Below are 51621 nucleotides of genomic sequence, written 5' to 3'. Positions count from 1 at the left end.
GTTGTGGCATCAACATCAAGATTTTGAATTTTTAGCATATTTTCAAATTGTTTGTTCAAATTCCATGAAACTTGTACCCAAGGGTATCAAGTATCACAAGTCATATGACACAAATTCCAGGTCACAAGGTCAAAGGTCATTTTAGGTCAGTAGACTTAGATTATGTTTTCACAACTTAATATGAGAATTAATACAAAATAAAAATTATTACTTTGTTCATATTTCATTCAAGTAAGTTATCGATCGTGGTACAATTAACGGTAAATAATTCTTCTGGTGATTCTTAGTCAATATTCACTTCAAAATGCTGATTATATTCAGAGGATTTCATTTTTTGGAGCCTGCTAATGGGCCACCCTGCCTATAATGTTCCAACTTCATTTTTCATCATATCGAATTGCGTAATGCAGGCGAGACCGCCAAGAGCGTTTCTCTTGTTTTTTTTAGACGCTGGGTCAGTTTTAACTGTCTTAGTGGAATACAGAATTTTGGTATTAGTAAATTGTGTGTCCTTCACAAGAAGCCTGGAACACATATCATTATAAATAGTTGACTTTAATTGAAGGATATTTCCTTGTGAGGCTGACAGATAGATATATTACGATTATTCCGTTTTACTAAATTCGGACATGCCTTAAAGATGCTATGTCCCTTTTGCAGCCAACCTCAAAATCTGTAGAAATTTGCAGGAATAATGAATATGTCAGGTATGTCCTATCTGTGAAATTTAAACGTTAGCAGTGTCCTAATATTCAAATTATTCAAGGAATCCCGTTTACTTGCTAGACTTCGCTGTCAGACACTATTGTCAGTATTGAGTGACTGACTGGCTTGTTCTTCTTCTTTGGTAATAACATACATAAAATGAGCTGTAAAGGATTTGTCTACATCAATAACCCACTTCTTGTAATGGCCTAAATTAAACTGATTGAATCTTTGCGCAGCATAAAACGTACGACCATGCGGTACAATGGTCTGAAAATCAAGACTATTACCTATTGGCTCTATAGCTCCTTAGTCGATTTGACAACTAATAGCCGTTATTTTCCCTCTTAAAGACATTTTAAAGCCCCCCTTTTTTAAGGGGAGTTCTAAATTAGTATTATTTTTCAAATGCCATTGGAATTTAACCTTTTCATTTTTTGGCCTGCAAATGGGACATAGTACCTTTAAGCATATTATTGTTAGCAATAAAATACCATAATTTCAAACATACATGTATGTGCTAAACATTTAAATATGCTATCCTATTTGGTTGAAAATGAAAGAAGCCCCAGTATGCAATAATGACTATGAGGTTTTTTTTGTATTGTAACTGTTATTTTATGAAGTATTTACATTACCATGTTGTACTTAATTGTATGCATTCTGTTCAGGTTCACACAAGTTAAGTATACACAGTTGGCCCCGAAAGTTTACATGTACCTGGAAGAAACTCATTTTACTCAAATTTTCTCAGCTGCACTCATTCCTATCAGGAGTCACTCATCTCAGAGTGATTAGTGATGTATATACTATATATATATTCCCCAGAGACCATATTTGTCTATCCCCGGTGGGGTCACTCAATGTGACTTCCGGACCGCATGACCGTTACCAAAATCGCGGAAAAAGGGGTCAATTTCAAGCAATGTCCGCGGACAAAATATTCCTCGAAATAAAGAAAATAGGGGTGCACAGGTGTCCTCGAAATTGATAAATAGGGGTCAGGAAGAGGGAAAAGAGAAAATCGGGAAGGGAGAAGAGAAAACCAGGAAGAAAAATTCTCGGAGCCGAGTCTTGTCCTTGAAATATGGTAAAATAGGGGTAAATTTGCGAAAGTGTCCTTACAATCTTATAAATAGGGGTATTCCAAAGTACGATTTTGTCCTTGTTTTGACGAAAAAAAGGGGGTTAAATTTCACAAAATGTCCTTGAAATTGACCGCAAAAGGGGGTTATATGCATTTGTGGTAACGGTCATGCGGTCCGGAAGTCACATTGAGTGACCCCACCGGGTGTCTATCTTCCTGAAGAGAAAAGTTGGCAGGAATGTATGTACAATTCAGGGATAATTCCAGTACTTGATTATGTTTTTGTTTTTTCTTTGTCTTCTTCTATTTTTAACTATCAGTAGATGTGTACCAAGTTTTGTGTGCCATATGCTTTGTATATGCTATAAAACAGAGACGAAATTTGTTTATCTTCCTGAAGTGAAAAGTTGGCAGGAATGAGTGAAGTAGTTTATATCTGGCCCAACTCTACATGATAGTAATAATAATAATATTTAATTTGTATATAGCGCTTCATACAAATGTCTCTAAGTGCTTTACAAATATGTATGTACATCTACAATTCAGGGATTTTTTTCAGTACTTGATGTCTTTGTTTTTTCTTCATCTTCTTCCATTTTTAACAATCAGTAGATGTGTACCAAATTTTGAATGCCTTATGCGTTGTATATACTATAAACAGAAATAGAATTTGTCTATCTTCCTGAAGATAAAAGTTGACGGGAATAAGTGATATTTATATTTAATTCAGGGATTATTCCAGTATTTAATAGGATTGTTGTTTTTCTTCTTCCATTCGTTTTAACTATCAGGCCTCTGATTAGATGTGTACCAAGTTTTGTGTACCTTATGCTGAAGGCCTTATCATTTGATCTTATAGTTTTCAAGTTTACAACCTTGTACTTATGATATATGCAAAGAATACCAAATTAACTGAAATGGAAATTTCATTACATCTGAAATATGTTCATAACAATCATGTTTGTGCTTACCATGTTTATGTGTACGGAGTATGTGCCAAAGATTAAAGTATTTCTTGTATTTCTTATTCTGAATCTGAATTTAGTATTTATTAATAAGGTTTGAATCCTGAGGGAGAGTGGGTGGGAGGAAGGGGAGGACGGGAGAGGGAGAGATGAGAGTGGGAGATAGAGGGAGGGAAGAGAGTGAGGGGGAGGATCAAGGGAGGAAGGGAGAGAGAGAGATGAGGTGCATGAGAGTGGGAGATAGAGGGAGGGAAGAGGGTGTATAGATGTGTAGGGAAAGAGATAGAGGGGGTATCAATTTACAGTGAATGAGAGAAGAAAGGGGAGGTTTAGAGCATATGATACGAGATGTAGAGATTAGAGATGGATAGCCAGTGTAAATATCATATCCTTAATACAGGAGTTACATACTAGTTATACTTAGGAGGCTTAAAATGACAATAGTTACAACCAGGTTATGTGTTCTAAGAGAGCGCTATCAAAGCTCTTCATTTACTACATGTATTTTCACTGTTACAAGTCTACCACAAGGTGGCGCTATTTCACTGTTGACTTCAGGATACATTGACTCATCTCATTACAGCCAGTATGTACCAGTAAGAGGTGAGAAGGAGAGAAAGAGGGGAGGCTGTAGAGATGTTGAAGTAGATAGCTAAATAGACAATGGGACAAGCTTGAAAGATAGATTTAGAGCATAGGAGAGGTAGAGATATAGCTCAAGATGGATAGAGATGGATAGCGAAACAGGGAAAGAAAAATGAGAAACAGGGAGAGAAGGGAGGAGTATGTCAGAGGCTTTTTTTTTTGGGGGGGGGGGTTGGTACATTCAATGGTAGTGAAGTGGAAGATATGGCACAGGAAAGAGCGAGCAGTTTCTTTATTACGTTGAGTGTAATACAACAGAGATCAGTGCGTGTTTAGCGGGGCATTGCGTGTTGGGGGTCAGGGCATTGGATTACGTCGGGCTGGTCTGTGTATAGAATGTTACTATAGATTGAAGTATTTTGTCTCAAACACTCGAAATTCTCTTCAAATCTTCAAATGCAAATCTAGATTTAATGAAATCGTGATTCAGAGGCATCAGAGCGAATGTTTTCTAACAGTGTCACGAAATTTGTTTTTATAAACGTATGATACATGTATAAATATATAGATTTTTTTTGTTGTTGTTCAAGTTCACGGTTGGCAATTGGCAAACATTATATGCCAGAAAAGGTTTCTGGTTGTACAATACACGAAAGAGAAAAAAAAATATCATAGCTCTAAATGTTATGTACGTGTAACCAGATTCCCTTTTCTTTGTTTACATTGTGCAACTGGAAACAAAAGCCACTTCAAGATAATATCAACAGTCTCTGCAATGGGAATCCAAAAATATGCCAATCAAATAGGTTCGCTGCTGCTAGCTCAGATGATGTTATGTATCACTAACTTAGTCGAAACCAAGAGTAACGAACTATTCCGAAACATGCAACAAAAGACAGTTGAGGACCTTCAATGTATTCAAGGAAAATCCAACATCAATAGTAAGTTGCTCAAAGGGGAGGTAGAATTTGTTTTGATGCAATTAATAAAAACAATATGAAAGTTATGATTTGTTACTGATCGAGGCTGGATTTCTCTTCATTATGTCTTATCACCCTCATAATACACATCAATTTTCTTCAGGGTTCCCACAGAAATTTGAGAACAAAATTTCATGACTTTCCATAACTTTCCAGTACCCATTTTCGCCTTTTTCCATGACCAGATAAGTACCATTTTGGTGTGGGTAACTATATTGCGGCATCCAAGCGGCATACACATTTGTCAGTTCAAACTGGAAGGCCATAGCCATATACGACCCTCACCCATGATAAATTCCAATGACTTTTCATGACTTTGGAAGCTATTTTCTTCTTTATTTTCATGAATTTTCCAGAACTTTTTTTATGTCATGACTTTCCACGTTTCTCCATGACCGTAGGAACCCTACATCGTGGTGTGACCTGCATGTCACGAGTTGAGAGTTATTGTTCCAAATGGAGAATTACCACACAAATGATGTTTGGTTTATTCCTTTTTATCAAATAGTCTTTTTATTCACACTTCACTACAACAGTTTTATGAAGTACAACATTACAAAGAAGCTATTTACATACATATACATCACTTTATTAATTTGCATTATGTTAAACCTAGATATTCACAACTAGTTCCATTATCCAATATTTGATGGATATATCATCGAATAACAACATATCTTACTGCCACTCCATGATACCTACTACCAGAATATAGTTATCTACTATGGCTCTTTCAAGAATCTTGGTGCATGAGCATGAAAATAAAATTGATAAATTCATCACTTTTTAGGAATCTAGGCATCTTATCACAAAACAGCTCAAGTACAAGTTCATCAACGTCCCGATTGAAACGCTTGTTCAAGCACATGTCGATAGGATGTTACTGAACTGGTATACTGAAGATAGTTTTGTGAAATGATGCTATGTTTTTATAAAGTATTTGATTTACCATTCGTAAAGTTCTCATTGCAGCAAAGCAGCTTGAATTCAGTGAAAATCTAAAGCCAGGTGTATACTCATCCTGCTTTCTGATTGGTCAGTTCCAAAGGTAGGCCATGAATACGTAAATGTAACATGCTTGGAAATAAACCTGAAATAGATATTTGAAAGCCATAGCTTCATTGGTTGGCTTGGCTTATTTTACTCTCTGAAATTAACATGCAAATTTTTTGAAGTTTTGATCTAGTGAATGGAACCGAGTAGATCTATGCAAAAATACAAATGAAATGATGGGGGGAATAAAACATATACATTTTTAGAATTGAACTTTTCATTTGTTTTCTCATCCTCATCTTTGCCTGAAGAAGGTTATGCACGACAAATAATAACGCCACAGATATGACGCCGTATAGACCGCCTTTTTTTAATGTGTAAATAAATGTCAACTGCATACAAACCAGATCCTGCACGTCTTCACTGAGCTCTGTGTTATAAGAAACAGAAATGCGAAGCATATTACACTCGACATCAGCATAGAAAAAAGGTTTTGCCGCATCATAATATATCTGAACAAGATTTAGAATGGCAATTAACTATTTCATGCCCATCATACGTGGCTATTCAAGAAAAGTTTGTGTTAGAAAGGCATTACCTGACCGATACAAATTTGACATCGAATCAAATCAGATATGAGTGAAATTACAAATTCTCTCCTTCCACCCTTTTCTTTTGTACACTATTTGTGATAAATTCTCCTGCTGCGATAATATACTGTCCAAAAATAAAAGGTGTGCTTGGAACTACTATACAGTTTCATATCCATATTTGTAACGCTTGTCTTTTTTAATACAGTGTGTTTGATTTATACAGAAACGGCAAGCAATTAGCGATCGAGATAGAGGGGGGTGGGGGCTATGAAATGAGGGTGGAGGAAGAGGATTGTAATATTTGGAAAGAGAGGGTATGCAAAAGATTACGATGATGATGATGATGATGATGGTGATGATGATGATGCTACTTCGGAATATAATACTTGATGATGACAATTATGATGATGCCAATAATGGTGATGGTGATGGTGACGACGATGATGACGATGTGATGATGATGATAATGATGATGATGGTGATGATAATAATAATGATCATGTTAATGGTGATGATGAGGATGCTAATTATGACATCACAATAGGGGACGCATAAGGTAATATATTGAAAGTGTTTTAGGTTGCTTTCCGAAAGTAGTTGGCATGCGATCGTGTTTTTGTCCACCTCCTGAGGTTTTTAAAAATACGTTGGTGGTAATCGTAAATTATTAGAAATACTCATCAACTAAATTGTTGATTGCGGGTGTTCTAAACTCGGATGTTGGAAGTTGTTTTAAAAATGTGATCAGGTGTAGATTTGAAGGACAATTTTTACAAAGTATTTTGTCATATAACTAGTTGATAGTCTCCTTCTTAGGCTCTTTCCCATCCTGGATGCGGCTTTGTCGTGTAGTTGTTATTTGTTCATCATGTTGCCACGCTTGACATGAGCTTGAAACTCTTCAAACTCCCCCAATTTAAACAGGGTCGCTGTCACATGAATTGAAAAACCGTTTCTGATAAGTTTGCCCAAAGACATTTTAACAGCCCCACTGCAGTTTGACGTTTGTTATAAGAAGTTGGACGATTGAAAATGAGTTTTTTCTTTACTTTCTTGATTGGTGAGACGCCGTTTAAAGACTACTTAAATAGAAAATGTAAATAAAGGCACCTTGATGCTCAGTGAAAAAGAAAAGAGAATATATCAAAGGGGGAGAGAGAGAGAGAGAGAGAGAGGGGGGAGAGTGAGAGAGAGAGAGAGAGAGAGAGAGAGAGAGCATGGTAACCATTCCTGTGCCTAGATACCCTTCGAATACTAACCTAATCTTCGTACATAATGGGCAATGTACACATAGATAGTGACTTCAGTTGATTGAGTTTTAAGGCTTCAAGGTTTCTTTCATTTTCCACATAATATAGCAAGTTCAAATGAATATGCAATACATACAAATTCGATAACATAATATTAGACAAAAGATACGACAAAATTATACAATTTGTCAAATAAATCATCTAAGATTGGCACAGTGGTAAAAAAAAACATAGTTGAGGAGTCTATTAAAAAAGCATGTCTTGTAATTAAAACAAGTATTTGCGTTCCAATCAGCTCTGTTGACTTTAAACGGAGCCGAATCAGCCGATACCCGGATCCAAAGAAATTGTACGCAGAGCAATAGATAAAGGAGTGAACGTTTTACTTTAGGGGTGTGTTATTTTATCTCGGGAAGGGAATGTGTTCACTTTGACAGTATAGCCGCGCTTTTATTGGTTTGTGAAATTAGGCATGAGACCAACCCCCTCCCCCCTCATGTTAAACATATTATAACTGTTATTAAGCTACTGAAATCGTGGCATTTGATTGGCTGAGAGCAAATTTGTCATAGATATTTAGCATTTTGTTTTTTATAATACTTAAGTTGTATGCAACAGGGCCGCTTTACCAATCTATACCAATCCATTGCAAGAGGTAGTTTCCTTTGGATGACAGTGATAATTATATCCATGGGGTTAAGGAGTCCGACCCCCATGATAAACTGAATTGTGAGGGGATTGGATATTTTTTTTTTTTTTTATGGTCAGTTTTTATTCTTTTCTCTCTTGAAACAAATTATAATCATAGTACAAATTACAATCATCATAACTCTCACTGCAAATGTGATGACATTATAAATCAGTATAAATTTTTGTCTTACAAACGGCTTCAAAAGAAACTTACATAGTTAGTTCCTATACATCATATTTGAAACAAAAATTCATATTTTCAAAGAAAACATATGCAGTTGTATAATCCAATTTTTTTTTGTTTTAACAATGTAGCAACTTATACTTCTTTTTAAACTGTTGTCCTGAGAGAAAAGTTTTCTCTTTTTGTTAACCCTACCCTACCCGACCTCTCCCTTATCCCCATTCCCCCCCCCCCCCCCCCCCTCTTAACCGGTGGACGACTGGCTCTGGGTTCCAATTGTTTGTCTAATACTCAGGTTTTCCCATTTAGAAAAATGAATAGTGAGAGTTCCCCTCATTGCTGCCAATTTCCTTTCTTCTACTTTATCCCCTATTATACTATTCTTTATTTCATTAAAAGAGGGTGGTTTTTTAAGTTCTCTATTTCTATAAATCAGATATTTAACAAGAATTAAAACATGATTCATTAATTGATATTTTCCTTTATTTCTCTCCTCTTTCCCATACAGAATTTCCTCCAAACTACAGTTATGTATTTCAAAGTCTAAAAATCTCGTGCACATTTCCCACACTGATTGTGCAAATTCACAAGTATAGAATAAATGTTTATATGTTTCTTCATCTTTTTCGCAAAATGAGCATAAGTTAGTCGAGACAAGACCAAAACGGAAGAGGTGATGGTTTGTATATAATATATTATGTATAAGTTTGAACTGAAACTCTCTTAATCGACTGTTAAGTGTACACTGTCTTAGTCTTAAAAATATGTTTTCTATTTCCTTACAGGAAAAACCATAGTTCCTTCCAATTCTCTCAAAAACCAAAGGTTTAAAATCATCTTTCTTTATTTATTGTACATAAATTTGTTTTGATTTTAAATCAGCTATATTAGTTGTTTTCTTCCCCAAAGTGAAATCAGTTCCAGAATTATTTTTTTCTTCTCCCTTTCTAAAATTATTTTTCCAACAAACTGGTAAACAGGTATAAAAGTGCTTGATCTTTTCAATTTCATTTACTTCAACACCTAAATCGATAAAATGCCAGTCACTTTTTAGTTTACCATCGTTTTCCAGAATATGTTTTAATTTGTAAATTCCTTTGTCATACAACCTCTTATCGTATATACAACTTCCTTTATATCGAATAAGTTTATTATTAAAAATTACCACATCACCAATGTCTATACTCCTTATATGTCTCGTATTCACCCAATCTTCTAATAAATCCTTATAAAATTGTGGAGCTGTCACTTTTAATAAACTTGGTATATAGTCACATGAAAATATCAAATCTCCACCCACGTGTTCAGTGACAAAGTTAAAATATTGTTTCCATTTCATGTCTTCATCTTTGTTTAGAAGTTTTTGAATCCACATAATTCGCTGCGATTTAACTTGTGCAGAAAAATTTAACATCTTTAACCCCCCTTGGTTATAGTCTAAGAACATGGTGTTTCTATTGATTTTATCTGTTTTTCCTTTCCATATGAAATCAAAAGTTAATTCATCCAGTGAATCATAAACCCATTTTGGAACAGGAGTAAGTGACGCCCGATAAAGAACTTTAGAATAAATGTGCACTTTCAATAGTTGAATCTTACCCATAAGTGTTAAATCCCTTTGCTTCCAAAAATTTAAAAGTGTTTTTATTTTACTTAAGATTTCTTTATAATTTAGATCTTCTTTCTTGTGTTCATCGAGGGAAAAGAAAATCCCTAAAACCTTAAGAAAGTCAACTATTTCGCCAAAAGCAAAATCACAATCTAAACGTTGACATGAACCTAACCTTAATATTTTAGTCTTGTCGTTGTTTATTTTCAGTCCAGAAATTTTTTCGAAATCTGCAAATAATACTTTTAACCTATTAATTGATTTTTTATTGCGAACAAAAATTGTCATATCATCCGCATAAAGTACTAGTTTAGTTTCCTTATCTCCAAAATTAATTCCGTCCACCAATTTATCTATTCGTAATTTGTGTGCCATTACTTCAATACACAAGATAAAGAGGTACGGAGAAAGAGGGTCTCCCTGTCTTACTCCCCTTTCTACTTTGAAATAACCAGTGGACCCTCCTTCATTTAATACACAACTTAGAGTGTTCATGTATAAAACTTTAACCCACTTTTGAAAGGACGGACCGAAACCAAATGACGACAGAACTTTTTGAAGAAATTGATGTGAAATTGAGTCAAAAGCTTTTTCGAAGTCTACAGCTAACAAAAAACCAGATAAATTGTAACGGGATGTATGAAAAATAATATCATCTATAATGCGAATGGCCTCACCAATATTCCTCCCTTTCATGTAGCCCACCTGATCTCCCATAATGATCTCATTTAATACTTTCTTGATTCGCTTAGCCAAAATTTTTGTTAAGATTTTATAATCGACATTAAGAAGGGAAATGGGTCTATAATTTTTCAGTGAAAAGGGATCTTTCCCATCTTTAGCGATTAACGTAATTACAGCTTGTTTTTGAGACGATGCTAATTCTCCTAATCTATATGCTTCATTCAAGGCATCTTTAACTAAATCTCCAATATTCGGCCAAAAGGTACGATAAAATTCTGAAGAAAAACCGTCATTTCCAGGTGATTTGTTCTGTTTTAATTCTTTTAAGATTTCTAGGCATTCTTTATTACTTATAGATCCTTCACAGTATTCTCGAGATTTTTCAGTCAATTTCGGTAAACCTTGAAAGAAACTATTATAACAATTATCCGAGCACTCGTACTCTACTTTACTGTACAACATGCTGTAAAACTTCCGGATTTCTTCAGTTATCCTTTTTTCATCGCAGCAAATAGCACCATCTGAGGTTTTAATTTTTTTAATAGTACTCTTTCTTTTGTTATTTTGCATTAATTGATTGAAATAACGCGAATCCCTTTCTCCGCTTTCGTACCACGAGGCTCGTGATCGAATCCTAATTCCTTCATTTACATAGCTATAAACTTCCTTTAATTTCTTTTTTGTATTTTCCAATTTTTCTAAAGTATCTGCATTAGTGCTTTCCGTCAATTGTTGTTCTAAACATTGTATTTCTTTTTCTAAATCTGTTCTTATTGTTCTTCTTTGATCAGCCAATTTTTTTGAAAATTTTTGTGTAAAGCTCCGAATTTTCATTTTTTTAAAATCCCATAACAACCTTTTGTCTTTTATTTTAGTTTGCAATTCGTTTTTTAATTGACAAATTTTCTTTTTTAACTCTCTAACATAATCTTCATTTTCACATAAACTATTATTGAATTTCCAATATGACCCTTTTCTTCCATTCGTTTTATTGACTGTTTTGTCAAATAAACGTAAAAATATTGAATGATGATCAGGGGCAACAGATGGAATTATATCGCACTTCATAACCATTTCCTCTAGACATTCTGATATTATCCAGTAATCTAGTCTACTTTGCATAAAGGGATTGTTTTGCATATAAGTGAATTGCCTTTTTAAAGAATGCCTACATCTCCAAATATCCAAAAGCTGCAAATCTTCCATGAATTTTTCAAATTCTCGATTAAATCTTTTCGAAATCCTGTTTAAAGATTTCCCGTTATAATCAAATTCAATGTCCCTAATCATGTTAAAATCACCACCTATTATAACCGGGTAGTTATCTTTATTTAACTTAGCCAGATTATTGCGTAATTTTCGAAGAAATTGCAATTGATCACTCTCAAAATTTCTTGTTGGAAAATACACATTGCCTAAAATCAACCTAACACCTTGAAACTTACAGTCTATAAAAATATATCTACCCTCACTGTCTTTTAAGACTTGCAATATCTCAATATCTATCCTCGGCGCAATCAAAACGAGAACTCCTTTACTGTGATTAGAACCATGACTAAAATAAGTAGAACCCTCCCACATTGAAGCCCACTTGTCCTCACAATCGCTAGTACTAAATGTTTCTTGTAGGAAAACAATGTCCGCCCCTTTATCTTTACACCAGAAAAATATGCGTTCCCTTTTATCTCTGTCCCTGATCCCTTTCACGTTGAGGGAGAACAATTTACAATTAATCAGAACATCCATAACCTATCACACACAAGAAAATTTAACCCAGTCCCAGAGCCAATCCCCCACCTTAAGGGACCCCACAAAAAGCAAGAACGAAACCCCGTCATCTGGGAAAGAAACTGATACATGTAAGGCATGCAATATTGCAGCTCCCCCGCCCCACCCCTCCCACTCTAAAAATTTCTATTTGAAGGTAACATTCCCGAAAATAAGGCTATAAAGGATTATGTACCCTCTCCACATTGAAGGTGCTATAATAGCCTGACTTACAGAATACACAAAATAAATGCTTCCTTGCAATTATAAAAAAAAAAACATGTCATGTACGAAAATCTTTGAAGGCTCTTGAATCTATTAATCACAAATTGATTAAGTATTCAGGAGTAAATTACATTTCAATAATCAACATATAAAAAGGGAACATCCTTAATAATCACAGGGTTGTAAACCAGTATCTTCTTCCCATATAATAGCTTAACTACCAAGTAAATACCAACATGAAAAACATGCAGCTGGTAAGTACACCTGGGAACAACCAATACTCTCCGAAGCTACATCTTATCTTCTCTTATTAAGGAGTGATGCATTTCACCAACAGTCTCACAATAATAACTACAGACCCTTGGAATTTGCATGCATATAAAAATAAAAAAAATTAAACAAAAAGATGACATTCTTGAAACGCATGTAGTTCGAAGCTTAAATACTTCTCAAACATAAGGAAATTTGTCTTGGCAACAGCCCTGAAAAAAAAATGAAGCAATTATTTGACTAAGAATAAGAGTTATCCATTTACATTCCAATACTCTCCGAAGCTACATCTTTTCTTCTCTTATTAAGGAGTGATGTATTTCACCCAATCAACAGTCTCACAATAGAAACTACAGACTCTTGGAATTTGCATGCATATAAAAAAAGTTTTTTTTTAAACAAAAAGATGACATTCTTGAGACGCATGTAGTTCGAAGCTTAAATACTTCTCAAACATAAGGAAATTTGACCTGGCAACAGCCCTGAAAAAAAAAATGAAGCAATTATTTGACTAAGAATAAGAGTTATCCATTTACATTCCAATACTCTCCGAAGCTACATCTTTTCTTCTCTTATTAAGGAGTGATGCATTTCACCAACAGTCTCACAATAATAACTACAGACCCTTGGAATTTGCATGCATATAAAAAAAAAAAAATTTAAACAAAAAGATGACATTCTTGAGACGCATGTAGTTCGAAGTTTAAATACTTCTCAAACATAAGGAAATTTGACTTGTCAACAGCCCTGAAAAAATAATGAAGCAATTATTTGACTAAGAATAAGAGTTATCCATTTACATTCCAATACTCTCCGAAGCTACATCTTTTCTTCTCTTATTAAGGAGTGATGTATTTCACCCAATCAACAGTCTCACAATAGAAACTACAGACTCTTGGAATTTGCATGCATATAAAAAAAGTTTTTTTTTAAACAAAAAGATGACATTCTTGAGACGCATGTAGTTCGAAGCTTAAATACTTCTCAAACATAAGGAAATTTGACCTGGCAACAGCCCTGAAAAAAAAAATGAAGCAATTATTTGACTAAGAATAAGAGTTATCCATTTACATTCCAATACTCTCCGAAGCTACATCTTTTCTTCTCTTATTAAGGAGTGATGCATTTCACCAACAGTCTCACAATAATAACTACAGACCCTTGGAATTTGCATGCATATAAAAATAAAAAAAATTAAACAAAAAGATGACATTCTTGAGACGCATGTAGTTCGAAGCTTAAATACTTCTCAAACATAAGGATATCCCCTTTGTTGATCGATGACAATTTGTATATTTTGATTCCTTGTCTGACATCAGACTTTGGGTTTTTAGGAAATTGAACATGGCATGGCTGAATAAAAAGGAAAGGAGTTTACATAACTTATTGGGGGAAAAGATCCTCTGTACGCTCCGATGGCTTTTATCGTAACTTTGCCATGATGATGTAAAGAGCAAATTGAATTTTATTTTTTCGTTTTTGTTTTTGTTAATTATATATATAGGCCTAACAACCAAAGTTTTATTTTGTATTTATATTATTTTATGTTCACCTTCTCTCTCTCTCGGAGAGGTAGGAAAGGAAAAATATAGTTTAGCACTGGACAGTTAACCTTTATTATTTAATACCTGCACCCTGTCCATGGTCGACATCTAAATTATTGTTCACACCATCGATTGAACGGAAGCTGTGAAACTCACTGAATCAATATTTAACCCAGAAAAAAGGAAACAGCGCCATCTAATAATCATTACTGAATAACTCGAAAAACAGTATTGCCAGGCGGAAATAATCTTTTCAGATTGGACAGCCTTAAAACCCAACAACAACACCAATAACAATAACAACAACAAAAGGATGGAAACGATTCAACGGTATTCCCAGCCGGGGCAAGGGAGGGGCCAAATAGGGGGCCAAATTCGGGAGAAAATATTTAGCGGCGAATAAGCGCGGGGGGGGGGGGGTAAGAGGAGTTTTTTTTTCTTTCTCAACAGGGGGGAGGGGGTAATTAAGGAGCACTAATTTGTTTTCGTCCCTATTCGTGAGAGAATATTTAGCGCCGAATCAGCCAGCCGGCAAATAAGCGTGGGGGGGGGGGGGGGGTAAGGAGGTGTTTTCTCATGGGGTGGGGGAGGGGTAGTGAGCACTAATTTGTTTATTTCTTGAGCGCCTAATCAGCTAGCAAGCGAATAAGTTGGAGGGGGAGGTATGTTTACTCAACATCCACCTACCACCCAGCCCCCCCCCCCCCCCCCTCTTGAGGAAAGGGGGAGGGGCCCATCTTCATTTTTTCTCTTCAAAAAAGGTTAAATTTACCTGTTTTTGGCCAGGGGCTGCCCCCCCCCCCCCCCTAGATCCACCACTTTTTCCTATAGGGTGTACTTCAGATGAGTAATAGAGATACCCCCTGAAAGGAGGGAAACAATTTGTCATTGACTCGAGAAGCAGGGGAGGGGCATTTTTGCACATTTAATTTACAATATATACAAGTCCCAATCTACAACAATGTCATAATGAAGATAGGAAAACTAGGGGAAAATGCACATAAAAACCGGCAGTCAAGTGTGAAGAAAATGATTAAGATTGTGACCAATGACCACAACACGCAGGTACTAGTACTTGCTGGCAACAATCCTGTCTTTGTTCCAGTGGCGTAGACAGGTTCGCACACCTGGGGGGATGACTCAGGGGCGGATCTAGCTTTTTGCTAAGGGGGGGGGTTGACCAAAATAATGACGATGCGGAGCATCGTCCACGAGCCGCGAAGCGGCGAGCCGATTTTTTGGGGGGTGTTTATTTGAACCCCGTAAGTGATGTTTTCTTGGCATCTATTAACACAATGGAGACCATAAAAAGCAGTGCATGATAATGTCTTTTTAAATCAAGTAACAGTTAAATACACAGTTATATCCAGAGTTATCATGTGTTTGGTTAAGTTACCAGATGAGTTGAATATCTTCTCACAATATTTGCACTTGAAAGGGTTTCTCTCCAGCGTGCGTTCTTTTTTTTGGGGGGGGGGCCGCCCAAGGGGGGGGGGGTTTAAACCCCCTAACCCCCCCCCCCCCCCCCCCCCCGTAGATCCGCGCCTGTTTAATCTTGTGGTTATCTTGTGGTTTCCAAACCACAAGATAACCACAAAATACTTGTAAGATTTTCTTTTTTTTACCGTCTGAATTGGCTTTCACCGTGTGAATGCGGCTAATAACAATAAACACAATTACAATAATGATGAGGATTATTATTATCATCATCATAATTATTATTATTATTAATATTATAATTGTTATCATTATTATTATTACTATTATTATCATCATTATGACTTATTAAGTAAGCAAATATCATTCCCCAAAACCTGGGGGGGATGATTGTACATGCCATCCCCCCCCCCCACCTCACAAGGTGGGGGGGATGCATCCCCCTCATCCCCCCCGTTGTCTACGCCCCTGCTTTGTTCTCATTCATCTATTCAACTCATTTCTACACTACAACCGCATATTGGCATAGGCCATAAAATGGGGATTCCCCATGAGGTAATTATAAGAGCGCGCGCGCTCGCTCGATATATGTGGCAGTGGCCGTGGCCATCATAGACAAGTGAAGTAGTGGCATTACGTGCGCAATATATGTAGGGCGTGGCAGTGGCCATCATAGACAAGTGAGGTAGTGGCACCCCCCCCCCCACCTCAAAAGGTGGGGGGATGCATCCTCCTCATCCCCCCCCCCCCCCCCCCCCCCCCCCCGTTGTCTACGCCCCTGCTAAAAACCAAAGTTTTATTTTGTATTTATATTATTTCATGTTCACCTTCTCTCTCTCGGAGAGGTAGGGAAGAAAAGTATAGTTTAGCACTGAACAATCAACCTTTATTAATTAATACCTACACCCTGTTCATGGTCGACATCTAAATTATTGTCCACACCATCGATTGAACGGAAGCTGTGAAACTCACTGAATCAATATTTGAACCAGAAAAAAAGGAAACAGCGCCATCTAATAATCATTACTGAATAACTCGAAAAACAGTATTGCCAGGCGGAAATAATAATCTTTTCAGATTAGACAGCCTTAAAACCCAACAACAACAACAACAACAACAAAAGGAGGGAAACGATTCAACGGTAGGCCTACTCCCTATACAGGGGCGGATCCAGCCGGCGGCAAGGGAGGGGCCAAATAGGGGGCCAAATTCGTGAGAAAATATTTAGCGACGAATAAGCGGGGGGCGGGGGATAGGGGTAAGAGGAATTTTTTCTTTCTCAACAGGGGGGAGGGGGTAAAGAGCACTAATTTGTTTCTTCCCAATTCGTGAGAGAATATTTAGCGCCGAATCAGCCAGCCGGCAAATAAGCGTGGGGGGGGGGGGTAATGAGGTTTCTCATGGGGTGGGGGAGGGGTAGTGAACACTAATTTGTTTATTTCTTGAGCGCCAAATCAGCTAGCAAGCGAATAGGTTGGAGGAGGGAGGTATGTTTACTCAACATCCACCTCCCACCCCCCACCCCTCTTGAGGAAAGGGGGAGGGGGCCCGTCTTCATTTTTTTCTTCAAAAAAGGTTAAATTTACCTGTTTTGGGCCAGGGGCAGCCCCCCCCCCCTAGATCCACCACTTTTTCCTATAGGGGGTACTCCAGATGAGTAATAGAGATACCCCCATGAAAGGAGGGTAACAATTTGTCATTGACTCGAGAAGCAGGGGAGGGGCATCTTTGCACCACATACTTCCTATTTAATTTACAATATATCACTATGAATATGACTGACAAAGAAAGCGGACAAAATATACAGTTCCTCAGGTAGACAAAGGAACATCCCTTTACTGCTATTATGTAAAAATGTGTAGAACAGGTGTCACATGCATATTCACCTTTTTACATAATAGCAGTGAAGGGATGTTCCTTTGTCTACCTGAGGAACTGTATATTTTGTCCGCTTTCTTTGTCGTCATGTTCATAGTGTATACAATTCCAATCTACAACAATTACATAATGAAGATGGGAAAACTAGGGGAAAATGCACAGGTGTGAGGTGTGAAGAGAATTTGATTAAGATTGTGACCGATGACTATAACTCGCAGATACTCGATTGCAACAAACCTTTCTTTGTTCTCATTCAGCTTTTCAACTCATGTTTACACTACAACCGCATATTGGCATAGGCTGGGCATAGGCCATAAAAGGGGATTCCCCATGAGGTAATGAAAAGAGCGCGCGCACACGCTTGATACAAGTAGGGCGTGGCCGTGGACATCATGCCCAGACAAGTCAAGTAGTAGCAATACGTGCGCAACGATCCCAATGTCGCAGCCATTGCGTAGTATTTTCAGCTAATTTCTCACTATTGATGTAGAACCTTGATTTTCATCATCCAAGCTACATGCCCAGGCTGTAGACAGAAATGACACTTTCGTGAAATAGGAAAACCACCATTCCGCATTCGCTCTAGATCTGATCCGATCAACACAGGAGCGCTGCATTGCATCACACGTATTTGTTCCCGGCTTCCCACCACCCCATAAACGCTACACATACTTGTGGCATTTGTGCATGCGGACGAACGAGTAGTTGCCAAAACCTCGATGTAGCTGTAGCCACAGAAAATTACGACCTGGTAAGTATGGGGATGGGGATATCTTTCTTTAACTTTTTTTTCGTCTATGGCTGATCGTCAACGAAACGGAGTTAAGTCTTTTGTCGATTCTGTTTGTTGCTATGGCAGGCAGCCAGTGAAAACGAATTTGTGTAATAAAATTATAGAAATGCAAGTATTTAATTTTGATTCCCACTCCAGCAAAGCATAGCGAGTCATAGACAGAAATAACCGTCTGATTTGGGTCATTTCTTTAATAGAACTGACATTTGTTGACATTCCCCAATACAGACGGTGACCCAGAGATCTCACGACCATGACATTTCTCCCCCGATTTTCTAGATCTAGATCTTATTTTCTGATTTCTAAATCGGATGTAAAATGGGTATAAGTAGTGTTCTCCTATTTACACTACATATTTTTAATTGAAATCTCATACAAATTGTCCCATTTTCGTCTCAGAACTGTGAAACCGTAAGTTCATGCACTCGAACATAGAGCTATATGACCCGGCGGCCGATATATTTCCGGGTCAACCTACCAAAACATAGCCAATGGCCAATCAGAGCACTCGTTTCGTGGGTCAAGCCGGGCTGACTTGTACGTAGCTACGGTAGCTATTGGACGTTCGCAAAGAAAAAAATTAATATTCATCAACTAAAACCAAGATGGCTGACAACGACTAGGAGACTTTCTCGGATAAGACTCTAATCATTAATTTTGGAGCTGAATAAGCAAGCTATCGTAAGTCAAAGTATATATTTAAGTTTTAGTTATTGTATAGATCACGGGGGCTGTAGAATGGCAGCAAAATTAGATTTGTTGAAGAAGTAAAAAGAGAAAAACCTCGGAGTATTTCGTTCATCTCTGTTTGTTCACTCTACCCTCACGGTCCCCATAGGCCGTACTTCAGTCTCTATAATCGGAGGTCTAGTGGAGCCAGACGTAGTCTCAGTGGAACAACCGACGATTAGAGAGACTGAAGTTTTCGGTCTAAGTGAGTCAATGCTAATGCGTATTGACCTCTAGTATAGCACTGCACTACGTGTTATATAGGCAGCATTTGAATACATTGATAGTCAATACACTCACAACACTAAAATGCGGCAAGTTTGACAGTAGACTCGCAATTTAAATTTTTTAATTATTCTTTCTAACATCGGTAAGTTGAAACAATTGTATTTTACTGCCAATTAGATGTCATCAATTGTTACAGTGGTGTTTGAAATGTTGAGAATCAATAGCACAGCTTTTAATACACAGCCAGGACAGTAATGTATGTGTGGTTATTCCTACTTGTCCTACCTCATTTTTCCTGATTGAGGTGTCATATGAAAAGGCAGAAAATGAGCTTTCTGGAAATGTGATTTTCTCTTCGAAATTTAGATTCCATCCCCCAAATGACTCTTTGGTACCATTTCTTCAAATTGATTTTGATCACTCATGCATCAAATGAAAGTGGAGGATCTAAGCTTTAATACAAATATGTGTCATTTGTTAATTTTAATCGTGATTATGGTAAGTTATGATAAAACATTGATAATTCTCGGTTTTGTTTTTTCTGGGATGCACTGTATAATAAAATTAATTGATGACATGAAAACATACCGGTAATTTAACTTTAATACAATAACAAGAATTATTCATTTAGAAAGTTGCAGAAGAAGAAAGGCTATAACATTAAGCGATTGCTTGATAGCGTGATAGCCCGGGGTAACGTAACCCTGGGGGGGGGGGGGGGTGGGGGGTGGTGATGACCAAAAATTAAAACAAAATCTGGTGATGGGGATGATGTTGATGATGATGATGAAAATAAAAATGAAAATACGCTGGTGTAAATAAGTTTGACACCAAAAAATTATATAAGTATACAGGAGTTATAAATATAGTGATGGATATTTTATAGGAAATTGAAAATAATAATGAATATTAATTAAGCACTGGGAAAAGATCTAACAATGTACTCTGAAAGAAATGCTTTCTTTGTATTGAATTAAATGAATTTAAGGTTCTACATGATTTTAATAGACAGTTTTCGCAACTGGCGACAGGGCCACAACTCTAATCTTTGCGGAGGATCCTACTCAGAGCAAAACATTTTGCGTAGTGTCCAAACCTATGACAAAAAAATTTAAATCATCGGGAGCGCCAGGAGTGTCAAGTCTGACAGACATGAGTGCTATACAAGAACCCACTATTGTTGTTGTTGTGTTTTGGTTTATAGGCAATTAGTCAGTAATTTGACTATTGTCACCAAAATACTTTACGGCACGTGTTGTATCTCTCATTTTTGTATTTTTGAAAAATATATTCATTTCGTTTTATGGTGAACTTTGTACATAAAGAGCATTCACCGATGCCAACCCAACACAACAGAAATGCACTCATGCAAAGCCAAAGAGTTCAATGGGAATAGGGGGTACTCCAAATGAGTAATAGAAATACACCCAGAAAAGAGGGAAACGATTTGTCATTAGGGACTTTTAGATTTGCATGTTGACATACATGTAGTGGACTGCTACATGTGACGTCCTTTTAAGGCACTGGCAGTATAAAAGGACTTCACAGTGCCTTAAAAGGACGTCACAAGTAGCAGTCCACTATGTCAATGCGCAAATCTAAAAGTCCCTATTGGCTGGAGAAGCAGGGCACCTTTGCACTACATAATCCCTATTAACTTTAAAACATATAAAATGCCAACTTACAACATAATGAAGAATATAATAACTACCATATAGGAAAAAATTGCACATAAAAAATGGCAGTCAGATATGAAGAAATCGATTAAGATTGTGACCAATGACCACAACATGCAGATACTCGATTAACAAAAATGTCTTTGTTCTCATTCAGCTATTCCATTCATTTCTACGCTAGCCTACAGCTGCATATTGGCATACCTTATTTTCCTGCGTTAAGGCCGCAGCGCCGTATAGGCCGCACCCCCTACTTTAACATTTTGTAGACACAAAAAAATGATTATAATTTTTTCTAAATATTTTAAAAACTTTTTTGTTTTGCTTTTTTGCCGACACCATAGGCAGCAAGCCAGATGGCGTCTTATTTCAGCCTTCTCTCCAGCCGCCAGTCGATTGTGTATTGCGCAATAGTTTGGCATGATTGGTGCGGCTGCGAGGATTGAGGTTGCTTAATGCTAAGTTCACACCGACGCCGAATTGATGGCGCATTAAATCGGCGAGCAAAGCGGCGGCAAAGCGGCGGCAAAGCGTAACAAAGCTTAATTAAAGCGTAAAGACCGTAATAGAGCGTGAGAAAGCTTTGAGCAATTCGGGACATTCTGCAAGAGCGCCAAAAAAATTTAAGCTGTTTAAAAATTTGAGGCGATCTGTCACGAATTGCGTAAAGCGGGGAGAGCGTATTAAAGCTTATCAAAGCGTCACAAAGCTTATCAAAGTTTTGCTCAAAGCGTAGGAAAGCTTAACAGAGTTTGAATTTTTGGCGCTCTTGCCGAATGTCCCGAATTGCTCAAAGCTTTCTCACGCTCTATTACGGTCTTTACGCTTTAATTAAGCTTTGTTACGCTTTGCCGCCGATTTAATTCGCCATCAATTCAGCGTCGGTGTGAACTTAGCATAACATATCTCAGGAGATCGTGAGATTTTTTGAAAAAATGACGCCGAATTGATCGCCGATTTAAAGCGCGACATTCGGCGTCGGTGTGAACTAGGCATTAGCTGTGGCACGAACTTAGATCTAGATCTACCGTAGTTTTTGGTTGGTGAGTTATGAAGTTTATTCACGAGATTGACAAAACTTCATGTCAACAATATAACCAAATTGTCAGTAAGTCATGTGTGGAGTTATTCTAGAAATGTCCTGTACCATTGTACTGTTTGTACATTAACTGGTATAATCATTGTACTTAGGTTGGTCCCATATATGTACAAATACGTGCTGTTTTGACTGCCGAATTCAACTGTTGGCCGCACCCAAACTTTTTGATATTTTCTCTTCCGAAAAAATGTGGCCTTTAAGCTGGCAAATACGGTATGCCATAAAATTTGAGGGGATTCCTCATGAGGTAAATATAAGAGATGCACCCGCACGATACATAGGATGTGGCAATGGTCGGCCATCATAGACTTTGTCATAAACAATTAAAGTAAAGGTTGTGGCATTAAAACAATCCCAATGTCGCAGTCATTGCCTCATATTTTCAGCTAATTTCTCACTATTGACGTAGAATCTTGAATTCCATCAGCCATGCAAGCTGCCAAGGCTGTACACAGAAAAGATACTTTCGTGAAATAGGAAAAAAGGAAAAATTATGAAACCACCATTCGCTTCGATCCGATCCGCGCAGTAGCACTTCATAAGTTTATTGCATCACACGATTTGTTTCCTTCTTCCCACCATCCCATAGTATAGACGCTAAACACACAAGCTTGTGGGCGTTTGGAGATATTATGCTCATGTGACCTAGCTATGACACGTTGACGTCATACGACTCCAGTGGCTAATTACGAACTAGCTTATAAAATGCATCGTTTAACAATGTTAAATCTGAGATACATTGTGTTTAAAAAAATCACGTGCTTCAAAATGATCACAGAAGTGCCTCAAAAAAGTTTTAGAAAATTGAGTGACCGGTTTTACCATACCCGGTACTCATTTTCCCCAATAGACTGTAGTGTTATGAAAACCGTTAAGAAAACGCCAAATTAAATTTTGATTTCCACTCATAAATATCTTGATAATCAGACAGGCAATCGACTTGTAAAAGTCATGGGGTTACTGACTGACCTAAAGGTTTATGATTATCAATGCAGCATGAGCTAAATCCAGGATTTTGTTTCAGAAGCTGAGATAAAGTTACCCAATCCCTTAAAGATTAGGCCTACAGAGATTTTGATTTATTTTATATCCATTTATAAGCTCCTCCATCAAATTGAAGTATTGTCTTCTATATGATACATATATAAAACTTGTAACTATACCAAAAGTATACGGTCACCCAGGGGTCATTTTGTGAGTGTTTGCAGCACCATGCGCACCACGGCTGCCACGCTGGCCACTGCACTACGGGAGTAATTTCAGCAGCATTCTGATATGTCAGGCCAGGCCCACCCCTGCAAGTCAAGGGTATACCGTACTGTATTGCCACTTTTGTTTTTATATTATGGCATATTAGTGTCAGATTTGTGTCATGTTTGTGTAAATATTATTTGATTATGTTTGAACCATAAACAGCTGATAAGAGCATAGCCATGTTTCTTTGGTTTTTTTAATCATGACATGTAACATTGTAACTCAGATTCCATAATTCCCACTGAGGGATGAGATTACATGCACCAAATTGCACCATTATTATATGTAAATAAATGCAATATCTCCCTTACCGTGAGAGCCCGGGAGGGGGATACCCCCTCCCAAACCACCCTCCTCTGGCTCTGCCCCAGCCCTTGGACGCTTTGCTCCTCTGAACTCGGTCTTGGCTGTATGTAACTGAATCATACATGTATGTATTTGGCATATGGTTTATGTTGGAACTGTGTATGACACTACTTAATATACTATTTTTGTTTGTGTGTGTGTGTGTGTGTGTGTTGTGTGTGTGTCCTTCCTGTTAAATATTTTATGAACCTCGGTATGAAAGGTAATAATTTGCTTATGATTATTGATATTTATGATGCGATACCCAGGTTATGGAAGGATGATTCAGGGTTAATAGAATTCCTCGAGGTTGATTTGATAAGCTTTAATACTTATTTCCATATTTCTAGTAAAAAAATACAATTTGTGGATGTGGGTTCAAGAACAATCTATGATTATTTCATCAAAGCACTGCAACGAACGTATGATTTGCAGGTAAGGGATGGGCAAAATGATTATGATTTTATAGATAAAGAAATAAAAGAAATATTTGTTAGACCAAGAATTACTATACTCATTAGAAAACAACGTGAATTTCAATTTAAATTATTGCATGGAGCCATATACACTAATGAGCATCTTCATAGATTTGGTTTTGTTGGTGATAATTTATGTTCGTTTTGTAAGCAGGAAATAGAAACATACAAACATTTATTTTTATCTTGTGGGAGCGTTCAAAGGTTATGGCAGGCTTTAATACAACTTTTTGAGTTAGATGAAATTAAAGATTTAGAATGGCGAGATATATTTGTTGGGTTGGTAGGTAGTTCATATAGAATAAAAATGTGTAATACTATCATTTTCATGGTGAAGTATGTTACATTTATGTCAAGATCGGGGGGGGGGGGGGGGGGGGGGCGAGTACTAACTTTAGAAAAGATGAAAAAAAGCATTTTTAAGTATAGGGATGAGGAAAAGAAAATAGCAATTAAAATGGGAAAGCTAGGATCACATTTTTTAAAGTGGGAGCAGCTAAAGATTAATTAAGATTTGCTTTCTTCTCCACCGTGAGCTTGTTAAAAGCGTAACTCGGTTTTGCGGCCTGGATAACTTATTTAGTATATTTTTCTTAAGTTGAGAATGTTGGCAGACATCCACTGAGTGAGTACTGTGTGTGTGTGTGGGGTGGGGGGGGGGGTGGGTGGGTGGGTGGGTGAGTATGTGTGTGAGTGGGTGAGTATGTCTGTGTGATGGAGGGGGCAGGGAGGGGGCAGGATTGTTTCAGTAAAATTGTCTCCAGATTTGTTTTTTTTTGTAATATATAAGTAAATAACATTTACAATTGACATATTATGTTTAGGTACTTATACGTTTACTTTGTTGCTAAGTTATATGATACTGCAAATAAGTTTGTGTTTAATTATGTTTATGTAAAAGTATCAATATTGAACATGTTTATTTTATTCAATTGTATGTCATGGTTTGTATTACACATCTGGAGAAATAAAACAAAATTGTTAAAAAAAAATAAAAATATTTATTAGTTTGTCAATTATGTGTTTTCTTCATGAAAAATCTATTCAAAAATTTTGGTCGATCAAATCACAATACGATTACGTAGATACAATTAATCTTAAGCCCAAATTTCCTTACTAGGTACAGTATGTACCACATTGCACAATTTCAAGTTTAAAAATGTAAAAGCTCCCATACCCTCCCCCTGCTCAGTCACTTTGCTCCCTCGCAATATCTCACTCTCACCTCTGGCTTAAAGTTGGCAGCCCTAAGAACCTGCCCTTAAAAAAAGTTTGTATGGGCTTGCTAAATATACAGTGCGGAAGAAAACTAAAAAATCATTCGGCGGGTATCTGAATTTCAAAGAACAAAAATCACATTTCTAGAAAGTTCATCCTTCCTTCAAATTACTTTGAATCACTAATGCATAAAATTTGTGTCATATGAGTAGCATCAAATGAAAGAAGAGGATCTAAGCTTTACAAATATGGGTCATTTATTAATTGTAGTTGTGATTAAGTTATTATAAAACATGGATACTTTTTGGTTTCCTTTTTTTTTGGACACACTGTATATATATATCACTCATGCATGGTGCATCTACATCAGCTGAAGCCGACGAGTCTGTTAAACATTAAGGTTTAAAGGAAAAATCAATTGTATAGTCCCTAGTGGAGAATGAGAAGGGTAATAAATGTTATTTTCGCACACAATAAATGGAAGAGTTGTCCTTGATTACATCACAATCCACTGACCAAATTGCCAATTCGAGATTCACATAGATATAGAGATCTCATATTTCAGACATTCATAACTCTCTTATTATTGGTCTGATTTTGTTTCAACTTTCACCTTTCTCCTTTGATTTTTCTGATTACTGTAAGAGGAGTGGCAATTATGGTTTGCTTTACTTTAAATTGGTAGGAGTCAGTTAAACACAATGATCCAGATTCTGTTTTCGCCCTATAAAGACCGTAAAGAATTCACAGCATCTCATATCACCACGGTCTCTATTTTAATTTCCATAATACTCTACTAGTATTTCTTTGTATTTACACCCTACCGTGTACACAATCATAATCTCAATATGATATTAAATTAGCTTTATTTCATAAATCCTTTAAATGTGTATTTTGTCTCTCTTCAGAACATAGGGACACCCATTCACCCCTCCCGGCCCCCTTCCTGGATATAAGCTAGATCTTCAAAATACATTTCAGCTCCTTTTATCTTTGAATAAAGTTCAGTGTTAAATCGCAAGATCGAGTCAAGTCAGGAGGCAAATATTTGGATAAGGGGAAAAAGTGTAAAAGTGAACCATTTTATGTACATTGTACATTCACGTATGTCACTACTCACTTATATGAGTAATTTACTTGTAAATAGTCATTTATTGTTTTACTCTTGACACTAAACTTGCTTATACCGTAACTATTTTAAAAAAATTATTATTTAATTGCTGTAGAACATTTATTTTAATTCATGTGATGTTTATATTTAGGATCTTTTGTTTCAATGTTTTCAATGGTGGTGAATAAATAAATTCCTTTCAAATTAATTCACTTCAATTTGCATAGTAAACTGCGGAATTCCTCTTTTTGCCAATTACAGGATATCTTGCTGGGGTTTGCTTTAATGTGCCTTTCCAGCGGACCGAGTTTCTGTCGATTGAGAAGGACATCTGGAACCATGGATGGATTCTGCCTTCTGTATCTGCTCATGATTCTCCTGATGAGATCTGGTGATGTTGAAACCAACCCTGGACCAGACAGGTCAGTCTATATGTATTTGAAGCTTATTTCCTTTTCTTTATTGCAATAGTAATGAGCAGTAGGGATAATAAAGTACTTTTCCTATTATCAGAGCATAACATCACATACATGCATGCCAATTTTTATTGCATATATTCAAATGCACTGCTAAATGAGGTATATGTCTTGTGTGTGTGTACGCTTCAACATACCTTTAAATAAATCTTATCAGTACATGTAGCTTAATAAAAACAGGTAGTATGCACATGAAGCTGCAGGTACTGACAGTGCTCAACTGTAGGAGCTAGTGTACATATTTTGTAGGTTGGAGTAGTTTATTTTTTCCATGTAGTTAGTTGTACAGTCTGTTTCGTATGGATGCTCATCGGCTACTGAACTAAACTTAAAACTGGTGCTTAAATGAATGTACAGTAGGGGTTACAACACAATACAAGATACTTTAGAGATACAAGATGCTTGATAAAATCTTTTTTTTAAATTACAGTATTGTCAGTGAGGAGGAATTTATAAAGCTGTCCGAGCAAATTGGCCCAAGCTACTACAACAAGGTGGGCGTTCACCTGAAGATCTCCATTACAGAGCTTGATCATATCAAGGAACGTAGCCTAAATACCAGTGATGCATTGATGACAGTCTTCACGAGATGGAGAGACAAACAGCCTCCAGGCACAGACATCAGGGCTCTTCTAGCAGAGGGATTAGAAAGAAGTGACTTAGGGTCCCTCTCTGGCAAACTACTCGCTGGCAGTCTAGTCCTGAAGCGGACAGGTGAGAAAAAGAAGGAAATCATGTCGGCTGCCCGCAAGAAGGCCTTTACAGCCATTGATAATGTATTGCTCTTGCAGACAGCCAACAAACACTAATTTGACACTTCCTGGTTTGGTACAAATAGGGTTTATTTTATAGCAGGACATCCCAGTAGACGACCAGCCCATGAGACTGATACTGCCGGTCTGTTGAACCCTTAAAAAAATAGTTGTCAGAACACCCACAAGACAAACATGTCAGTCTTGTGGGTTGTCAGTCTATGGGTCGTTGGTCTCATGGACCTTCTAACAACTTTTCAGATGGTTTGCTAGACAGATATTGTCGGTCTTGTGGGCTGTCGGTCTCATGGGCTGTGGTCATTAATACATGGTTACAGACCCACTCACTTTGTGCTGTGTAAGGGAGATGATTGAATTAGTTTCACATGAAGCTGTACAAAGATTTTAATTTTAATTTTCCGTCATTTCAAGCCCAGCCACTTTTTGACTTATTTTTGTTTTTACTTCAAGTCGTGTACATCTTTTGACACAAAGTTTATGAAAATTGTACCATTACAGAGTCTTTAATCTTTTGTGACTTTATGGAAAATTTCTGATTTTGTGTACAAAACAAAAGGAAGACTACATTTCTGTAAGTTCTTTCCATATCACGTGGAATTGCTTTGTAAGTTGTAATTCATAAGGTTTAATTGTTATTGTTATTGAATCTTAGTCCAGATGACACCCTCAAACAGCAGAACTAAAAAAATGAAAATTTGAAGTTGACGAACAGTAAATACATCAGAAATTTGTTTATATGTTCATACCCAGGGGGCACAGCAGGTTCGTGAGACATGGAATGTTGTAAAATGTTGTTGGGTATTAACGTGTTCAGGGGACCTCCCTTCACAATTTCTAGGTGGACTACCTTTGCAATATGCTACTGGAAAAACATGGCCGCCATGAATAAATACTGTTCTACAAATATGGAGATTACTTTTTAACAGTACCTCATTATACTGTGTCGTCCCTATTTTCACGAAGTGACGGTAGTGAATGAAAATCGCGAACAATTTGTGTGCGGATTTTCCTCATTATCGTCACTTCATTAAAATAGGAACGATGTGTAAGGCGTCATATGAAAGACAATTGAATTTCCCACAAGATGATACCTCAATCAATAGGTTTGGGGATGATTTGCATAATAATTTTGAGCAAAAAATGTCATTTTTTACAATTTTTTTCAAAAATATGAATTGCGCCAAAGTACATAAATTTGTCCATATTTAATCGATTATGATGCTGACTAACTTGAAACTTGCTTTAAAACTGTCTAGAAGCATGGTTGATATCATGTGCGAATTTCAAGTCTATTGCTTTTTTGACTAAAAAGTTATAGCGCTCTAAAGTTGACACTTTGTTATGAGACAAAATGGCAAATTTGGTTGCTAAGGGCTGTCTTTTCCTTAGCAACGGTAACATAGTGACGTGAAAAATAGAATATATCACAAAAAGATGCTATCACCAAGCAGATGAATACTTTGAAAGGAAGTATGATGTCAGATAATGCATTTTCATCATATTTTAATGAAATATATCGCTTAATTTCCGTTGCTATGGTGATAATATGCCTAGCAACCAATATATCAAAGTCAAATAGGATATAGGTCAAATAATACATAAAATATGACCTGTTGCAAGTGACAGACATAATTTGCCATTGTAAACATGTTCATAGCGCACGGTGTGGTTCAGAAATTTCACCCTACCCCCTCCCCCCATTGAAGCCCCCCCCCCCCACCCCCATTAAAATCAAGAGTAATTTTGGGATGGGGGCAGTTTGTTGTGTAGGACATGATGTGTGTTCATAAATAATGCAGGCTATCGATCAAGTGATACATAAAATGAGTTCTGGATCCAGAAGATAGTCATGGTTTTCAGTCTGAATCATGAAGACAATGGATAAAGGGGTTCAGAATGTGCACCCTACCCCCTTTCTGTGACCCATCCCCACACACACTCCTAGAACAAAATATGAGCAGTTTGTACAAAGCTATATTCTTAGAGTACAATGCAATAAAAACAAAATTGGTCCAGTATTTTTTCCCCAATGAATCTTCTCAATGCATTTGAAATCTAATGGGAAAGTTTGTCAATGTCATTGACCCCAATAATTTATTTTGTACAATAAATTCATTAACCTGCTATTAAGCGTAAGATAGTTAGAGACATGAATTCAAATGATAGACTGGCATCATTCTCTAAAAAAATAGATCCTTGGAGGTCGGAATCAAATCAAATGATGAGTTGGAGTGGGGGAGGGGGGTGCAGCTCCCCTGCCCATTTTGAACCTATCCATATATTGGGTAATCGCCTCCTCTTATCCAGGCAGCAACAAGCTAGAATAACGACATATCCCAGTATGCGACTAGGTGCTGGAATACATATAATCTGGTGTATTTTTCATGACAAAATGACATTTTTACCATAACTAAGTGTACTTTCTAAATGTTTACAATTTGGAATTACATTATGATGGGGAAAAGGAGTCTTGTCAAATTATTTAAATCTTTCAAAGGCCAAGGGAATATAAATGCCAATGCCCAACTCATTGTGTGTGTCTCGGAATCCCTCTCTCCTTATGGACTTTTACCCAAATTTTACAAGTATAGACTTCTGCAAGAAACCAATGAACGTCATCAGTGAAAATACACGAGTCCAGTTCACTGTCTTAATTAAGATTGATGATTAATCCAGTTTGACCGAAAGCTCTCCAACCAATCACAAACCCACATATTTATATCTATTTGGAATGCAATGGCATCTCTATGGGGGTAGGGGGTACGTGCATTTGAAGAGAGTACAGAAAGGGGGCACACAAAAACGTAAAAGAGAGAAAACTAAAGGGAGAAAAGAAGAACAATTTTGATCGCATTGAAAACATGTGCCCCAATATGAGAGGCTAAATGCCTTAGAAATATAATTTTTGTTAAAGCTCGGTCTTGGCTCGCATTAGTAGGTCGCACGGGTCTCATAATTTTGCATACAAATATAGATATAGGGCATAGTTTATAATTAACACTTTTTAAATAGCTCCAAATTTGACACCAAAAAGTAATTCCCATTGCTTTGCCCCCTTTTATAAGTTTCACCAGCCTCTTGTGAGATATTGCACCCTAAATAACTGAATGTTTGCAATGGGATTCAACTTTCTCAAAAGAAAATCATGTTTCAACCTTTGAAACAAACTTCAACTCTTGAAAAAATCTTATCTTTGGGTTACCTTGCTATATTCCTTGACCGAAGTGTTCGTTAATTTTGTTCATCATTTAAGTAGAAATGAATAGAAAACCACTTTGATCACTTTGCTCCCTTGCAAAATTCCTAAGGCTGTCGCTTTACTCACTTGCTTGTGCAGTTACGTACATGTAGATAAGTTTGGGCAATGGGGTTGGGGCGCAGTTACATTGATTGCTCTAGGCGCCACTTTATTGTGGTATCGGGTCATTGTTGTATCGGGGCAGTTGTGTGAGGGAAATCTCAGTTGAAATTTTTTCATTGATTTCCATCTTCGATTTTTCACAATGTGTTCGCACAAATCTTTGGTTCTTATAAGAGTGTGTGGAGTTTGATATTATCTCCTCCATTAGGTGCTCTAGCCATCATTGGTGGTGTGGGTGTGATCGGTGCATAATCACATATAAGTTTTGAACCACGTCTCTGATCTAGGACTGATATACTCTGGAACTCCCGTTTTAGTGTATAGTCGTCCGGTATTAAGCTGTCATATCTACATCAAGTTATTTAACAATTTTCTTGGTCACGGAGTGATACATATCAGGTAAAAAATGAAAGGAGCTTCCAGCTCATCCAAAAGCCGCCTGAATGCAGCATCATTATGCTCATAAAGGTTCAGTTTCAACAAATCAGAAGGAATGCTCAAAGACTTTAAGTTATTCATAAAGGATGTATGTTATGTTACATCATTACCTACCAAATTGTAACCTCACCAAATTAGTTGAAACTACCGGTAAATGCTTTCTCTGCTAAGCCTCCTCGCTATTTCCTCATTTGATTTTTAAAAAACTTTGTTTGTGTGTATATAACTTGCACATTGGCCCCTTTCCCCTTATAAGCCCCTGATTATTACAAATCTCTTAAATCGTTTACACCCTGCTGTCTTATGAATCCAACTCTCAGGTTATTTTGACTTTTGTCAAACTTTAGAAAAAGAGGGAAGCAAGAAGGATATAATGTTGGCATATATACTTGCCTTTAACAATCTAGGCATAAACGATTAACACTGATTTTTCAAAATTATATTGTACCTGGCACTAATATCTATTGCTTTTAACTAGAGGAGGTTGGATGGGCTTGCGACACGGAAGGGGTGAGGGGGGGGTGCAAGCTATGCAAACCAAGACTAAGTATGTACATGGAAATGTTTCAGAGTGTAAATCCTGTTGAGTCTCGTATTATTCGGTAATGTCCTGATAATCATTTTCTGTCACAAAACTGGAGATTAGATTTTGATTCATGATTTATTTATCTAGATTTATTTAGAATTTTAGAAGGGAACAGAAGAGTGAATAATTTCAAGCTTTTCCCTGTATCATTTGATTCTTCATGATCTATTTATAAAATTATAAAATGAAGTGTACTTTTAAATAAATGGTGCTTTGCATCAGTTTCTCTCATTAATTTTGCGAGTATGAAGAGCTGGGCCGGGGAGGGGTATTGACAGGAACGGTAGTGGAGTTTGAATTGCAGGTTCTGATGACTTTCGTCAATGTCTTTCAATCTACCAAAAAATAAAACGGGAGTACAAGTTTTGAACTAAAGCGTCCAGTTTTTTCTAATAGCTTTGTAGCGATTGGATTATGCCAAAGTTTTGAGATGAAAACTATGGAGGGGGTGGCACGGCAAGAAGTATAACCCACTGACACAGACAGATAAATTAACTATTATAGCCTACCAAGAGATTGCAAATGCTGCGTGAAGATTATTTTATCTCTTTTTCATTTGCCACTTACTTTATTAATATAGCTGCGCACTAATTGCTCTAATTTTATTCTAGGCGAGGGGGGAGGGTCACAGATGAAGGGAAGGGTGCACATTCTGAACCCTACCACCCATTATCTTCATGATTCAGACTGAAAATCATGACTATCACCTGGATCCAGATCTCATTTTATATATCACTTGACAGAAATCCTGCATCATTTTTTAACACACATCATGTCCTACACAACATACTGTCCCATCCCAAAATTACTTTTGATGGGGGTAGGATGGGGGGGGGGGGGGGTTGAAAGTTCTGAACCAAACCATGCACTATGAACATGTTTAGGATGGAAAATTATGTCTGCCACTTGCAACAGGTCTAATTTTATGTATTATCTGATCTATATCCTTATTTGACTCTGAGAACTCATTATATATTGGTTGCTAAGCATATTATCACCATAGCAACGGGAACTAAGCGATATATATCATTAAAATATGATGAAAATGCATCATCTGACATCATAATTCCTATCACAGTAGTCATCTGCTCAGTAATAGCTTCTTCTCGCGATATATTCTGTTTTTCACATCACTATGTTACCGTTGCTAAGGAGAAGACAGCCCTTAGCAACCAAATTTGCCATTTTGGCTCAAATCAAAATGTCAACTTTAGAGCGCTATAACTTTTTAGTTATAAAAGCAATAGACTTGCGATTTGCATATGATATCAACCATGTTTCTGAACAGTTTGTCAGCAAGTATCAAGTCAGTTAGCATTATAATCAATTAAATATGGAGAAATATGTATTTTGGCACAATTCATATTTCTGAAAAAATTGTAAAAACTTACATTTTTGGCTCAAAATTATAATGCAAATCATTCCCAAACCTATTGAATGAGGTATCATCTTGTAGAAAAATTAATTTTCTTTCATATGACACCTTACACATGGTGAAATAAGGTACTGTTAAAAAGTAATCCCCCAAATTGTACAACACTAGTTATACATGGCGGCCATTTTGAAAAAAGTCGCCATTTTTTTTTCTCCAAAAGCCGCCGTTTTTTCCAGTAGCAAATTGCAAAGGTAGTCCACCTAGAAATTGTGCAGGGAGGTCCCCCGCACACGTTGAGACCAAACGACCTTTTACAATACGCCATGTCTCAAAACCCCCCAAAATGGGGTTTTGACCCCTAGGTATCATGTGTATGTTATCCTCAAATGAAACATTTTGATTGACAGAAAAGTTTTCACACTTCTGTTCTTAAATTTATAGGTGCACCTGCTACGATGTCAGGATCACAGACTCAACCACTTTCTCCTGACCTGATCAAGAAATGTGCAGAAGATTTGAAATCCAAATACCGGACAACTTTCTGTAAGATCAGAGCTGATCCTCTCGACCCTGATTCCATTGTGCAATTTGACGACATGTTTGTTAACCTTGTCCTGGAAGAGGAATATCGTAAAGGCAAGCGACCACTTACGTACAGGGATCTCTTTAATCACAAAGTCAATGGAGAGTTTCCCAAGCGGATCATGATTCAGGGAGAGGCTGGGGCTGGAAAGACAACATTCTGTTCTAAGATTGCCTGGGACTGGATAACTGAGAATCCTGTTCTCCCAAAGTTCTCGTGGGTACTTGTTATCCCTTTTCGTGAAGCCAAACAATACACGATCGGTGAGATTGTCAAGTTCTATCTCTCCAAGGACAATCCAGCAACAGCCTGCCAGATCACTGAGTACATCCGTTCAAATCCAAAAGATGTATTCATTGCGTTTGATGGATTAGATGAGCTTGATGGCAAGGTTATACAGCAAAGGAAAGCTGGTACAAAGTCAGAATGTCACCAGCCAAAGTCATCAACCCTAACAAGTGACACTTTGCAGCCAAGGGTCCACAGTGCAGAGGCAAGTGGAAGTGCTTCAGACAGAGGTGGCATTGCACTTAGAGACATTCTTAGTTCAGATGAGCTTGCTGCTTGCCCGGTGTTTGTGACAAGTCGCCCATGGAAGGTCGAAGAGATTAGATGGGACAATAGTCTACGGAAACTGTACACTTTCATGTTTGTAGAAGGGTTTAGTAAGGAGAATGTGGAGGTGTACATTCACAAGTACTTTCAAGATGATGGGGCCAAAGCAGATCAGCTTATCCAATTAACCAAAGACAATGTCATCATATCTGAGAATATGGCCCCGTATCCTATCTACATAGCTATGCTCTGTCTTATGTGGAGAGAACTTGGTGACGAAAAACAAGAAAAGTTGAAGTCATTACAAACTTTTTCTCAAATATTTGATGAAATCTTTGAATTCTTGAAGGTGCATTATGCTCAGAAAGAGATCACAGATTTAGACAGCCAAGATTTCCAAGCCTTTCGCTCTCAAATTGAGAAGCTCATGGAACCAGTTGCCAAAGTTGCTTTCACCGGGCTACAAGAAAACACCCTAAGTTTCAAAGAAGGTGATTTTGAACAGTGCTCAGACTCCATTGAAACAGCTTGTAGAGTAGGGGTGTTGTCTCAGGAGAAAAAATTGTCATCGTTATATGATAAGAGCAGTAAGTACCTGCAGTCTACTATCTTCTTTCCACACAAACTCTTTCAGGAGTACATGGCTGGGGTCCATCTTGCTTCCCTGTTTGAATTAGATCACAATGAATTCAACAGACTGATTGAGCAAGTAGTGCTGCCTAGAAAGGAAGAGTTTGGGTATCTCCTGTACTTCACTGTATCACGGGACAAAGCCATTGCACACCATGTCATGAAATGCATGGTACAGGGTGACATCCGAGGCAGCTCGAATGTGGATTTGTTGGTTGAAGTATCCTTTGAGAGTCAGGACCTAGATACTGCAGCCTTGGCGAGGGGTCGAATGTCATTTCTGTCAATAGACTCATCCATGACAGCACACACCATGGCAGGTTATGTATTCACTGGGCTAGGTGTATATAAAGATGTGGTAAGTTCAAAATCTTACATACACTAATAAGTATTATAATTTAAAGGGGATGTCCACCGTGATATTAAGTTGGTTTGAATAGAAGCAGAAAATGAGAAAAACAGGTCAGTGACAGTTTGAGCCAAAAATTATTAAAATGAATTAAAATTCAAAATATTCCTATTTTAATCAAATATTACTCAAAATTTCAATAATTTGTTTCTCTTCTTTTCCTACAGGTACTTTTATTAAAACCAACTTAATATCAGGGTGGACTTCCCCTTCAATTGCAAACCCCAACAGGCATCTACAGACATACATTTTTTCTTAGGAATGGCTATTTAATGTTTTTTTATTTATTCATTTATTCATGGTATTAAACAAAATATGATTAGCAGCCAATGGCTGAATTGTTCACACTTTACAAGCATGTTTTAAAATTACATAAAATACAATACTAAATAGGGTAAGAATTTCCAAAAGCCAGATGATACTCATGGTACATAGAACACTGTAGATTAAATAATTTAAGAAAAACAGAAACAGAACAAATATAAGTCATGAAACATAATTCATGGAGAGAATTAAATTGCACTTTTGATCAATAAATTATGTCTATCGTTCCCACATTCTATCTGTCCTCTTCTTCCCCCTCTCTCTCCCCTTCTCTCGCTCTCTCTCTCTCTCTCTCTCTCCCTCTCTCGCTCTCTCTCTTGCCTGTGGGTTGTCGGCAGATATATCAATAATTTGGTTACAGGTATTTGGTTTAATTCAAGGTTTAAAGTATTTATGATAAATTCAAAAGGGAATATAATTCTAATCAACGGTATGAGTATTAAAAAGAGTACAAAATATTGCATAATTACAAACCGTCAAATTGGTAAATATTGATAAAGTGCATCAAATTTTTTTGCAGGGCTTGAATGTCGTGTAAAATTGTACATAACATTGTATAATAATCTAGTTAACACTAAATAATTGACAATAATGACAAGATAAACACATTAAACTGAGGATAATGGGATTTTGCGGGTAGTTTTCCCTAAGTATATTGCCCAACAGATTTATTTATGGCTCCCTCCTCCCACCCCCCTTTACTTTAAATTTAAATTCAAGAGCCTATGATGAGGTAGAGGAGAGCACTTCTTTTGTAGCGCTCCGTTTTACAAAAGACTTCGGAATAGGTTTGTCCATTTTGAAATAATCGACATTGTACAGTTGATCGGAAGGGGGGAAGCCATTGGTGAAATTTTGATGATGGGCTGGTCAATCTTTTACCCAGACTCGATGCTAGGTTTTCTCTCCTTTCATTTAGAGTAGGTAGTTCCAATTCTTTGAGAGCATGTTGGTAAGCACATTAGTGCAGTCCAAGCAAAAGGCAGCACACTCATTTTTTGAATATTTCAATCTGATTACTTTGATTTTCAGTTAGCCCAGAGTGCCAAACAGGGGCACAATTCTACCACGGGCCAAACTAAGAACAGTAGACACATAATAGATCATTTGCTGGAAGTTTTAATCCGTTTAAAATTCTGAGCATTTATAGTTTTGTGCTTGCTTGCTTGACATAATATCATTCACATGACATGACCATTTCAGATCATGTTTGACCAGTACTCCAGGTACATGTAATTTTAATATGCCTACTTTCCACTCTCTTACATCCATGACCTTATACCTGATTATCTGTATAATCAAATAAAATAAATTGTTTTTCCCTTTTTAAACAACACATATAAAATCAATGACAGATTATTTTTGTAAATAAAAGTGGCATGGACATAAAGACTGAGCACAATACAAAATCAAATTAAGAAAGTTTCAAATAATTTATAAACAAAACAACATTTAGGAGAGAAAGAAAGAGATGAGAAGGAAGCATTATTAACAAATTTGCACTAGTCTTCAAGGAGATGTCTTTAGTACAATATTTTACACTAATAATATTTTAAGTGGATATATACTACCAGCAATGATGATTATTGACTGTCTATTTTTTTTGTAGTGGAGGGGAGGGGGTGGGGGGATTGATGTGAAACATATATTATGATAATACTTTTGGCAGTATCATTTCATATACCCATCACTATAGGCATATGATAAATATCAACATTACTATTTGAATTAGTTTTATTGGACTACCAACCCTTTTTTGGTCAGAAAATAAACTGCTTGAAATGGTATCCTACACCTCAGTTTTGCTGCAACCAGTTCTCTTGATAATTTGATGCTCAGATTTTGATGAACGGAATAATTTAGGGTCTTTAAAAATGGCCTTTCTTTACCATACTGCATTGCAGATAAAATGTTATAGCAGGCCTTCCTTTGCAAATAAATTTGGGATCATATAGGTTTTGTAGCACTACTCTGATGATATCGACCACTGTATTAAGTACACATTCTGTAATCATTCAATGAGACATTCTTAATGCAGGCCGAGTGACAGAAGCATGGTGGTCTTAAACTTTATCAATGGATTTTCTCTTTTTTTAATTTTTTGCTTGTTTTTGCTTTCGATTTAAGATTGATCATGGGATACATGGACAATTTGGACCAATTATATCACATCATATGGCAGAGATTATATGCTCTGTGTCCTCTCTAAAGCATGTTACACTACACGGAGCTGCCTTGCACAGTGACTTCTATGCAGTTCTTGCTAAAGAAGGAAACAAGTCCAAGGTGAGTGAAAAAACACATTGTAATGCCGTAGTCTAGCCTATGGGGGCGCTTTGACAAGACGCAGAACATCAATCGCTTGAAAATTTGGAAAATCACTGTGATTACAGCCGGAGAAAAAAATTAAGTTGGGTCAGGAATTTATGGTGTTCTCTAGTTGGCAAATAAATATAAAGAGGAAAGAGGAGTATGAGTGGTTTTCTCTAATTGACAAATAAAAGTAAAGAGGAAATAAGGATTGCAAGTGATGATGAAGATAAATAACAAAGGAACGGCCTGGACGTGATGGAGGGGTTCTTCTTTCATGTGTATTTCATTATAGATTTATTTTTAAAATTATATTTTGATATATACACTTTATTCTTAATTCTTTGTACTGTTTGGAAATGGAAATATTTATACATGTTTTTTATTATCTTTAAATTCTATTAATTTCATTCTTTAAATGTTTCTACAACATCTTGTCATTATATTCCAACAAATCTTGGTGGTTTGATATTTGCATCATACTGCATGGATTTTCTCATATGAAATGTATACATGTACTCATCGGGGGGGGGGGGGTCTCTCAGAATTTTCATTGTGTGTGTGGTTTGTTCTCGTCTGAACAATTTAGTATAATAAATAGAAAAGATAAAATAAACAATTAGTTAATGTAACAAAATACAAAGTTTTACTACTCTAAATTTAGAAATATCTTAGCTACACACAGAGCGCTACATTCCTAAACGTAGTAAACTTTGACTTAAAACAAATATGAAATGGTATAGGCTTCAAAGATGTCAGAACTGCAGAAGTTAGTATGACATCGATCTTGTCTTTTAAGTGATTGATAATGTAAACTCTAAAACATTAATTGGCTATACTGCGAATTGCATGGTCGGTGTTTTATAGGGTACGGGAGGGGGGGGGGGGGACTTTCATGGAAATGTTTCTCTCCCACACTGATATTTAGGGGGGATGTAGAATCATTATCAAAATGATGGTTTTAAGGCTGCTTATACCAATTTAGAGACAGACAAAATTGTATAGAAATCAAGATCACATCCTGATATTCATGTTGATTGAAAGTGCTCTAAAATGCAGAGTTAAAAACTAAAAAGTGCATTGTTTTTGTCATTCTGTCACTATGCAACCTCCCAGTAAGATTTACACTGGGGCGTTGCAAAATTTTCTGACAACAAAATATGAAATCATAGTGGAGAAAAGGGAGGGGAGGGTGGTAACCTTCTCCCCTTCAGTTGCAGAGCTTCCTAAAATATCGCACCCCCCCCCCCCCCCCCCCATTTCCGCCGTGACAAGATATTGCTGCCCCTGAATTTTTGGTTTAGGGATCAGTAACCATAATAATTTACGGGTGCAAACTTGATGTATTGAATGGAAAATGCATAGCTGGAGTCAAAACTTGCAGATATACATGCAAAGTGTTCAAATAATTTGATACATATCAAAAAGGGTTTTTATCACCAAGTTTTTATTTCTATTTAGTGTTCACTTAACATCCTTCTGATTTTCTTTCATGACATGTTGCACTAACCTGAATTCAAAATTTCCATCATCATGTCAGGGTTTCTATTTACAATTTAGTTTTGACTATACAACAGTCTGTAGTGTGGATCCTGGACCAAAGTTTGTGAAGTCAAAGCAACAATTTTGAGAATGTTCTAAAGTAATATACAGTGCGTCCCAGAAAAAACGAAACCGAGAACTATTGATGTTTTATCATAACTTAATCACAATTATAATTAATAAATGACACATATTTGGAAAGCTTAGATCCTCCTCTTTCATTTAATGCAACTCATATGATGCATATTTCACGCATGAGTGATTAAAAGCAATTTGAAGAGAGGAAACCAAAAAGTAATTTGGCGGGCGGTATCTGAATTTCAAGGAGAAAATCACATTTCTAGAAATTTCTGCTCACAATATGACGCCTCAATCAGGAAAAATGAGCCAGGAATAACAAAGTTCTGTTTGTTTAAAGTAATGCTTGCATTTCCATAATTTGATCAAACAAGTTTGTTTTCACTGGCTACCTGCCGTAGCAACAAACAGAGTTGTCAAAAGACTTAACTCCGTTTCGTTGAAGATCAGCCATGCATCAGGTCTTCGCCTTCTTTGTGCATGGCTGATAGTTCTCCACGACTAGCAATGATCTGTGTCATACTCAGAAGTGCAGTTACTTCATCACTCTTCCCTGATTTAGCTGTTTTGGGCCTAGACTTCTTTTGTTTCTCGTTTTGTGTGTGGAACGTGTTCAGCTTGATAATACTTGTCTTTTTCTGAAGACTGGACAGTGATTGAGACAGTGCCTCCAGGCCTATTTGTTTAACACTGCTCAAGTTGTCCTAAACTCTGCAATCAGCACATTGCCCAGTTGCCACATTTATCAGGGATGTCGTGATTGCACTGGATTGATTCGTCTCGACTGCTGCCATTACCTTGATGACCATCTCTGCATCCCTTGTTACTCGACATACACCAGATTCATGGTGAGGGCTGGGTGAGGGCTGGGTGAATGAAAATGCAGCATTGATTTTGACTGTGCAGAGACAGATGCAGTGATGGGTTTTGTTTAAACCCATTTCATCCGTGCGACAGGGTTTAGTGTAATTCCGTCAAGACCCCTAGCTTCCTTGGCATCTGCATTGCAAGTCCGTTCAAGAAGCATGTCAGGAAAAACACAATTGTGCTTGCCATCTGCTCTCCTTCCAACAAATGCACCCGCCATAAGTGCTTCATGTACATCAGGGGCTGTTTCAGGAAGATTCTTCATCTCATCAAGATAGAGAGGCAGAGACTGCTGCCCATATTTGTAATATCCTGCTGCTGTGAGGTAAGGTAGCATTCGATATGATTCATAGAGGTGTCCTTCCCAGTCAGCTTCTTGCTGGTAGTAGATAAATCTATGAAAACATCTGACATAATCAGGAAGGTGGACCAGAGGATTGCTGTTGGTTTCTCAACCATTGATTCTGGGAAAAGCACCATCTGTTCTCACAGGGCTGATAACTGTTCATGGGAATTCATGCATTTGCAACTTTTCAGTGGCAGTGATGTCTTTTTCAAAGAGCATTTTCAAATCATATTCCACCTGAGGCTGTTTCTCTGTCTGTTGCCCATGTCTTGAATGCTTCCTAGTTGAGGCGCCACATAGCTTTGCTCAGGTTCTGAGGGCATGTATGGCCTGTTACTGTTAGTAGTCGGTTTTTTCACCAAACATCTTCTTGGCAGCCCCTTCCTGGCACAGACCAGCTGCAACAAGAAGATCTTCTGCACCTGCCGCCCTAATGATCTTCCAAACTGCTTTCATGTAGTTGTGAGGTTGATGAAAGCCACCCAGTAGTAAGACCACATTACTGAACTCCCTACTATGCTTGTCTCTGATGGCTACAGCGAGCTCATAAGTAGCCTGATATTTAGTGATAATTGTGTATTTGTCGCCACATGCATGTGATGTCCTGACAAGTCGAATCATCATTTCCTTTAGTACAGTAGAGGCAGTTGGAGAAGATGGGATCAGAGGAAGATAGCCAATGATGGTTGCCTGTCTATGTGGATGGAGGTCAGCATAGAATGCAGAAAAGCCCGGAAGTCCTGCTTCTAAATCTGTAGGAGCATCCACCAGTTGCGAAGTTGTGTTCATTCTACCGAGGCGCCACATAAGCAAAACATCCTCAGCCTGGCCATCTGAAGAAGTCATCAGACTTTCCAGTCTCCAGTACAATTCTGGCATATGGCCTTTAAGAAGCATTGCTTTGAAGTTGAAAAGTGAGTCCGGAACTATATTGTATGCAGATGTGAAGGCAATTTCGGTTGAATTTTTCTCATGAGTCTCTTTCTTACACTTTTCACAATCTGCTCTTAGAATCTTTGATGCTTGCAGGAGTGTATGGTGTTTTTCCTCGATATCATCTCCTTCCCTACTTTGTTCAGTACGTCACCAAGTTGTACTGTGGAAGCAGATTTAAATCCTGAACCTTTTGTTTGATTGAGGACTGAAATAAGTGACCCATAATGTTCACGTAATGTCTGTTTCAAGACATTTGCCCGGCTTTGATCTCGTTTATCAAAACCAAGCGCCTCAAGAATGTCTCGGTACCTATCGTTGAGTGATTCTACAAGAAATCTGCACAGATCAAGGAAAAGAGGAGCTTCCAGCTCATCTACTAGTCGGCTGAATGCAACATCATAAGGGTTTAACTCTGACCGACCAGAATAAATGCGAAAAGCCTTAAATTTTTTCATACATGTCGTACATGTCCCTGTCCCCATCATTCTCCGTAAAATGTCATCTGCCCAGCTTCCTCGCCCTTATTTCCTCCATTGACAGTTGACTGTTCTTTTTTGATACCTTACACACTGGCTCCTTTCCCTTTAGCCACTTCTTATTGCAAATTACACATGTCTTCTTTGCTTAAAAACTATCAGTGTTCTAGCTGGTTAACTTGATAGGTTGCATCGACTGCGATGAGCTGCATCCTGCATGAGACTCATCTAGTGTACTCAGGTTATCAGCAAGACGTTTTTTTTGTCATCACATTGGTAGCTTTTGTCATGTATGTACATTTTCCTCCAACCAGGTTTCTGATGCAGACTTGGTGTGAATTCTGTTAAATACTCCATCTTGCCAGGCTAACATGGCTTGTATAAGGTTCGGATATGTTGTTAACCGGATGAAGAATAAAGGCTCATCACAGACTCTTGTAGTCATATGATGCATTTTGTGTAGTCGGTGCTCATATCTTTGGAAGACTTCTTAGCAGGCACATGCTTCATGGACATGGCACTATCTGCCACACGTTTTCTTGGCTGGTTACTCATCTTGCTGTAGGAATGTATAATATAGAGGGGGTGTATCATTTTAATAATAGTTGCACTGTATTCATATTTGATATATACCTAACTTAGAAATGTTACTTAATATTAGCAGGCACAATTTTACTCTTGTAATTCTTGTAAGATCTTAAAAGACAGACACAGGAATTCTGAAATTCATCTAGTATGAGGTTGCTTTAGTTAATGTTACCCTCTTATCAATTATACAACAAGAGTAAGATGTGGGTAATATGTATTAAATTAACAGTCGTATTGGATGTATCAAACATGTAAGTCATCACAAAAGGTTGCAAATCTGATTTAAGTGTTGAGATCCATAACACAAGAATAGAACAAAATTGATGCTACATAATATTAAGGTTTATTCTAATCTACAAGTGTTCAAGTGGAACAAGTCAAACAAAATATTTAGATAAAGGTTCACTTGCTCTTATATTTACATCAGGTAATGTTGTTATACAGAGTCCGTGAGAAGAATCTTCATGATTGCTCCGTAGTGATGCCAGATCATTACATAGGAAAATTCTAGAATAAGCTGCTAGATAATATTTTATAAATAATCCAAAAGTTTGCTATGAAGTAGAAATATTTTGATTTATTTTGAGTCAGCAAACTTACTACATCCTCAAACCTGCAACTGAAATTTAAACCTCATACTAAAAGGCACAAGCTGGTTAGGAAGTTTCTTATAGTTGTCTTCATTATTGTATTAGTTGAAATGTACATGTAATTTTTGATTTCCTGTCTCTCACTTCATTTCACAACTTTTAATTGCAGATTATATAATTACAATGTTATCATGCATGATCCAAAATGTGTGGACTGTTTAATGCACTGATATTGCTAACAGCTCTGTTAAGTCATTTATAGAACTTCATTTAAATATTTGTAAGTCCAGACATGATTCTATGTTTTATGTGACCATGTCATATAAAACAAAGATTCTACAATTACCTAACACAATTTGTATTGACTACAATTCATAATTGCTAATTTTGTTGGGGGATTTATTAATTGCCCCTGCCCCTTGTGTCTCCCCATCACCCAGCCCAACCCTTCCCTGTTCACTGTCCTTTCAATCATTACGAACAAAGATAAAATGTAAGTAGAGAAAAGCGTTTCAATTGCAAGGTCAAATCTGACACATATGCGGCAATGACGATGCGCATTAAACGTATCATCAGCGAACTGACCTGTGCATATTGTCCAAAATGCTAAATATCAAAGGATGAACTTTGCTACGCTGTAGCTTTTTTTACATAAAAAGCAATAAACCTGTTCATTTTCAGATCATATTTAACTAATAAAAGGAAAGTTTTCTATATATTTTTAATTCTTCAGTTTCAAAAGTTGTTGAAATATGGAGAAATATGTTATTTAGTGCAATTCATACTTTTGGAAAAAATGTTAAGAAATCATTTTTTAATTGGCCCAAAATTGGTATGTAAAAAGTAAATTCAATCATCATAAATGTGGTATCATCGAGTAGATAGTTTAATTTCCTTTTGTATGATACCACATACATGATAAAATAATGTTCTGTTAAAAATTATCTTCTAACTATTGACTATTTTTCTTCCAACAAAATATTGTCAAGGGAGTCCACCTAGAAATTGTGCAGGGAGGTCCCCTGAACACATTCATACCGACCGACCTTTTGCAACATCCCATATAATATCTCAACCCCCCCCCCAAAAAAAAAAATAAAAAAAAAATTGGGTTTTGCCCCCTAGGTATCCAGCTATTTTGTTGTTGCTTGTTGGTATTATGTCTTCATTCAACAGAACTATAGTACATACAAATTATTTAAAACATAGCAGGCAATATAATACGAGCCACAAAGGAAAATTATAGTAAGGAATGTATATGTTCTCAAGCTAGACCACTTTCATGTACAATATAACGTCTATTATTATCATCATCATAATCATTTTACGCTTGTACATAAAATGATCATGCTTTAAACTATCTAATAGAATATTATCTTTAGTGATGCTGGTCTAAATCTTTGAATTACAATGAAAAGGTGCTATACTGAATATTTTACTGAGAAGATTTGCATTTAATTCACATACCTCTAAAATACAGTAGAATCACTGCAATTCCCTCCTACGCTCAGGACTTCCTGATCTTCCTCTTACTGACATCTTCAGTATGGTCATCTCCTATTATCCATCCCTGACTCTTGTCAAAGGACTTACATTTTCATCCTTTTTTGATCTTACTAACTATGATGTACATAAAAATTACCTGAAGGTGCTAAGTATTTTCCAACATATAAATAATACACATTCTATGTGTCTGATTTAACTTATAAAAGTAAATAAAGGATGCAGAAACTACTCTTGAGCAAATGAACACAAGCCCCCAAAAGAATCTTTCAATGATGTGGTCTCTCACCACATGTTTACAAACTTCCACCCCCTCCCTTTCATCTGCCAGCGTTAAACCTATGTCAGGTTCTGTACAGATCCAGACTCTCTGTCTTCATGATGTTGAGTGCCCCACACCAGCCTCATCACATGATGACAGCTAGTACACGCAAGTTATATAAAGAGGAACATACATGTCGATCTAGAAGTATATGTAAATGAATGGAGTTGAAAATCCATTTGGCAAATTAACGTAACCTTCATATTATAGTTACGTTCAAGATGAGCTGGGTTTTACTCAGCATACTGTGTTTTGTTGATAAATATTTTAGATGGATGCATTTACTCTGATGAATATGCAGTAATGAAATGTACTATGGCTGTAATAATAAAAGTCAGTCCTATTCTTTTACAATGCATGCTCTGATGACAATTTTCTGCGCCCGCTACCCTGAACTAACCAAATTTTGAACTTAACCCTGCACCAAAATCTATACCTAACTGAAACGCTAAACCTAAGCTCAAGCCTATTTGCAGGTCTCATCCAAATCCTATATATATATATATATATGTGACTAACAAAAGCCCAGAGCATTTGTCACCTCAGCATAGCCATACACATACATGTATATCAGAGCACCCAGTTATATTTGCAGTAATTCAATGAAAACGTGTACTCTGGTAATGTACTTGTATGTATCACTGTTTGTATACATGTAGGTCCACACTGTCAGGCTTGATGATGTTAGGTGTCCAACATCAGCCTCTTCACATTACCTAGTAGATGCTTTGTGTTCCATGCCAACCCTGACTGACCTGTCAATACGTGGAAAGGAGTTCCAGGAGGAGTTCTATTCTACACTGAATGCAAAGGCGTCAACCTTACAGGTATGTATGTGTGTTTGTACTCTATATCCATGCCATGATGAATTCAGGTACACATGCAGCATTGGAGATGAGTTTAAGGAGTTTTTATGCCTCAGTTACGAAGTAGCCGGAGGCATTATGTTTTCGGGTTGTCCGTCTGTCCGTCCGTACGTCTGTACACACGTCTGTACGTACGTACGTCCCGTTCTCGTGATCACGTTATCTGAAGAACCGATTGATGGATTCCTGCCAAACTTTGGTCATGTATGTATCTTGCAGAGCCGATGAACTGATTAGATTTTGGGGTCACGAGGTCAAAGGTCACAGGGCTCATTATGTATGCAAAAACAGCTTGTGATCGCGTTATCTGAAGAACCGATTGATGGATTCCTGCCAAACTTTGGTCATGTATGTATCTTGCAGAGCCAATGAACTGATTAGATTTTGGGGTCACGAGGTCAAAGGTCAAAGGTCACAGGGCTCATTATGTATGCAAACACAGCTCGTGATCGCGTTATCTCAAGAACCGATCGATGGATTCCTGCCAAAATTAGGTCATGTATGTTACTTGCAGAGCCGATGAACTGATTAGATTTTGGGGTCACGAGGTCAAAGGTCAAAGGCCACAGCGCACATTATGTATGCAAAAACAGCTTGTGATTGCGTTATCTCAAGAGCCGATTGATGGATTCCTGCCAAAATTAGGTCATGTATGTTACTTGCAGAGCCAATGAACTGAGTAGATTCTTGGTTCATAAGGTCAAAGGTCATGGGCTCATTATGTATGCAAAATAGCTTGTGAACGCATTCTCATTAGAACTGACAGATGGATTACTATTTAACTCAGGACATCTTGCAGAGCCAATGAACTGAGTAGATTTTAGGGATATGAGGTCAAAGATCAAAGGGTCATATATGTATATGAGAAATTGCTTGTAATCACGATATTCTGAGAACCTGTTAATGAATTACAATTGAACTTGAATTCGAAAAATTTCTTCTGTTTTGGTTTGTAAAATTGCTCTATGACGGAGGCATCATTTTCGACTGCGCGCAGTCGAATTCCATCTAGTTTTTTTTTTTTGGGGGGGGGAGAGTGTTGTGTTACTAGTTACGCAATAATACAATTTCAGTATAAACAGATCACTGAAGTACTCTAAAGACTAATAGATACAAATAGTTCAAATCAATTCATAAGGTTTGAATAATGTCATCATGGGTCTGAGAGTATACGTCAAATTGAATAGTCACTAAACAAGGATGGAGATCTTGATCACAGTGTACTTATTTTAAGCACAGATTTTTTGTTGTTTTTTTGTTCTTTTTGTTTTGGGCATGTGCATGATCAGGGAGGATGGGGTGTCAGCATAAAGTTCTGTTGAAAATATTGACCAGTTCAATCAACATAGCTCTTTTGAATGTGTGTGTATTTGGTGGGGAGGGGTGGGGGGGGGGGCATATAGGAGTTGTCAACATAACAAGGATACTAAGTCTATATGCCAGAGAGAGTACTGACCTGGTATGTACATGTATGTTAAAGTATGTCAGCCAGACTGGAATGGAGGGAAACTACATGAATCACTATCACCAATCATGCTCATATATTTCTTTTCAGGATTCTTTTCCTCAAATCAGTAATGGAAATTTCAGGTTCAATGGAGTTCCCCAAGCGGATTTTGATTCATTCCTGCAGTCACTCACTGACTTTAGACGGTAAGTCAACTATTAAACAAAATAAATTACAAATTAATTTTATTGCTATACAACTTACTCCTAGATCCTAATCAAATGATTGGTCGAGCGCGGTCACATGTGATTCATCCACTGAGACTATCACATGTTTTTCCATTAAAAAGCATGCAATAGTTCCCAGGACTATTTATTAAACGATCTTTAAGTACACAATGTGCAGCAGTACATGTAGAGTTTAATATGCTTTATATACTGTGTGTGGATTAAATTAAGCATATTACGCTTGTGGTTTATTTGAAAATGATGATCACTAAAAATCATCTTTAAATAAAGTCTTTTTACATCAAATTACAAGGATCTATGCTTTTTCTTGTATAAAACTAAGATGGATGTTTTCATTCCTTCATTACAGGGTCTTGTTAAGGCTGTTTATACACCCATCGTACTCAGCCTGACAGTTGCGTACAATAGATGCATACAGCCGCAACTCAAGAGGAGATAGATCATAATTATAATGAATTCATTCGCATGCATCATTTGTATATTATCAAGCAAAGATATCAGTTTTTATGGCTTACTTTTTATCAGGCACATTTGCCTCTTCTCATTTCTTTCAAGTATCTACGAAATGCAAGGCCACCCAAAGTTATTATGATGCAGCTAGTTGCTGCAAATATTCAGCTTTTTTAGTATATTGACTTATTGTCCACAATAACCCAAATACATATATACTTAGTATTCTGGGCCCGTATTCTGAAAACTATACTGTATGTTGTCTATATGTTTAAAAAGTGAAAAGTATGTTCATTATTGTGACTTGAGATTGCATGGAGTAGACACTAAATGTAGGTGCTGGTGCAGATTTATCTCTTAAATGCCAGCTTTGTGTAGCAATTAACAAATGACTTTTCTTGTTAATCTTTGCTATAACAGGAAACGTTCTTTCACTAGCATAAAAATACCACCCCAGACCCCAGCACCTGAGCCCTGTAACATTGATATTTACAATTAATATTATCTCCTAAATCTTGAAGGTACAAGTATCTCCTTTAATCAATCATTACATTACAATAAATAGCAACTTACCATTAATTTTATGTTACAGATACATGTAGATCAATGCTTACTAAGAAACAATAAATGTAGCAAACTGAAGATACAACAGATTTTTACAATTGATTGGATTGTCAGTCATTTCATATGTTAGAGGGCCCAGATTCTATCCCCAAAACTTATATTTTATCTTCTTTCCTCAACATGAATTCAGGGAGGATGCTTCTGACCTCTTACACAAGGAGGATGACGTCTCAGACGAGGAGGCTAACGTCTCAGACGAGGAGGCCAACGTCTCAGACGAGGAGGCCAACGTCTCAGACGAGGTGGATAACCTCTCAGACGAGGAGGATTACTTCTCAGACAATGGCAGTGTACAACCATCCAGATCGCACAGCAGGATTAGGTGCTGCTCTATCGTATAGAACTGTCTCTAAGAGGGTTGTACAACACTTGCTACTGCGACAGTTGTTCCGCATCGGTTTCCTACACTAACCAAAATTCCAACTCCAACCTCAGACCTTGCATATTTATACTGTAAAGATAAAGTTATAATATTTAACACTAGTAATGAAACAGCAAATTCAATGTACTTCATATCACAACATAGCAATGTTTTATTCATACACATTAAATATATCATATTACGTTTACCTTACCTAAACATTATTACCTGAATGCTTTGTTTTTGCTATAAAAAAAGATAGAATTTGTCTATCTTCCTGAAGTGAAAAGTTGACAGGAATGAGCGAAACTGTGATAATGTATGTTTAGCCCAATTATATATTGGTATATCTACAATTCAGGGATTATTCCAGTACTTGATAATGTTTTTTTTTTCTTCATTGTATTATTCCATTTTAGCTATCAGTAGATATGTACCAAGTTTTGTTTTCTTATTCTTTGTATATACTATAAATAGAGACAAAATTTGTCTATCTTCCTGAAATGAAAAGTATATCTAGACCAAATACATGTATGTACATATCACAATTCAAGGATTATTCCAGTACTTAATAGTGCTGTTGTATTTTCCTTCTTCCATTTTAACTATCAGGCCTCTGAGTAGATGTGTACCAAGTTTTGTGTGTCTTATGCTGAAGGCCTGCATATATGCACAAAGTGGTCATGTGATTTGATATTAGCCTTGATCCCAAGAGCTACTTGTATAGGAGGGAAATATATGCATTGAAATCCTGAACTCTGTGACATGTTGAAAATGTCAAAATCACCATTTTTCAATACAAACTGGCATACCAGTGTGTGTTTACTGTACGACATACTTTCTATCAGTGTATACAAACAAATCAATATTCTTTGAAGGTACATGAATTATATGAGAAAGATGTAGCAATAAAAGAATGTTTCTAACTTTAAGAAGAAAATCTGATCACTGTTATTCGAATCAGATGATCTTATAGTTTGTAAGTTTACAGCTTTGTATTTATATGATATGCAAAGAATACCAAATTAACTGAAATGGAAATGTCATTACATCTGGAATATGTTCATTATACAATCATGTTTGTGCATACCATGTTTATCTGTACAGAGTATGTGCCAAATATAAAACTATTTTTGTATTTCTTATTCCGAGTCTTAATTCATGATTTATTTGTAAGGTTTGAATCCAGAAAGAGGGGAAGGTAGGAAGGAAGGGAAAGAAGGGAAGGGAGGGAGTGAGATGAGGGTGCATGGGAGCAGAGATGGAGGCAGGAAAGAGAAGAAAAAGCATGAGGGAGGGAAGGGAGAAGAGACGGAGGGAGGGGAGGGTCAAGGGAGAGAGAGATGAGGGTGCATGGGAATGGAGGATAGAGGGAAGGGAGGAAAGGAGAGAGAGATGTGGATGCATGGAGATGGAGGCAGGAAAGAGAAGAAAGAGCATGAGGGAGGAAAGGGAGAAGAGATCGAGGAATGGGAGGATCACGAGAGGAAGGGAGAGAGTTGAGGGTGCATGGGAGTGGAGGATAAAGGGAGTGAAGGGGTTAATGGAGGAAGGGCAAGAGAAATGAGGGTGGGAGTGGGGGATGTTTAGATATGTAGGAAAGGGGGGTATAACTGTCTACAGTGAACAAGATAATAGAAAGAAGATATTTATATCATAATTATAAGAGATGTAATATAATCATGTACCAGTATGTGGGAGGAAGGAGAGAAAGCATTTATAAGGGCGCTTTGGAGATCAAGTTGAGATGGATAGCTAAATGGAAACGGGTACAAGCTTGAAAGAGAGATTTAGAGCATATGAGAGGTAGAGATATAGATCAAGATGGATAGCCAAGCAGGGAAAGAAACATGAGAAATAGATCAAGCAAGAGAGGAGAGAAAGGAGAGGTGTTTTTTAGGGGGTGTAGGTACATTCAGTGGTAGTGAAGTCGAAGTAATGACGTGGCAAGGAGCGGGCATTTTTGTTATGACGTTGAGTATAATATGCGTCACATTTCTGTACCTTTTAACACAAAGAGAGATGAGGGAATGTGCCCAAGATCTAGGTACATTTTGTAATTTTAATTTCGATATGATATTGTTTATAAGATAGCCTTATCGTATAGTAGCAGCGGTATTTCATGAATGTACCGTTTATTGCCAGCAAGCAATCAATCGATTAATCCGGGAATTGGTTTTTT

At 37.1% G+C, this 51621-nt stretch overlaps 1 protein-coding gene across 1 annotated transcript; it reads left to right on the top strand.

Annotated features, from left to right (window-relative positions):
• The first annotated feature begins 17868 nt into the window (after positions 1 to 17868).
• Positions 17869 to 49683, top strand: LOC105440660. Its single transcript, XM_030978035.1, has 8 exons — positions 17869 to 18197; positions 26637 to 26797; positions 27282 to 27565; positions 33826 to 35510; positions 38013 to 38171; positions 46103 to 46270; positions 47865 to 47962; positions 49209 to 49683. Exons 2-8 carry the CDS (start codon positions 26661 to 26663, stop codon positions 49417 to 49419), a joined length of 2742 nt encoding a protein of 913 aa, XP_030833895.1. The 5' UTR covers positions 17869 to 18197; positions 26637 to 26660; the 3' UTR covers positions 49420 to 49683.
• The last annotated feature ends 1938 nt before the right edge of the window (positions 49684 to 51621 follow it).

Source organism: Strongylocentrotus purpuratus, unplaced genomic scaffold (assembly GCF_000002235.5).
Source record: "Strongylocentrotus purpuratus isolate Spur 01 unplaced genomic scaffold, Spur_5.0 spur5_scaffold_1, whole genome shotgun sequence".
In the NCBI taxonomy this organism is placed as follows: domain Eukaryota; kingdom Metazoa; phylum Echinodermata; class Echinoidea; order Camarodonta; family Strongylocentrotidae; genus Strongylocentrotus; species Strongylocentrotus purpuratus.
The sequence above is the reverse complement of the archived record's forward strand: the minus strand, read 5'-3'. Positions and strand labels throughout refer to the sequence as shown.

Bases quoted from the DNA above. Each gene is read 5' to 3' on its own strand.
- LOC105440660 (XM_030978035.1), top strand. From the start codon at position 26,661: ATGTGCCTTTCCAGCGGACCGAGTTTCTGTCGATTGAGAAGGACATCT. The intron at 27,566-33,825 runs GTGAGAAAAAGA...TTAAATTTATAG, and splicing joins TCTAGTCCTGAAGCGGACAG to GTGCACCTGCTACGATGTCA. The intron at 38,172-46,102 runs GTGAGTGAAAAA...GTATACATGTAG, and splicing joins AAGAAGGAAACAAGTCCAAG to GTCCACACTGTCAGGCTTGA.